This window comes from Aristolochia californica, unplaced genomic scaffold (assembly GCF_029961685.1).
Source record: "Aristolochia californica isolate CCGP_79_NKW_82.1479 unplaced genomic scaffold, dmAriCali1.0.hap1 SCAF_5, whole genome shotgun sequence".
Taxonomy (NCBI): Eukaryota; Viridiplantae; Streptophyta; class Magnoliopsida; order Piperales; family Aristolochiaceae; genus Aristolochia; species Aristolochia californica.
The window spans coordinates 7,563,496-7,635,584 of NW_027182214.1; the positions used below are offsets into that span (position 1 = coordinate 7,563,496).

General features: G+C 37.4%; 2 protein-coding genes and 1 pseudogene across 2 annotated transcripts; 2 read left to right on the forward strand and 1 right to left on the reverse strand.

The window, feature by feature from the left end:
• Positions 1 to 3,110: 3,110 nt before the first annotated feature.
• LOC137965528 (laccase-17-like) lies at positions 3,111 to 5,388 on the forward strand. The gene is made up of 5 exons (XM_068811792.1): positions 3,111 to 3,270; positions 3,367 to 3,518; positions 3,616 to 3,860; positions 3,958 to 5,052; positions 5,175 to 5,388. Exons 1-5 carry the CDS (start codon positions 3,154 to 3,156, stop codon positions 5,303 to 5,305), a joined length of 1,740 nt encoding a protein of 579 aa, XP_068667893.1. The 5' UTR covers positions 3,111 to 3,153; the 3' UTR covers positions 5,306 to 5,388.
• Positions 5,389 to 27,566: 22,178 nt separating this feature from the next.
• Positions 27,567 to 29,760, forward strand: LOC137965552 (laccase-17-like; annotated as a pseudogene).
• A 6,331-nt stretch (positions 29,761 to 36,091) lies between these two features.
• On the reverse strand, positions 36,092 to 37,303 carry LOC137965207 (uncharacterized mitochondrial protein AtMg00810-like). Its single transcript, XM_068811572.1, has one exon. The coding sequence runs from the start codon at positions 37,301 to 37,303 to the stop codon at positions 36,092 to 36,094; it is 1,212 nt and encodes a 403-aa protein (XP_068667673.1).
• Between the last annotated feature and the right edge of the window lie 34,786 nt (positions 37,304 to 72,089).

The following is a 72,089-nucleotide window of genomic DNA, read 5'->3' on the forward strand; positions in this document are numbered from 1 at the left end:
TACTATTTGACTCGGTGCGATTCGGTATTTTTTCTCCGACTGAATTATTATGTTGAGGTATTGACAACTTATTACTTGGTAAGCATATTGTTTGGTGCACAGACTTGCATCAGATTATTTTATGGGTCATTTTAAAGGATTACTTGTTAAGTGCTATTGGGCCCAGACTCATTTTAAGGCCCATTTTAACTGGTGTTATTGTATCTTTTTGATTGAGACATTATTTCTGAAGAAGAACTCCTTGGTTGCTTGCCTTCGGTTCATTATTTGCTTACTGTTGTTGGCACTAGTTCTTTTGATGCAAAATTTGAATTTCTTAAAAAAATAAATCACATGGTCGCCTTGGCATCGTATTTTCTCTTTACCCATTACCCATTACCCTTTGGCAGTCTTTCTCCTACCATCCTTTATTTGACTCTCACTTACCCTTATTGGCCAACCCTTTTAAAGCATTGTTTTTGTTGTCCCTTTTATTCATATGGTTGTTTAAAGTCTATTGGTACCCGTGGGTCTTTTATCGTCATCTTGTGATTGACAAGCATTACCCACGTTAGTGATTATTGTCACTATATTTTTGCGAAATCCATGAGTTTGGTTTCGACTTATGTTTTATCATTCATATTTACCCTTTGAGAGTGTGTGTCCAGTTTCGTACTTATCCTTGGGACACCGTGATGGAGGAGATTATTACTACATTTATGTTATTTGGTTTAAGTTGGGATCACTGCCATTACCTCCTAGTTTGAGGGGGGGTGTTGGAATATATGATGTAATTAGGGTGGCACTGATATAATTAGTTTACATTTCCTATCTTTTCTTCACTCTTATTAGGGTGAAGGGTACGCTTGTAATATTGGTAGTTTTGATATCTATAAATATACCTTATGGGGGAGGGTTTGGATCAAGTCCATAACCTCCAATTTTCTTCCAATGGTATCTCTCTTATTTTTCTCCATGACCTAAATCATGGAGTCCTAAAAATCAACAAGAACCAGTCTCCTACTCGATGTCGGGAATTCCAGGAGATCCTCTCCAAGTCAATACAAGGCTTGTCGTCATTAGAGAAAAAAAAAAAAGGGATTGACATTGACTTCTAGGGGCAAAGCAGATGAGTCTTCGAGTTATTCATCTATGTCACACTCGAATTGCAACTCATGATGGAGGGTTAGTGTACTTTGAAATTGAATTCCCTATTGGGGTGAATAATAGACTTAACTCACAGTGGATATTGGGCACACTCCTATCCTTTGGTGGATCAATAAGCATTGCCCAAAAGTGTAGTAATAAACTCCTCTATCATAGTGTCCCTCCATAGGGCACCAACTCTCAAATAGTAGGAGTAAAAATGCCAAATAAGGGGAGAAAAGGGTAATCAACGGAAGATAATATTTTGGGGCCACCATGTGCTTTCTTATTCATCAGAATAACCAATGCTAACAACAATCAACAACAGAGAAATCCTACTATAATAATATCTTAGCCAAAGAAACACAATAACAGATGCTGCTATGGGTCTGGGCCCAAATAATACATTGCAAATAATTAAAGTCCGTAATAAGGACACATAAATAATTCCCGGAGAGTCCAACTTTGATTAAGAGTTTGAGTAATAAGCTACCAAAAAATACAAGATAATAATCCAGTCGAAGACAAGAGGCTAACTCGAGCCTAGTTAGGGCACAGAGACCCTCTTCCCTTCCCCCTTTACGTGGACAAAAAGAGAGACATACACTTACTTATTTGAGCCCACGATCCAGATATGAATCAAATGGTAAACCTAGAGATATATTCAGCTTCTATTACTAGCATAAGAACATGTAGGTGCTTATAAAATATACATGAACTCTCTACCTAGCCATGGAGGTCACTCGGACCTGCAGCTACTTAAGACCAGATATGATTTTTTATTAGACTAGTTGCAGCGACAACTAATAATGGTAATAGTTGATGACTGACTTTCTACTCTTTACACTAATTATTCTCTCTTGTCCTTGAATTTAAGGTAATAGGTTTCAAGCCCTGTTACAGAAAGATTTTCTGTAAATCAGCTTGCCCTGGCCTCGTTGGATTGGACGTCCCTCTCTCGCACTCCCAACACCAACCAACAGCACTAACGGAAAATCTTGTCGCAGGCTGCTTGTAGTTAAAAGACTCCTTTCAATAACCTTCTAAAGGAAACCTCTTAAATTAATTGCAAGGTAATGAAGCCTACGACTTGACAAGAGAACAAGAAGAATAGAGCGCTTAAGGTTTTCGTGTCAAGAGGGCTTTCTTTCGCCGGTTGGTGAAAGTGGACGACGCCTGATGAGAGAAGTTTCTACAGTTTGAAGAGTAACGAGAAAACTTCTCCTGTGGATTGCTTTGCCTTTTCGGTTCATTTAGGACTTGGAAGATGGAGGGTACATTCCACAACCACTAAATTTCTGGTTTGTGAACCTTGGTCAATGGCATTTCCTCGTGGAATCAATAATAGCAGGAGAGGTTGTATCACTGTTCTTGTTAGTGGAGCATACAGATTTTCCTTGTTTACCAAGACAAATGCTGGCGGTGAGTAGGAAATTCCTTAGAGCTGGAGGTAGTTCCATGGATGTCGTCATCTTCAGACTTCAAGTAAGAATTAAACGTGAGATTTTACGGATATGAGCACGCACGACCCTTGTTTGGATTTTAAATTGTTTCTATGTTCCAGCTTGTTAGCTAGCTTAGATTTCCTCATTAGGCAAATACAGGTTTAAATGAAAGATGAACAGAAGCTGCAGGCGTTAATGGGGATCATGCCCTTTAAAGTAAAACTTCCTTAATAAATCGATCGATCAATGCAAGACGTATATTGGTTTTTAGCGATAAGGTATTTTAGATTAAAGTGTATGGATAGGGATTATCAGGGCTGTCATGAAATTTGATTAGTAGAATCATCTTACTTTTTCATCACTCTAAAATTCAACACGACCAACAGCATGGGCCAGAGGAGATAAGGTCACCAGCCTTACAGAAAAGTACCTATATGATTTCAAAGATTCATCACCTAATCAACGAAAGTAATATTCCGTCGTCTATATAAGCAGCAGCTGGAACACTTTTTTGGCAATCGAAGTCCCCCACATCTCATTTCCGAGGGAGCCCGTAAGGAGCGAGAGAGACAGGAAGAGAGAAATGGGTTTTCTTCTTCCCTCAACTGCAACCATGGCTGCTCTGCTGTTTGCACTTGCAGCTTTGTTGTTCTCACCGGAGCTTGCACAAGCCAAGCATATCAGGAACTACAACTTCGACGTAAGTTCACCAAACCTTAATGTATTTATAGCTTCGCCTGTGAAGGATCGGAACTGGGCTTTTAATTTATCACATCTTCTCAATGATCTTATGCAGATTCGGATGAAAACTGTGACTCGACTTTGCCATACAAAAAATATCGTGACAGTCAACGGGCAGTTTCCTGGGCCGAAAATTGTCGCTAGGGAAGGTGATCAAGTCATCGTTAAAGTCACTAACCACATCTCCAACAATATAACCCTGCATTGGTATAGCTCTCCCTCTGGATAACTCTCTATGCATTGTTTTTTTGTGAGAGAAAAGTGTCTGAATAGTTCTGATACTTTAATGGCGGATGGAGAGCAGGCATGGAGTGAGACAGCTGCAAAGTGGATGGGCAGATGGTCCAGCCTACATCACTCAGTGTCCCATACAGACCGGCCAAACCTACGTTTATAACTTCACGATCACTGGACAGAGAGGCACCCTCTTCTGGCATGCGCACATCTCATGGCTACGAGCAACCGTCTATGGCCCCATCGTAATCCTTCCCAAGCGCCATGTCCCTTACCCATTTCCCAAACCATATAAGGAAGTCACCGTCATTTTTGGTTAGTCGAGCGACTCGGATCCTAAAACGCCTCTTCAGAAACATGTTGCAGAAGTTGTTAACTGACAAGGCTTTGCATTTGAATTTGATTCTTGCAGGAGAGTGGTTCAATGCAGACCCAGAAGCAGTAATCAACCAGGCTCTTCAGACTGGAACAGGACCTAATGTCTCGGAAGCTTACACCATTAATGGCCTCCCTGGGCCCTTGTACAATTGTTCAAAAGGTACAGATACATATAAGCTGAAGGTGAAGCTAGGCAAGACCTACCTCCTTCGTTTAATCAACGCTGCAGTCAACGACGATCTCTTCTTCGGAATTGCCAACCATACGCTCACAGTTGTGGAAGTTGATGCCGTCTACGTGAAACCCTTCAACACTGGAACCCTTCTCATCACTCCCGGCCAGACCACCAATGTCCTCCTCACCACCAAACCCAGTTATCCAAATGCGAACTTCCTTATGGCAGCCAGACCCTACGCCACTGGCCTTGGAACATTTGACAATACCACCACCGCTGGGATCCTCGAGTACGAAAAACCCAATACTAATTCGTCTTCTACCACCAAACTCCCTCTGTTCAAACCAAAACTTCCAGCCCTTAACGACAGTACCTTCACTGCCAAGTTCAGTAACCAGCTTCGTAGTTTGGCGAATGCTCAGTTCCCAGCCAATGTACCTCAGAGCGTCGACAAACAGTTCTTCTTCACGGTGGGCTTGGGTGCCAACCCCTGCCCCAAGAACCAAACTTGCCAGGGTCCGAATGGCACAAAATTTTCAGCCTCCGTGAACAATGTCTCGTTCATTTTGCCGACCACTGCACTGCTGCAAGCTCACTTCTTCGGCCAATCTAAGGGAGTATACACGACTGATTTCCCTACTGTTCCACCATTTACGTTTAATTACACGGGCACTCCTCCAAACAACACCTTCGTGAGCAATGGCACTAAGGTGGTGGTGCTTCCGTTCAACACCAGAGTAGAGTTAGTGATGCAGGACACAAGCATTCTCGGGGCAGAGAGCCATCCTCTGCATCTCCATGGCTTCAATTTCTTCGTGGTTGGACAGGGGTTCGGTAACTACAACCCCAAAACAGATCCCCTCAAATTCAATCTGGTGGATCCAGTCGAGAGAAATACAGTCGCAATCCCGTCGGGAGGTTGGGTTGCTATCCGCTTTCTGGCAGACAACCCAGGTGAGCATCCTTAATTTGCTTGTTCTCCGCTCACTGCTTACGGAAAGTACTAAAAGAAATTGAATGCTCCTGGGTATATTACGAGGTAACTAACATTGTCTCGCTCCGCGGTTCCTCTGCAGGTGTCTGGTTCATGCATTGTCACTTCGAGGTTCACACGAGTTGGGGTCTGAAGATGGCATGGGTGGTGTTGGACGGAAAGCTGCCCAACCAGAAACTCCCGCCGCCGCCTTCCGATCTTCCGCAATGCTGATTTTGATCAATTTCATTTTTTTTTTCTTAATTTTTTTATTATTATTCTTTTGTTTGAGGACGTACTTCGACAACAGGACCAGTCAGACGAATGTTGAGCTGGCCTATTGGTGTGTTTCACGGACTCTTGCCTGAAAATACAATGATTAATTTCCCAACAATTTGTCAATTTTTTTTTACAGGTTCTCCTCATATTTTAGGTGCATCAGACGCAATAAGACCTATTTATTCAAGGGAATTTTAGGTTTTACCCAAATTTTAAAACTTAATTAGATAAATGACGACCGTTTGAACTTATTTAGGAAAATACCCAACTTTGATCAGTCAACTACATATGTTTACAATCAAAGGTGACACGTAAGCTTTGATCGATTATGTGTTGCCATGTCATCATGCCAAATTAATACTATGTGAGTCGAATGACACGTCAACTGACACATCATCTTACAGACACAACATCGCCTATGTAGGATGCCACATCATTAAATGACAAAAAACCCACAGTTTAAAATATAACATGGCAAACCTCGTCATCATCCATGGAATACCTCTTATCATCAATTTAAAATATATATAAATTTAAAATTTTGAAAATTTTATTTTAGATTTTAAAAATCAAATATATCAATACACTTTTTATTACCTTATATTTAAAATAATAAATTATAAAAAAACATATTAATTAATTAAAAAATTAACCCTTTTAATGAAGTGGCATCTTACATGGGAGATGATGTGTCAAAAGGGTGATGTGGCAATTGACGTGTCAATCGGCTAACCGACTGCTTATGTGCCTTGATGATGTAGCGATGTGTAATTGGTCAAAACCTACGTGTCACCTTTGACTGTACACATGTACAATTGACTAGTCAAAGTTGGGTATTTTTCTAAATAAGTTCAAATGGTCGTCATTTATCTAATTAAGTTTTAAAAATTGGGTAAAAACCTAAAAATCTCTTTATTCAATCAGAACGGGTAGATAATCGGCCATGAACCCTAAACCCTAAACCCTAAACTCTAATTGAAGATTTTCATGAAAAGTATTAACTCCGTATATTTGCAACTAGTTCTATGTAGAAGCTTTAACTAGTACATAAAGCTCTTGAGATTTAATCCAATATACTTTAAGAGCTTTCTAAAGAAATTACGAAAAACTAAGGTCACTTCTAAAATGAAGATGAAGGGTAACGGACCTTAGATTCAAGCAAATAGCCTTTCAGAACATTCAAAAGAAGTTCTAGAAATTGAAGATAACTTCTAAAATGGAGATTCGGGCAATAGAACCCCGCATCGTGTGAGCTACATCCCATGCAATCTACTTCTGGCTTTAACTAAAATAAGAAACAATTTATATTTATCTTATTCATTTGGAAATTTTGGCAACAAGGCATTTAGTTTTTATAAATATTTTATTTATTTTCAAATGTTTTAAAATTTTCTTTCATAAGAAGAATTTGACCGTAATTGTATAACATCTAGGATATAAGTTACACTTCGGAAAAGATGAATAAATATGATGAATGTCAAATCAACACGAAGACAATCCGCTCCACTCATCATAGAAACTTCAGCCTCATTTTTTCCAAGCTTCTGGATTTAGAAAAGCATTGCTTAAAAATAGATTAATACATATTAATTTAGTTAAGTTCACAACTCCTAAAAATAAGTCTTATAGTAATAAAAAAACTCTAAAATAAATAGAAGTCGAATAACACTAAAATGATTCGTTCTTTGAAGCTTCTTTCCATGAGAGTTATGTAAAATTGTTTCATATTTGCCTTTCAAGGCTTCCTTTCAAGCTGGAGTTTGTAACTTCAAGTAAGGGCACCTTTTTGTGCCTTGGCAAAAAGATAAGGGAGGAGAAATATACAGTAACATTACCTTAACAAAATCCTTAACACTAAAAGGAAGGATCGAATAAGTGGAATTGAAAATCTAAGTAGGATATAGAAATAGTATTTGAACAGTAGATGTTTCCTATCTAAATATTTATCGGATCTGAATATCTTGATTCCTGGTATTTATAATAAGGAAAAATTTCTATAACCTTATAAAACTTATCTGACCATGCCTAGGAGGTTCTTTGAGTCCCAAAAAAGGAATTCTTTAGCTGATATATCTTCTCCCTTTCAATCATAAAGTCAGATGATTGTGTCATGTAGACTTCCTCATTAAGATCACCATTAAGGAAAACATTATTAACATGCATTAATAAAGAGGCAACAATAGAGAGAAAAACTCTTACCAAATTAAACTTGACAACAGCCAAGAAAGTTTCATTTTAATATATGTCATAAAATTGAGTGTAGCCTTTTGTAACTATTCATACTTCGAGTAACATAATGCTGCCATTTTGGATTGTGTTCAACAATGAACTCCCATCTATAATCCATTGGTTTCTTGCCATTCCATAGAAAAGTTAAGTCTCAAACATGGTTATCATGCATAGCTGCTCTCTTCTCGTCCAGAGGTTCTCCACCTTGGATGTTTTAGAGGCTTCTGATAGGTCATGGGAATAACTATTGACCATAGTGGCTCTTCTCCTTGGATGTTTTCAGAGACATCCGATAGGTCATGGGAATAACAATTGAAGATAAGGCAGCTGAAAATGAACAACAACTGAAAGAAAAATCTACAAGTGGAAATAAAATTAGGAATAGGATGAGAAAATAATTAAGAATAAGAAAATCTCGAAGAAGAAGAAGAAGAAGAAAAATTAGGTAGACTGACCATAGGTAGAGCAACCAATGCAAGAGCCACAATAGAATGGCCTTTCAAATGTGGACGCAAAGTCATCTATTTGCATAGGAGAGGATGATGATGAGACCTCTTCTTCTTACAGTCTATCAGGTGATGAACCTATATAACTTTCACTTTAATTAGAAGTGATTTCCTCCAAGTTACTGTTATGGTCCCTAGCCATAGATCTAGTAACTCGGCGAGATACTGATGAATCCAGCACGTACAATGGGTTTAAACTCCGTAAAGAACCAAGAATTTCGTCTCCAACCACTCTAAGTTGGAAACAGAATTCTTTTTCTCTCACAAATGAGTTCAGACACTAATCACAGATAGGTAAACCACTATTCACGCAGGTAATTTAATAATAAAACTCCAACATTATGAACTTAGGAAAATCAATCTCAATTTACCTTTTTTAACTTAGGTAAATCATCTCCCCTGTTTTTGCCGTGAAAGACCCTGTTTCGCCGTGAAGGGAGAAGAGTTCTTCTTCCCGGACAGGGTTCAATTCTCTTCCTTCGTCTTCCATCCTCGGTTCCGTGAATGAGGCAAGCCTCTTGCCGTCACGATGAAGCAGCAATTCCTCCGACCTCGCCTTGGTTGAAGAAGGGGTTCACGCAACCCTTCTTCCTCCTTAGTTCCGTGAAACACCAGGTCTCTCTCCACCCCGTCAGGTAGAGATTTCCTCTTCTCTTCCCTTCTCAACCTCCCCAAACCACTCACATAAGCTCCAACGCCGAAGGAAAGGTTCATGCCCAAAATCCCAGAAGAGGGAGCTCGAGGAGAACCTAGATTAACCTAATGTACTCTAGTTTAAGCTAAATCCAAACTTAGGTTTTATTTCTCCATTCTTACCCCTTAAATAGGGTAATTAACATCAACATAGGTTAGGGTTAAAAAACCCAATTCTACCCCTACCTTTAAGCCTTATTACAAATCAATAAAATTCTAAATTAAAAGCAACATAAATAATAAAAGTAAAGTAGATGATTCAGTATTATTGAGTCCATAACATCTACAACACCCCCCCCCCCCCCCCCCCCCCCCCCCCCCCCCTTGGAGACCGAGCTTGACCTCAAGCTCGGAAGCTGGGTAGACCTGGTGAAAGTTGTCGAGCCACTCCCATTTTGTGTAGTTGTGGCCGATTGCTGCCCAGTAATGGCATGCAGGGAGATGTCCGATGGTTCTTCCTCAATCATATCCTCTGTCACCTCGATATCCTCATCTTCAACCTTATCGATCAAAAATAATCTTTTGCATTGATGCCCAACCCGATATGGTTCATCACAGTTGTAACATAGATTCTTAGCCCGTCGTTCCGCCATCTCAGCACTTGTCAATTTTTTTTATATAAGGAGTTGTAGGATGACTAGATCTCGGATCCCTAGTCAAAGTAATACCCGGGTGGTTTCTCGGAGGAATGCGCTCCCCTGACCCTGGAGGTCGTCTGTGCTGTGCCTACTGTCGTAATTCTAAAGCACGAGCTATATTCATAGCGCTGGATAAGTCAACAGGTGCATAGAGCTCTACCTCAAGCTTTAAGGCCTCCATCAATCCTACTGTAAATAGCGCCACTTGTTGATCCACTTGTACCATACTGCTGGCTCGTGCTAATTTTTCCTGGAACAATTTTTGATATTGCTCCACGGCCCCAGTTTGGCGTAGTAAAATCAAATCTCCCAAAGGGTTACTGTAAGCCGGAGGACCAAAACGGAGAGAACACAGTCGTTTAAATTCATCCCAATCTACCACCTCGCTATCAACTTCAACTAGCTGGTACCAAAGTTGTGCTTCCCCTAGTAAGTGGAAAACAACTACGTTGACTCGGTCATAGGTTGGGACTCGCTGATGGCTAAATTTTTTTTCGCATCGATATAACCATATCAAAGGGTCTTTTGACCCATTATAAGTAGAGAATTCCATTTTAGTATACCTCGGAACAGTGTCTCCCCCCTGGTAGAAGTGTCCCCCCGGAATGAGGGGTCCTTGCTATCCCGAGAAACTCATGCACCTTGGAAATTCATTTCCCCCTCTGTTATACGAATGGTCCCTCCTCTCTGATCTGGAATGAGGGGTACAATGCCTCCCCCCTGGTTGAGGTGTCCCCCCGGAATGAAGGGTCCTTGCTGACCCGAGAAACTCGTGTGTCTAGTAAACTCATCTCCCCCTCTGATCTGCGAATGGTCTCCCGGAATTGGGTTTTTGCCAGTGCTCAGACCAGTCTCCATGTTATCCATCCTTCCTTTCAAGGTTTCCAAACTGAGAGTGAATTTTTCCTCCAATGCAACAAATTTCTTGCCAGTAGCTAGACCATTCTCCATGCTATCCATCCTTCCCTTCAAGGTCTCCATATCGATATCAATTTTTGAGAACCTCTCTAGGACAGTATCAAATTTTCTTTCAAGCAATTCAAAGTATTCATTGGTGCTTCTCTCTGCCGGGTTACCCTGCTCTGATACCAAGTTGTTATGGTCCCTAGCCATGGATCTAGTAACTCGGCGAGATACTGATGAATCCAGCACATACACGGGTTTAAACTCCGTAAAGAACCAAGAATTTTGTCTCCAACCACTCTAAGTTGGAAACAAAATTCTTTTTCTCTCACAAATGAGTTCAGACACTATTCACGCATAGGTAAACCACTATTCATGCAGGTAATTTAATAATAAAACTTCAACCTTATGAACTTAGGAAAATCAATCTCAATTTACCTTTTTTAACTTAGGTAAGTCGTCTCCCCTGTTTTTGCCGTGAAAGACCCTGTTTCGCCGTGAAGGGACCCTGTTTCGCCGTGAAGGGAGAAGAGTTCTTCTTCCCGGACAGGGTTCGATTCTCTTCCTTTGTCTTCCATCCTCGGTTCCGTGAATGAGGCAAGCCTCTTGCCATCACGATGAAGCAGCAATTCCTTCGCCCTCGCCTTGGCTGAAGAAGGGGTTCACGCAACCCTTCTTCCTCCTTAGTTCCGTGAAACACCAGGTCTCTCTCCACCCCGTCAGGTAGAGATTTCTTCTTCTCTTCCCTTCTCAACCTCCCCAAACCACTCACACAAGCTCCAACGTTGAAGGAAAGGTTCACGCCCAAAATCCCAGAAGAGGGACCTCCAGGAGAACCTAGATTAACATAATGTACTCTAGTTTAAGCTAAATCCGAACTTAGGTTTTATTTCTCCATTCTTACCCCTTAAATAGGGTAATTAACATCAACATAGGTTAGGGTTAAAAACCCAATTCTACCCCTACCTTTAAGCCTTATTACAAATCAATAAAATTCGAAATTTAAAAGCAACATAAATAATAAAAGTAAAGTAGACGACTCAGTATTATTGAGTCCATAACAGTTACCTATATATAGTATTGAAATTGCTCAATTATATGGATACTTTTGTAGTTGGACCTTTGCGTAAGTGAGGGCATAGCCAATATGAGGTCTCATGGTTGATATGGTGCTACAAAAGAACAAGGGGAAGAAGCTCCCGGTTAAAATTTTGGATAGCTACAACCTAACGGTCAAGGATAATTGCAATAACGTCACCACTTTTCTAGGACACATCTTGAGAATGCATGTACAGAAGAAGGTTATGTAATTCAAAGCATACTAGGAGTATGATTTCATCGAGTTGTACACTTTAGCTAACGTAACATAATTAATTTTTTTTGTCTTATTGTGTATACAATGGTTCTTAAGCTCAATATTGATTATGTTGTGTGTTATTTGTTATATGCGGAAAAAAATTTAGGTAAATAGTTTCAGTGACCTATAGGTTAAAAGAGTTTGTAGGGAGACCTAGGGTTACCAAAATTATATGTGTGAGTGGTTCCAATAGTTTGAGCATGTAGAGGAGGAGAAGAGGAATCCCTTTCAAGGGGTTTATATTGAGGATTGATGGTGGCTATGGAAGGAGGTATTCTTATTATTGTAGTTTCAAGTAACGTTTTTGTATTTTTATAATAATAACAACTATAGTGAACATGGGACTAGTCTTTTTTTTATTATTTGGCTGAAAGAATGTAAGAAATAATCATTCTAACATTCATGTAGTTTGAAGTTATTCATCCAGCCAGACCATGAAATGGGATGTGTAATATTACTGACAGAGGAAAAAAGTCTCACAGGAAGAATTTCAAATGAGGAAGAATTTTAGTATTGTTAAACTTTTATTTGTGTTAGAGTTGTTTAAATGGTCTAACACTTATCTTTAAAAGTTGTACTATAGGTATAATTGGAATATGGATAGTTTAATTTAACTCAAAATTCCATGTATGCTCTCATGGAATCAGAGGATGCCTATGAATTAATTCAACCCACATAAACAATTTCTTTTCATATCCATCATCTTTCTATTAGTTTAGTTTATTTAAATTTTTTATTACAATGTCACTTTGTTAGTTTCTTTCATTGGTTCTTGTCTTTTAGCTCAAGTTTTAATTTTCTCCTTTATTTCGTTGTCTTCCCCATTTCTCAAATCCTCTCTCTGCTCTGCCCTCAATGTTTATCATCACTGAGATCATCCAAATTAAGATCAGGTTTTCTTCACAGTTGCATAACCTCTTAGTTGCTGGATTGCCCAGACCTTAAGTCGTTTTAGCCACATTCTACTACAGCTTCCATCATCTGGTAGCTTGTTGAAATTGAAACAGGACCTATATCCAGCACTGGGTCGTTTCTGACATCCCTGAGTATCAAGAAGATCATCTAGTAGTTAAGTCAAACTGCTACGAAGGAAGAGCTTGGTCCCTTCTCTGATTTGAAAGACTCTATAATGAACCAAGGACTAGAAGCTGTTAAATTTGGTTGAAGGCTCTATCCCAAAATGACTAGCCACTTAGGAAACCTTTTTCCCATCTAATAAATACAGAAATCGAAGAGAAGTTCGTGAAAGAAGCAATTCCAGCATCGTGTTCGATAGTGGTGTTGATGGATGCAAAACTTCAAAGGTCCAATAACATCACAAAGAATACCAAGAACACCAGGCATCTATCTTAGCGACTCTGATTTTGAATATTTCCTTTGAGGTGTCTAATGAAAACAAGACAACACGCATTTGGTGCTAGTAGATGTCGAGATGGATTCAGGACAAGAAACCCCAATCTATAGATAATTTTGATGGAAGCATAAACTTCGTCGTCGTAGAATGTTGCAACTGCTAAACTTAAAATGGTGGGAGTTTAGGCCTGTGTCTTGATGTTTATTTGCAACAATGGACACTTCCATACTCAAAAAGAGAAATCACTAACCTGTCTGATTCCACTCTGGAGTGGATAAATTTTAAACTGTGGTGGGAAAATTCTGCAGGAGACAAAGCCAGCCTGGATGAGCAAAACAAAAGAAGTGGATTGCTAGAAAGCTCGTAGAGAACTTGCCACCGCCATTGAGTTTAAGCTTTATCCTTTTTTCAATGAGGAGAGGATTGTTAGAACTGTGGGAATATATGATGTAATTAGGGTGGCACTGATGTAATTAGTTTATATTTCTTGTCTTTTCTTCACTCTTATTAGGGTGAAGGGTATGCTTTTAATATTGATAGTTTTGATATCTATAAATATACTTTATGGGGGAGGGTTTGTTTTTTCATAGTTACAACTTCATTTATTTTTTATTTTACTACTAAGTTTACTCTGTCTTCATAAGACCTAGCTCGATGCCTTGAGGATCTGGTGCCTGACCCCGCTGGCTGGTCTCGCTGCTAGTTCCATCCTGGGCAGTATCCTCTGGCCCTGAATCAGGCTCAGCTTTCTCAAACTGTTGTGGGAAGGTTCTATTTTTATGTTTTTCTGAGTAAGGCCTGCTCCTCTCATTAATCAGCTGACTCTCATCTTTGGTCATATTGGCTGGTGGTTGGCTGGTCATTGATCTTCATCCCCTGGTATACTTTATCCGCTGGTTTTTTGCGTCGGTGAGAGATCCAGGCAAACTTTTAGTCCAGCATTCAGAATCGTCTTCTAGACATGCGCTGTTACTGGCACTACCCTCGCTGGCCATTTTTTTCTGAAGAAAGTCTGGTCTCTGCTTCGCTGGATTATTTCCTTTGCCATATTATCTTTGAAAAATTATTACTGGTTCAACGCCGTGACCGGGACGATACGTCTCAGCTCTCTCTGGTTTTCCGCTCTGTTCGGAACCGGAGAAGATGACTTTGTTGTGAGACTGTCGAGCCATGTTTCTGTTCCTTGGATTATTTATTCCGTCGAGAATAGTGTTTCCGGCGAGTCCTTACTAGCGTCGGCGAGGGGAAGAAGAAGTTCATATCCCGAGCTGTTCGGCGCCGTGGGGGAGAAGGAGACGTTTCCCCATTTTACTGTTCCGATCAAAAAGTATCTGCTGAGTATCTTCGAAATGATTTTCCGGAAACTCATCATGCCGATTAATCTGCCTGGAGACCGAAGCGAGTGGGGAAGAAGGAGTCGTCGGTTCTCTGCTGTTAACTAATTAACAGAAGATTTCGGAAACTCCTCTAATTGCCATCTCTATTTTTCTGATGCCGTTGCATTTCCATACCGAGAAACAGATCCCATTGATTAGCTACCTGGATTTTCTCTGTTCGTCGTGATCTCCGGTTTTGCGGCGCCGAGAAGAGGAAGATGAAATACTTTTCATATTTCCTAAGTTAGGTAACATGAAATAATTAGTCGGGCCACTCTGTTCTGCCGAGACCTGGACTTGCCCGAGTCGAGCCAGCAAACCAGCCAACCTGCCGACCCGAGGGTACTATTTATGCTCCAGCCAAACCGAGTCAACTCAGACCAACTCGGTCAGGGTCAACTCGGGTCTGGGTCAATCTGACTTGGGCGACTTATTTTATGCCTCGGTATACGTGTTTGAAACAAAACTTATACATATTTCTGCAGTGACTTAGATATATTGGTCTACTATTTGACTCGGTGCAATTCGGTATTTTTTCTACGACTGAATTATTATGTTGAGGTATTGGCAACTTATTACTTGGTCAATATATTGTTTGGTGCACAGACTTGCATCGAATTATTTTATGGGTTATTTTAAAGGATTACTTATTGGGCCCAGACTCATTTTAAGGCCCATTTTAACTGGTGCTATTGTATCTCTTTGATTGAGACATTATTTCTGAAGAAGAACTCCTTGGTTGCTTGCCTTGGGTTCATTATTTTCTTACTGTTGTTGGCACTGGTTCTTTTGATGCAAAATTTGAATTTCTTAAAAAAAATTTATGGGTCTTTTATTGTCATCTTGTGAATGACAGACATTACCTACGTTAGCGATTATTGTCACTATATTTTTGCGAAATCCTTGAGTTTGGTTTCGACTTATGTTTTATCATTCATTTTTACCCTTTGAGAGTTTGTGTTCAATTTCGTACTTATCCTTGGGACACCGTGATGGAGGAGATTATTAATACATTTATGTTATTTGGTTCAAGTTGGGATCACTGCCATTACCTCCCAGTTTGAGGGGGGGTGTTGGAATATATGATGTAATTAGGGTGGCACTGATGTAATTAGTTTACATTTCCTGTCTCTTCTTCACTCTTATTAGGGTGAAGGGTATGCTTATAATATTGGTAGTTTTGATATCTATAAATATACCTTATGGGGGAGGGTTTGGATCAAGTCCATAACCTCCAATTTTCTTCCAATGGTACCTTTCTTATTTTTCTCCATGACCTAAATCATGGAGTCCTAAAAATCAACAAGAACCAATCTCCTACTCGATGTCGAGAATTCCAGGAGATCCTCTCCAATTCAATACAAGGCTTGTCGTCATTAGAGAAAAAAAAAGGGATTGACATTGACTTCTAGGGGCAAAGCAGATGAGTCTTCGAGTTATTCATCTCTGTCACACTCGAATTGCAACTTGTGAGGGAGGGTTAGTGTACTTTGAAATTGAATTCCGTATTGGGGTGAATAATAGACTTAACTCACAATGGATATTAGGCACACTCCTATCCTTTGGTGGATCAATAAGCATTGCCCAAAAGTGTAGTAATAAACTACTCTATCACAGTGTCCCTCCATAGGGCACCAACTCTCAAATAGTAGGAGTAAAAATGCCAAATAAGGGGAGAAAAGGGTAATCAACGGAAGATAATATTTTGGGGCCACCATGTGCTTTCTTCTTCATCAGAATAACCAATGCTCACAACAATCAACAACAGAGAAATCCTACAATAATTATGTCTTAGCCAAAGAAACACAATAACAGATGCTGCTATGGGTCTGGGCCCAAATAATACATTGCAAATAATTAAAGTCCGTAACAAGGACACATAAATAATCCCCAGAGAGTCCAACCTTGATTAAGGATTTGAGTAATAAGCTACCAAAAAATACAAGATAATAATCCAATCCAAGACAAGAGACCAACTCGAGCCTAGTTAGGTATTAGACCGATATAGCCGAGTCGCGAAAGAATTGATATAAAATTCAGGTCCCAGACCCATATAATAAAGACAGAAAATAAGTGGGTCAAGACAGGTTGACTCTGCAAAATGAACTTCTGCGCCGCCCTCCCGGCCGAAAGTGTAATGGAGTCGATACATTGGTTCGTTGGTTCAAAAGTAGCCCCTCTCTTCTCGGTGAACAGTATTCTAGGTTCCCTCCTGTTTCTACGGTGGAGAAAAATTAACTAGTGAAAGATCAGCAATGAATCAGCATAGTGGTAGTCAGCCAGTAGAGCGCAAGATAAAACAACGATAATATCCCAGAGAAGCAGGGAATGGAAGATCATAACAAGAAAAAACTGCAACAATAAGAGTTTTAGCAACGGCTAGAGATCCTTCAGAACAAAGATGATGAAAGAACAAACTTCCAAATATAGTAGACAATCAAGATGATTTACAAAGTTTCTGGCTGAGTTTCCTCGAAAGTCTTCGAAATCCAATCATGTTGAGTCAACAAACAATTCGACCAACTGCTCAACCTCTTCTGGTAACTTCACACAACGTTCCAACAACATCAATCAGGCCTCCGAAAGGTTGTCGTCAATTAAGTGGATGTCATCGGTGGTTTTTGTGGAACAAAGGATCCAACTAGTGGTGAAGGAAGTACAATTTGGTGATAAATTGAGACAACCAATCCGATAGAGAAGAGATTGCAACTTTTTGACAATTGGAACATCCAACTTCCTACGAGTTTGAATTTAATCTATTGGGTTGTCGGTTGTCATCTCCTTATGTTGTTGGTTTGGATTGGGATTCTCACGCTATTGGAGCTTCCCTTGTAGGGGCATCTAGTGAAGCCGAAGTCCATGAGGATCACAATGGAGAGCTCTTCCTTGCCACTTGAGACCCAAAGACCTTGTGCATTTCCGATCACATTCCCACCTAGCGCATCAGTGAGGTGGTCATCCATGGCGTAGACGTTGCTGAAAGGGGTGACAAAGGGACCGGTGGGGCAATTAGATGACCTAATTCAATACTAAAAATAACATTAATAGTAACAAAAGAAGAAATAATCAAGCACAAAAAACACAATATTTATACAGGTTCGCTTAGAGGTGAGACTACATCCTGTCTTCTACTGCTGCAATAATTCACTATGATGATAAAGTAGTTTACAAGAGAAATAACACACACTCAAGTGTTTTTCTCTAACCTCTCTCTACAACAACTGATGATCCTCGATGATAACCCAAATAGTGGCACCCCAAACTATAAAGAGAAAACTATGGCAACTGAAATACAAGTGTGAAATCCCTATCTACCCTTAATGAAACAACCTTTTTTGGAGCAATGTTTTGGTTGGTGCCTTTTATTTATATGGGTGTTTTAAGTCTTTTGAGACTTTTTATTGGTACCAATGGGTCTTTCATCAGCATCTTGTGAATGACTAGCATCACCCACTCTACTTTTTATTGGTACCATTGGATCTTTTATCCCCATCTTGTGAATGATAGGCACTACCCACTTTAGTGATTATTATTACTATATTTAGCCGAAATTCTTTGAGGTTGATTTTGACTTATATTTTACACCCATTTCTACCATTTTAGAGTTGGTGTCGAGTGTTGGGACATCGTGATGGAAGAACTTATTACGACATCTATGTAATTTGATTCAAATTGGGATCACTGCCATTACCTCCTCCTAGCTTGAGGGAGAGTGTTTGATGATATGGTGTAATTATCGTGGCACTAATGTAATTATTTTATGATAGATGTCTTTAAATCACTCTTGCTAGGGTTAAGGGTATTCTTGAATATTAGTACTTTTTATATCTATAAATAAAACTTAAGGGGGAGGGTTTGGACAAGTCCATAACCCTATTCCTCCTCTTTTCACCTTCTCTAAATTCGTCATTGTTACTCTTCTCCTCATAAACCATCTCTCTGCAACTCTTTTTCCTCTTCTCAACCCTTAATCTCCTTCTACTTTTGCATCATGGGATCTTAAATTTCAACACATATCAATGTTGCCCCCTCCAACGATTGGTTACCAGATATATGCACTACACATCATATTACTCGTGAATATTGACCGAGTATTGATTCCTTTCTTGATTTTAATGATAACAAAACTTAATTGAGCATGCAACTATGATTAGTTTTTTTGTTTCAAGTTGGTAGTTGTTGAATTTAGGATCCCTTGATTAGGACCTCGAGAAAAGTAGAGTGTGAGTGGATAAGAGAAGAAGAACAGAAGAGAAAAGAGGTAAAGAGAGAGAAGAGAAGAGCCTTTAGGCTTGCAAAGGGAGTTTAACGAATTGAGAGAAGGGGAGAAAACTCGATGCTCTAGCCCAAGCCAAGGGCTTCTATTTATAGTTTTTGAGAGGATGTTACTATGAGGAATTAGACGCTCTAATTCTAAACTAACGAGAGCAATAATAATAATTGCAGAAGAAGGAAAAAACAAGCCTGAGAATACAAAACAAGATTTATACAAGTTCGCCTCAAAGTGAGACTACATCCTGTCTTCCACCATTGTAGTAATCCACTATGAAGATGAAATAATTTACAAGAGAAATCACACACTTATAGGTGTTTCCTCTAACCTGTCTCAGGCCGCAACTGAAGATCCTTCTCCGATGATAAAACCCTAACAATTGTGCTGAAAAATATAAAGAGAAAATTAGGGCATCTAGATTACAAGTGTGAAATCCCAAAACAACCCTTAATGAGACAATAGTCAATATGTTGGGGATCTAGCAGGGGCTCACTCCCCTTCCAACCCCCAAAGCGACCTTACCGTGATGTTTAGCTTGCGTACCGACTCAGCGTAAGGCATTAATTAGGCTCTACAACTTAACAGTCTCCCTCATTGAGACTAATCCATCATCAATATCTCCTCTGCAATGACAACATCTTCTCAATCCTCAGAGAGAAATCCAACTAAAGTTGCACACAACTTCAATTTTGAATCGTAACAGTCTTTGTCAACTTATCATACTAATTCTGACTCCCTTGAATCTTCTCAAGTGCTAATACTCCATTCTCAAGATCTGATCTAATGAAGTAATAACGCACCTATATGTGCTTTTTTTGGCATGATAAATAGGGTTCTTTACTAAATGAAAAACTCTTTGACTATCACAATACAACACATTATTTCCATGCTTGAGACCTAATTCTTCCCAGAAAGACTGTAACCATACCAAGTCTTTGCTGGCTTCGGTCACGGCGACATATTCTACCTCAATAGTGTAAAGTGCAACTACCAAGTTTGAGATCCAGCTAACTATTGTACCACCCAATGAGTATACATATCTAGTGGTACTCTTCCTACCATCTATATCTCCAGCCATGTCAGCATCTACATAACCCTGTAATCCCAAGTCTGACTTTCTAAAGCATAAGGTTGAGTCTGTAGAGCCTCTCAAATACCTGAGAATCCACTTCACTATTTCCAAATGTTATTTATTTGGATTACTCATATATCTGCTCACAACTCCCACTACATGAGCTATGTCTGGTCTAGTGCAAACCATAGCATATTTGAGACTGCCAATAGCAGAAACATAAGGCACATTGGCCATGTAGGCTCGCTCATGCTCTGTAGAAGATGACTGCTCCTTAGTTAGCCTAAAGTGACTAGCCAAAGGAGTACTCACTGGTTTTGCATCATTCATGTTAAATCTACTCAACACCTTCTTTTCATATTCTTCTTGTGACAGTTTCAAGACATCAATATCTCTAGTAATTCTCATCCCAATGATATATTTTGCAGCACCCAAATCCTTCATTGCAAACTTCTTGGACAACTCTCTTTTCAACTTATCTATTTCCTATTTGCAAGCACTTGCTATCAATATGTCATCAACATACAACAATAGAATGATGTAGGAGTCATCAAGCTTCTTCACATAACATCAATGACCCGCCTAGCACTTCAAAAAACTATTATTACTCATAAAGGTGTAAAACTTCTTATACCATTGACTTGGAGCCTATTTAAGAACATACAAGCTCTTTTGAAGTTTGCATACCATTTTCTCCTTTCCATGTGCTTTGAAAACCTGTGGCTGCATCATATAAATTTATTCCTCCAAATCACCATGAAGAAAAGTTATTTTTACTTCCAACTGCTCTAATTACAAGTCTTCATTTGCCACTAGTCCAACCATTGTTCTAATGGTAGTCAATTTCACTACTGGAGAGAAAATCTTAGTGTAGTCAATGCCTTCTTTTTGTTGAAAGACCTGTACCACCAGTCTTGCCTTGTACGACTTGCTGCCATCATGTTCGTCTTTTATTCGATACACCCATTTATTTTGCAAGGCCTTCTTCTCTTTTGGTAACTCGGTCGACTGTTATGTCTTATTGGATAACAATGAATCCATCTCATCCCGCATGGCTAACTCCCATTTGGTTGATTCATCAACTTGCACGACTTCCTCATAACTCTTTGGTTCACCTTTATCAGTCAAAGAAATATAATTTAGTCTAGGGGAGTACCTCTATGGTGGTCTGCTAGTTCTGGAAAATCTCCTGAGTTCAGTCATAGGAATGTTCAGATTTATTTCTGGGGGTATGTTTTCCACCTCTTCCTAACCAATATTCTCCATCTCAATAACGGGAAGATCTCTCAACTGAATCACTTCAAACTTCTTGGCTTCATCACTTGTGCTCTTAGACTTCGTTCTCAACCTGTCTTTACACAAGGCACCTTCATTGAAGATCATGTTCTTGCTCTTTATAACCTCACGATTTTGGTCATCATAGAAGCGATAACCAAACTCGGTACCACCATAGCCAATAAAGAAACATATCTTAGATTTAACATCAAGTCTACCTCTATCAGTAGAATCAATACAAATATAAGAAACATAACCAAAAAATTTCAAGAAAGAAAGGTTTACCTCTTTGCCGCTCCAGATATCTTCTAGTATTTTACAATCCAATGGTGTTAAGGGACCTTTGTTGATCAAATAGGTAGCAGTGCTAATAGCCTCAGACCAGAATATCTTTGGCAATCTTGCATTTAATCTCACGCTCGTTCAAAGTTTTGTTTATCCTCTCAGCCACACCATTCTGTTGAGGTTTTCCAAGAATGGTCTTCTTCATCTTGATTCCATTATCAGCATAGTACCGCTTGAAATCATCATCTATTTATTTCTCCCCCTTTATCTGACTATAGACACTTCACCTTTAAATACGTCTCATTCTCAACCATTGCTCTCCATCTCTTGAAGGTATCATTTGTTTTAGTTCATTCTGATGTTTGGAGACCTGTTCATGTACCAAATATTTCACATTTTAAGAAGTATTTTGTGATATTTATGGATTATTACAGAAGAGTTACAAGATTAAATTTAATGAAAGATATATCTAAAGTGTTTTTATATTTTTACTTCCTTATGTGTTACGGTTGAAACATAATTTCAAAAGAAGATTCAGTTCTTTAGGTTTGATAACGTTAAAGAATATTTTTCATCTTAGTTTCAAAGTTTTCGTCAATCGAAGGGCATTATTCATCAATCTCCCTATGCCTACACACCTCAAATGAATGATGTTTCCAAACGGAATAATAGACATCTCATTGAAGTAGCCAGGATTCTACTGATATCTATGAATGTGCAACAATATTATTGGTCATATACAATATTTACAACTTATTTTCTAATTAACCATATGCCATCAAGTGTGCTACATGATCATACACCATTCTCAAAACTTTTGCGTAATACATTGATGATACAGTATGCTATCAGCATGTTTCCTTTGAGTCCTTGTGTGTGTGGGTGTGTTCCATTTGTGCATACTCAAGGTCCCCAAGAAAGCAAATTTAGTCCTAGAGCAATCAAATGTATCTTTCTGGGTTATTCAACAAAACCAAAGGGGATGTTTGTAGCTCCTCTAACTTGAGGAAAACCTTTGTTTTGCTAATATAACATTCTTTGAAGATTAGCCATATTTTTTTGGAAGGTGTTTACAATGACTACCATGCCCTTAGGGCTACATGTTTCAAAAGGAAAAATACATAAGAGGACATACACCAACTTACATAATTAAAATTCTATGCCATTTTTATGGATGTTCTCTTTATTTACTAGCCATGCACCCCTACACATGCCGATATCTTTTAAAAGTTTCGCTCCTAGCTTTCCATCTTCTGCAAGGATGTCCAAACCGGTTATCTCATTTGATCACTCTATTCCACAAGAAGAAGTGTCATCAGCACCTTAGACTCCTCTCTCTCCTACTGTAGATCACTCACCTATTGAGTCTCCAAATGTTCCTGAGATACCTTCTCCTTCTTCTCTTATTGTGTATGGACCTCCTTATGACACTAGACCTATTGCCCTTCATAAAAAACCTCGATCATGCATATTTCACCCTATTGCACATTTTGTATCCACACACTAGTTGTGTTCGAGTTGTGCTTCCTTTTGAGTTGTGGGATCATCGTCTAGCAAACCTTCTACTTATGAAGATTCCTCGGAAGATCCATGGTTGAATGCTCTCATGAATGAAGACATGCAAGCAATGTATAAGAATCATAGGTGGCAGTTGTATTCCCTTCCACCATCTAAGAAGGCAATTGGTTGCAAATTGTTTCATATTGAAATATAATCTTGATGGGCAATTGCTAGGTACGAGACGAGACTCGTTGTTAAATTCTATAAACAGTCATAAAAGTATTGACCATGAAGAAACCTTTTCTCTAGTGGCAAAAAAAATTCACTATGAGTTCTTATTTATCTAGCAACGAATTTTAATTGGTCTATATATTTATTAGATGTTTAAAATGCTTTTTTAAATAGTGATTTATCATAGGAGGTTTATATGATTCAACCGCTTGTTTTGTCGTTGAGAGGGAGAAGGCATGCCATCTGAATAAGACTATTTATGGGTAAAGATAATTCCCTTATGCCTAGTTGGACAACTTTACAAAGGTTATTGTTAACCTTCGATTCACAAAGTGTGAAAGTGATCAATCGGTATTTACAAAAACAACAATAAGTATGATTCTTATGGCTATATATGGTGATGACATTATTATCACAAGGAGTGAAATTGGGGGGATTCAGCAAGTGCAAAAAGATTTGAACAAAGTACTTCAAACCAAAGACCTAGGACTACTCAAATATTTGATGGGTATAGAAGTTCTTCAATCCAGTTAAGGTATAATTTTGTTTCAAAAGAAGTATACTTTTGATCTATTAAAAGAAACTAGAATTCTTGGGTACAAACCAATTGATACACCTATGGAACCCAATGCTAAACTTTGTGTTGAATCAGGTGACAATGTTGACTTTGGTAGATTCCAATGATTAGTTGGAAAATTGATCTGTCTCACGGTTGCAAGTCCATTTATCTCTTATTTTGTAAGTGTCATCAGTCAATTTATGCATAAACCCCGAATGACTCATTGGATGGCATTCAAAAGAATTCTAAGGTATTTAAAGAAAATTTTGGGTCAAGGATTGTTGTATAAGTCTCACCGGCTTACAAATATTGAAGGTTTTGCATATGTGAATTGGGTTGGTTCTCCCAGTGATAGAAAATAAGCATCGGATTATTGTACAACTATAGGAGAAAATCTAGTCACTTGGAGAAATAAGAAACAAAGTATTGTGGAAAGATCATGCAACACATTCCTTCAAAAAATCATCTAGCAGATTTTTTACAAAGGCTATTGTAATAAGACTTGCTCCAACCGAGGAATATTCGATGTATTTGCATCAGCTTGAGGAGGATTGTTTGCACCAGCAAGATCTCTGTCTACCCTAGCCACTTTTAGGCATGAGACCCTAGAATATAATATTTTTTATTTTAATATTATAATTAATATCCTAGGGATATATGGAAAATTAAAAAGATGTTTTGGGCGGCTAAATATTTCATAAAAAATTCTCCTTTAGAGCAACAAAATGTTTTTGTTGCAAAATATACCTTTTAGCAACAAATATTTTCGTCAACATATAAAAACTCAAACACAAGAAAGATTTCAAGATGAAAAAAGCTTCATTGCTAGAAGAATCTTTAGTGACAAATTTTCATTATTAAACATTTTTCAATGAAAATTAAATTAGTTCTAAAAACACCTTTTAATGGATAATATTTTTTGTCGTTTATTTTGACAACAAAAGTTGTTATTAGAAGTGTCATTTAACGAGAAATCTTACCTTTCGTCATAAAAATATTTATATAGTGGTGGCATTATGATGGGGTTTTATATCGGAAACCTTCCCCCTTTATGTGGACATAAAGAGAGACATATACTCACTTATTTGAGCCCACGATCCAGATATGAATCATATGGTGACAATAGACTTTACTGTTGTTGGCACTGGTTCTTTTGATGCAAAATTTGAATTTCTTAAAAAAATAAATCACATGGTCGCCTTGGCATCGTATTTTCTCTTTACCCATTACCCATTACCCTTTGGCAGCCTTTCTCCTACCATCCTTTATTTGACTCTCACTTACCCTTATTGGCCAACCCTTTTAAAGCATTGTTTTTGTTGTCCCTTTTATTCATATGGTTGTTTAAAGTTTATTGGTACCCATGGGTCTTTTATCGTCATCTTGTGATTGACAAGCATTACCCATGTTAGTGATTATTGTCACTATATTTTTGCGAAATCCTTGAGTTTGGTTTCGACTTATGTTTTATCATTCATATTTAACCTTTGAGAGTGTGTGTCCAGTTTCGTACTTATCCTTGGGACACCGTGATGGAGGAGATTATTACTACATTTATGTTATTTGGTTTAAGTTGGGATCATTGCCATTACCTCCTAGTTTGAGGGGGGGTATTGGAATATATGATGTAATTAGGGTGGCACTGATATAATTAGTTTACATTTCCTATCTCTTTTTCACTCTTATTAGGGTGAAGGGTACGCTTGTAATATTGGTAGTTTTGATATCTATAAATATACCTTATGGGGGAGGGTTTGGATCAAGTCCATAACCTCCAATTTTCTTCCAATGGTATCTCTCTTATTTTTCTCCATGACCTAAATCATGGAGTCCTAAAAATCAACAAGAACCAGTCTCCTACTCGATGTCGGGAATTCCAGGAGATCCTCTCCAAGTCAATACAAGGCTTGTCGTCATTAGAGAAAAAAAAAGGGATTGACATTGACTTCTAGGGGCAAAGCAGATGAGTCTTCGAGTTATTCATCTATGTCACACTCGAATTGCAACTCATGATGGAGGGTTAGTGTACTTTGAAATTGAATTCCCTATTGGGGTGAATAATAGACTTAACTCACAGTGGATATTGGGCACACTCCTATCCTTTGGTGGATCAATAAGCATTGCCCAAAAGTGTAGTAATAAACTCCTCTATCATAGTGTCCCTCCATAGGGCACCAACTCTCAAATAGTAGGAGTAAAAATGCCAAATAAGGGGAGAAAAGGGTAATCAACGGAAGATAATATTTTGGGGCCACCATGTGCTTTCTTATTCATCAGAATAACCAATGCTAACAACAATCAACAACAGAGAAATCCTACTATAATAATATCTTAGCCAAAGAAACACAATAACAGATGCTGCTATGGGTCTGGGCCCAAATAATACATTGCAAATAATTAAAGTCCGTAATAAGGACACATAAATAATTCCCGGAGAGTCCAACCTTGATTAAGAGTTTGAGTAATAAGCTACCAAAAAATACAAGATAATAATCCAGTCGAAGACAAGAGGCTAACTCGAGCCTAGTTAGGGCACAGAGACCCTCTTCCCTTCCCCCTTTACGTGGACAAAAAGAGAGACATACACTTACTTATTTGAGCCCACGATCCAGATATGAATCAAATGGTAAACCTAGAGATATATTCAGCTTCTATTACTAGCATAAGAACATGTAGGTGCTTATAAAATATACATGAACTCTCTACCTAGCCATGGAGGTCACTCGGACCTGCAACTACTTAAGACCAGATATGATTTTTTATTAGACTAGTTGCAGCGACAACTAATAATGGTAATAGTTGATGACTGACTTTCTACTCTTTACACTAATTATTCTCTCTTGTCCTTGAATTTAAGGTAATAGGTTTCAAGCCCTGTTACAGAAAGATTTTCTGTAAATCAGCTTGCCCTGGCCTCGTTGGATTGGACGTCCCTCTCTCGCACTCCCAACACCAACCAACAGCACTAACGGAAAATCTTGTCGCAGGCTGCTTGTAGTTAAAAGACTCCTTTCAATAACCTTCTAAAGGAAACCTCTTAAATTAATTGCAAGGTAATGAAGCCTACGACTTGACAAGAGAACAAGAAGAATAGAGCGCTTAAGGTTTTCGTGTCAAGAGGGCTTTCTTTCGCCGGTTGGTGAAAGTGGACGACGCCTGATGAGAGAAGTTTCTACAGTTTGAAGAGTAACGAGAAAACTTCTCCTGTGGATTGCTTTGCCTTTTCGGTTCATTTAGGACTTGGAAGATGGAGGGTACATTCCACAACCACTAAATTTCTGGTTTGTGAACCTTGGTCAATGGCATTTCCTCGTGGAATCAATAATAGCAGGAGAGGTTGTATCACTGTTCTTGTTAGTGGAGCATACAGATTTTCCTTGTTTACCAAGACAAATGCTGGCGGTGAGTAGGAAATTCCTTAGAGCTGGAGGTAGTTCCATGGATGTCGTCATCTTCAGACTTCAAGTAAGAATTAAACGTGAGATTTTACGGATATGAGCACGCACGACCCTTGTTTGGATTTTAAATTGTTTCTATGTTCCAGCTTGTTAGCTAGCTTAGATTTCCTCATTAGGCAAATACAGGTTTAAATGAAAGATGAACAGAAGCTGCAGGCGTTAATGGGGATCATGCCCTTTAAAGTAAAACTTCCTTAATAAATCGATCGATCAATGCAAGACGTATATTGGTTTTTAGCGATAAGGTATTTTAGATTAAAGTGTATGGATAGGGATTATCAGGGCTGTCATGAAATTTGATTAGTAGAATCATCTTACTTTTTCATCACTCTAAAATTCAACACGACCAACAGCATGGGCCAGAGGAGATAAGGTCACCAGCCTTACAGAAAAGTACCTATATGATTTCAAAGATTCATCACCTAATCAACGAAAGTAATATTCCGTCGTCTATATAAGCAGCAGCTGGAACACTTTTTTGGCAATCGAAGTCCCCCACATCTCATTTCCGAGGGAGCCCGTAAGGAGCGAGAGAGACAGGAAGAGAGAAATGGGTTTTCTTCTTCCCTCAACTGCAACCATGGCTGCTCTGCTGTTTGCACTTGCAGCTTTGTTGTTCTCACCGGAGCTTGCACAAGCCAAGCATATCAGGAACTACAACTTCGACGTAAGTTCACCAAACCTTAATGTATTTATAGCTTCGCCTGTGAAGGATCGGAACTGGGCTTTTAATTTATCACATCTTCTCAATGATCTTATGCAGATTCGGATGAAAACTGTGACTCGACTTTGCCATACAAAAAATATCGTGACAGTCAACGGGCAGTTTCCTGGGCCGAAAATTGTCGCCAGGGAAGGTGATCAAGTCATCGTTAAAGTCACTAACCACATCTCCAACAATATAACCCTGCATTGGTATAGCTCTCCCTCTGGATAACTCTCTATGCATTGTTTTTTTGTGAGAGAAAAGTGTCTGAATAGTTCTGATACTTTAATGGCGGATGGAGAGCAGGCATGGAGTGAGACAGCTGCAAAGTGGATGGGCAGATGGTCCAGCCTACATCACTCAGTGTCCCATACAGACCGGCCAAACCTACGTTTATAACTTCACGATCACTGGACAGAGAGGCACCCTCTTCTGGCATGCGCACATCTCATGGCTACGAGCAACCGTCTATGGCCCCATCGTAATCCTTCCCAAGCGCCATGTCCCTTACCCATTTCCCAAACCATATAAGGAAGTCACCGTCATTTTTGGTTAGTCGAGCGACTCGGATCCTAAAACGCCTCTTCAGAAACATGTTGCAGAAGTTGTTAACTGACAAGGCTTTGAATTTGAATTTGATTCTTGCAGGAGAGTGGTTCAATGCAGACCCAGAAGCAGTAATCAACCAGGCTCTTCAGACTGGAACAGGACCTAATGTCTCGGAAGCTTACACCATTAATGGCCTCCCTGGGCCCTTGTACAATTGTTCAAAAGGTACAGATACATATAAGCTGAAGGTGAAGCTAGGCAAGACCTACCTCCTTCGTTTAATCAACGCTGCAGTCAACGACGATCTCTTCTTCGGAATTGCCAACCATACGCTCACAGTTGTGGAAGTTGATGCCGTCTACGTGAAACCCTTCAACACTGGAACCCTTCTCATCACTCCCGGCCAGACCACCAATGTCCTCCTCACCACCAAACCCAGTTATCCAAATGCGAACTTCCTTATGGTAGCCAGACCCTACGCCACTGGACTTGGAACATTTGACAATACCACCACCGCTGGGATCCTCGAGTACGAAAAACCCAATACTAATTCGTCTTCTACCACCAAACTCCCTCTGTTCAAACCAAAACTTCCAGCCCTTAACGACAGTACCTTCACTGCCAAGTTCAGTAACCAGCTTCGTAGTTTGGCGAATGCTCAGTTCCCAGCCAATGTACCTCAGAGCGTCGACAAACAGTTCTTCTTCACGGTGGGCTTGGGTGCCAACCCCTGCCCCAAGAACCAAACTTGCCAGGGTCCGAATGGCACAAAATTTTCAGCCTCCGTGAACAATGTCTCGTTCATTTTGCCGACCACTGCACTGCTGCAAGCTCACTTCTTCGGCCAATCTAAGGGAGTATACACGACTGATTTCCCTACTGTTCCCCATTTACGTTTAATTACACGGGCACTCCTCCAAACAACACCTTCGTGAGCAATGGCACCAAGGTGGTGGTGCTTCCGTTCAACACCAGAGTAGAGTTAGTGATGCAGGACACAAGCATTCTCGGGGCAGAGAGCCATCCTCTGCATCTCCATGGCTTCAATTTCTTCGTGGTTGGACAGGGGTTCGGTAACTACAACCCCAAAACAGATCCCCTCAAATTCAATCTGGTGGATCCAGTCGAGAGAAATACAGTCGCAATCCCGTCGGGAGGTTGGGTTGCTATCCGCTTTCTGGCAGACAACCCAGGTGAGCATCCTTAATTTGCTTGTTCTCCGCTCACTGCTTACGGAAAGTACTAAAAGAAATTGAATGCTCCTGGGTATATTACGAGGTAACTAACATTGTCTCGCTCCGCGGTTCCTCTGCAGGTGTGTGGTTCATGCATTGTCACTTCGAGGTTCACACGAGTTGGGGTCTGAAGATGGCATGGGTGGTGTTGGACGGAAAGCTGCCCAACCAGAAACTCCCGCCGCCGCCTTCCGATCTTCCGCAATGCTGATTTTGATCAATTTCATTTTTTTTTCTTAATTTTTTTTATTATTATTCTTTTGTTTGAGGACGTACTTCGACAACAGGACCAGTCAGACGAATGTTGAGCTGGCCTATTGGTGTGTTTCATGGACTCTTGCCTGAAAATACAATGATTAATTTCCCAACAATTTGTCAATTTTTTTTTTACAGGTTCTCCTCATATTTTAGGTGCATCAGACGCAATAAGACCTATTTATTCAAGGGAATTTTAGGTTTTACCCAAATTTTAAAACTTAATTAGATAAATGACGACCGTTTGAACTTATTTAGGAAAATACCCAACTTTGATCAGTCAACTACATATGTTTACAATCAAAGGTGACACGTAAGCTTTGATCGATTATGTGTTGCCATGTCATCGTGCCACATTAATACTATGTGAGTCGAATGACACGTCAACTGACACATCATCTTACAGACACATCATCGCCCATGTAGGATGCCACATCATTAAATGACAAAAAACCCACAGTTTAAAATATAACATGGCAAACCTCGTCATCATCCATGGAATACCTTTTATCATCAATTTAAAATATATATAAATTTAAAATTTTTGAAAATTTTATTTTAGATTTTAAAAATCAAATATATCAATACACTTTTTATTACCTTATATTTAAAATAATAAATTATAAAAAAACATATTAAATAATTAAAAAATTAACCCTTTTTAATGAAGTGGCATCTTACATGGGAGATGATGTGTCAAAAGGGTGATGTGGCAGTTGACGTGTCAATCGGCTAACCGACTGCTTATGTGCCTTGATGATGTAGCGATGTGTAATCGGTCAAAGCCTACGTGTCACCTTTGACTGTACACATGTACAATTGACTAGTTAAAGTTGGGTATTGTTCTAAATAAGTTCAAATGGTCGTCATTTATCTAATTAAGTTTTAAAAATTGGGTAAAAACCTAAAAATCTCTTTATTCAATCAGAACGGGTAGATAATCGGCCATGAACCCTAAACCCTAAACTCTAATTGAAGATTTTCATGAAAAGTATTAACTCCGTATATTTGCAACTAGTTCTATGTAGAACTAGTACATAAAGCTCTTGAGATTTAATCCAATATACTTTAAGAGTCTAAAGAAATTACGAAAAATTAAGGTCACTTCTAAAATGAAGATGAAGGGTAACGGACCTTAGATTCAAGCAAATAGTCTTTCAGAACATTCAAAAGAAGTTCTGGAAATTGAAGATAACTTCTAAAATGGAGATTCGGGCAATAGAACCCCGCATCGTGTGAGCTCCAGCCTATGCAATCTACTTCTGGCTTTATCTAAAATAAGAAACAATTTATATTTATCTTATTCTTTGGGAAATTTTGGCAACAAGGCGTTTAGTTTTTATAAATATTTTATTATTTTCAAATGTTTTAAAATTTTCTTTCATAAGAAGAATTTGACTGTAATCCTATAAGATCTAGGATATAAGTTACACTTCGGAAAAGATGAATAAATATGATGAATGTCAAATCAACACGAAGACAATCCGCTCCACTCATCATAGAAACTTCAACCTCATTTTTTCCAAGCTTTTGGATTTAGAAAAGCATTGCTTAAAAATAGATTAATAGATATTAATTTAGTTAAGTTCACAACTCCTAAAGATAAGTCTTATAGTAATAAAAAAAAACTCTAAAATAAATAGAAGTCAAATAATACTAAAATTATTCATTCTTTGAAGCTTCTTTCCATGAGAGTTATGTAAAATTGTTTCATATTTGCCCTTCAAGGCTCCCTTTCAAGCTGGAGTTTGTAACTTCAAGTAAGGGCACCTTTTTGTGCCTTGGCAAAAAGATAAGGGAGGAGAAATATACAGTAACATTACCTTAACAAAATCCTTAACACTAAAAGGAAGGATCGAATAAGTGGAATTGAAAATCTAAGTAGGATATAGAAATAGTATTTGAGTAGTAGATGTTTCCTATCTAAATATTTATCGGATCTGAATATCTTGATTCCTGGAATTTATAATAAGAAAAACTTTCTATAACCTTATAAAACTTATCTGACCATGCCTAGGAGGTTATTTGAGTCTGAAAAAAGGAATTCTTTAGCTGATATATCTTCTCCCTCTCAATCATAAAGTCAGATGATTGTGTCATGTAGACTTCCTCATTAAGATCACCATTAAGGAAAATATTATTAACATGCCTTAATAAAGAGGCAACAATAGAGAGAAAAACTCTTACCAAATTAAACTTGACAACGGCCAACAAAGTTTCTTTTTAATACATGCCATAAAATTGAGTGTAGCCTTTTCTAACTATTCATACTTCGAGTAACATAATGTTGCCATTTTGGATTGTGTTCAACATTGAACACCCATCTATAATCCATTGGTTTCTTGCCATTCCATAGAAAAGTTAAGTCTCAAACATGGTTATTATGCATAGCTGCATTCTTCTCGTCCAGAGAGGTTCTTCACCTTGGATGTTTTAGAGGCTTGTGATAGGTCATGGGAATAACTATTGACCATAGTGGCTTTCCTATCTTGGATGTTTTCAAAGACATCTGATAGGTCATGGGAATAACAATTGAAGATACGACAGCTGAAAATGAACAACAACTTAAAGAAAAATCAACAAGTGGACATAAAATTAGGAATAGGATGAGAAAATAATTAAGAATAAGATAATCTCGAAGAAAAAGAAGAAGAAGAAGAATAAGAAAAATTAGGTAGACTGACCATAGGTAGAGTGACCAATGCAAGAGCCACAATAGAATGTCCTTTCAAATGTGGACGGAAAGTCATCTATTTGGATAGGAGAGGATGGCGATGAGACCTCTTCTTCTTACAGTCTATCAGGTAATGAACCTATATAACTTTCACTTTAATTAGAAGTGATTTCCTCCAAGTTACCTATATATAGTATTGAAATGGCTCATTTATATGGATACTTTTGTAGTTGGACCTTTGCGTAAGTGAGGGCATAGCCAATATGAGGTCTCACGGTTGATATGGTGCTACAAAAGAACAAGGGGTAGAAGCTCCCGGTTAAAATTTTGGATAGCTACAACCTAACGGTCAAGGATAATTGCAATAACGTCACCATTTTTCTAGGACACATCTTGAGAATGCATGTACAGAAGAAGGTTATGGAATTCAAAGCATACTAGGAATATGATTTCATCGAGTTGTACACTTTAGCTGATGTAACATAATTAATTTTTTTTGTCTTATTGTGTATATAATGGTTCTTAAGCTCAATATTGATTATGTTGTGTGTTATTTGTTATATGCGCAAAACAATTTAGGTAAATAGTTTCAGTGACCTATAGGTTAAAAGAGTTTGTAGGGAGACCTAGGGTTACAAGTTTTAGGATAACCAAAATTATGTGTGAGTGGTTCCAATAGTTTGAGCATGTAGAGGAGGAGAAGAGGAATCCCTTTCAAGGGGTTTATATTGGGGATTGATGGTGGCTATGCAAGGAGGTATTCTTATTATTGTAGTTTCAAGTAACTTTTTGTATTTTTATAATAATAACAACTATAGTGAACATGGGACTAATCTTTTTTTTTTATTTGGCTGAAAGAACGTAAGAAATAATCATTATGACATTCATGTAGTTTGAAGTTATTCATCCAGGCAGACCATGAAATGGGATGTGTAATATTGCTGACAGAGGAAAAAAGTCTCACAAGAAGAAATTTCAAATGAGGAAGAATTTTAGTATTGTTAAACTTTTATTTGTGTTAGAGTTGTTTAAATGGTCTAACACTTATCTTTAAAAGTTGTACTATAGGTATAATTGGAATATGGATAGTTTAATTTAACTCAAAATTCCATGTATGCTCTGATGGAATCAGAGGATGCCTATGAATTAATTCAACCCACATAAACAATTTCTTTTCTTATCCATCATCTTTCTATTAGTTTAGTTTATTTAACTTTTTTATTACAATGTCACTTTGTTAGTTTCTTTCATTGGTTCCTGTCTTTTAGCACAATTTTTAATTTTCTCCTTTATTTCGTTGTCTTCCCCATTTCTCAAATCCTCTCTCTGCTCTGCCCTCAATGTTTATCATCACCGAGATCATCCAAATTAAGATCAGGCTTTCTTCACAGTTGCATAACCTCTTAGTTGCTGGATTGCCCAGACCTTGAGTCGTTTTAGCCACATTCTACTAAAACTTCCATCATCTGGCAGCATGTTGAAATTGAAACAGGACCTATATCCAGCATTGGGTCATTTCTGACATCCCTGAGTATCAAGAAGATCATCTAGTAGTTAAGTCAAACTGCTACGAAGGAAGAGCTTGGTCCCTTCTCTGATTTGAAAGACTCTATAATGAACCAAGGACTAGAAGCTGTTAAATTTGGTCGAAGGCTCTATCCCAAAATGACTAGCCATCTAGGAAACCTTTTTCCCATCTAATAAATACAGAAATCGAAGAGAAGTTCATGAAGGAAGCAATTCCAGCATCGTGTTCGATAGTGGTGTTGATGGATGCAAAACTTCAAAGGTCCAATAACATTGCAGAGAATACCAAGAACACCAGGCATCTATCTTAGCGACTCTGATTTTGAATATTTCCTTTGCGGTGTCTAATGAAAACAAGACAACACGCATTTGCTGCTAGTCGATGTCGAGATGGATTCAGGACAAGAAACCCCAATCTATAGATAATTTTGATGGAAGCATAAACTTTGTCATCGTAGAATGTTGCAACTGCTAAACTTAAAATGGTGGGAGCTTAGGCCTGCGTCTTGACGTCTATTTGCAACAATAGACATTTCCATACTCAAAAAGAGAAATCAATAACCTGTTTGATTCCACTCTGGAGTGGATCAATTTAAACTGTGGTGGGAAAATTCTGCGGGAGACGAAGCCAGCCTGGATGAGCAGAACAAAAGCAGTGGATTACTAGAAAGCTCGTAGAGAACTTGCAACCGCCATTGAGTTTAAGCTTTATCCTCTTTTCAATTAGGAGTGGATTGTTAGAACTGTGGGAATATATGATGTAATTAGGATGACACTAATGTAATTAGTTTATATTTCCTGTCTTTTCTTCACTCTTATTAGGGTGAAGGGTATGCTTGTGATATTGATAGTTTTGATATCTATAAATATACCTTATGGGGGAGGGTTTGAATCAAGTCCATAACCTCCAATTTTCTTCCAATGTTATCTCTTTTATTTTACTCCATGACCTAAATCATGGAGTCCTAAAAATCAACATAGTATCGAAGCATTGATTTTCAGGACTCGTAGCTATGGTATTTTTTCTTTTCTGATGGTTTGTTTTTTCATAGATACAACTTCATTTATTTTTTATTTTAGTACTAGTTTTACTCTGTCTTCATAAGACCTAGCTCGATGCCTTGAGAATCTGTTGCCTGACCCTGCTGGTTGGCGTCACTGCTAGTTCCGTCATGGGCAGTATCCTCTGGCCCTGAATCATTCTCAACGTTCTCAAACTGTTGCGGGAAGGTTTTGTTTTTCCGTTTTTCTGAGTAAGGTTTGCTCCTCTCATTAATCAGCTGACTCTCGTCTTTGGTCATATATGCTGGCGGTCGGTTGGTCATTGATCTTCATCCCCCGGTATACTTTATCCGCTGGTTTTTTGCGTCGGTGAGAGATCCAGGCAAACTTCTAGTCCAGTTTTGCATTCAGAATCGTCTTCCTAGACATGCACTGTTACTGGCACTAGCCTCGCTGGCCATTTTCTTCTGAAGAAAGTTTGGTCTTTGCTTCGCTGGTTTATTTCCTTTGCCACGTTATCTTTGAAAAATTATCACGGGTTCAACTCCGTGACTGTGACGATACGTCTCAGCTCTCTCTGGTTTTCCGCTCTGTTCGGAACCTGAGAAGATGACTTTGTTGTGAGACTGTCGAGCCATGTTTCTTTTCCTTGGATTATTTATTTCGTCGAGAATAGTGTTTCTGGCGAGTCCTTACTAGCGTCGGCGAGGGGAAGAAGAAGTTCATATCCCGAGCTGTTCGGCGCCGTGGGGAAGAAGGAGACGTTTCCCGATTTTACTGTTGCGATCAGAAAGTATCTGTTGACTATCTTCGAAAAGATTTTTCGAAAACTCATCATGCCTATTAATCTGCCTGGAAACCGAAGCAAGTGGGGAAGAAGGAGTCGTCGACTCTCTGCTGTTAACTGATTTGTAAATTAATCACCACACTGTCTGGGGTGAGATTTCTCATTAATTTATAACAATTACAAAGATATACACTTGATTACAATTGATATGATTTGTACAGGAAAGGAATGATTGGAGCTTAATTGGCTCCTGGAAGGAAGGCCCTAAACGGGCAATGATCCTGAATTGATCCTCAATCAATTAGCCTTAATTGATTGAGAATCAGTATCTTCAACAGCCCCCCGCAAGCTAAGCGTCGGGTTAGGACAGACGTGAAGCTTGAAGCGAAAAAACTGAAAGAGAGGTCGAGAGACGCTTTTGGTGAAGATATCCGCAATCTGTAAATGAGAGGGCACATATTGAGTGCGAATCTTTCCGGCAACGACAAGTTCGCGCAAAAAATGAATGTCTAACTCCACATGTTTGGCCCGCTTGTGGACAACGGGGTTGGAGCTCAAGAAAAGAGCGCTTTTGTTATCGCATAAGAGAAGGGGCCTCTCGGGAATAGAAACTTGGAGATCTCGAAGAAGATGGGTGAGCCAAATAAGTTCGGCGGCCGTGAGTGCAAGAGCACGATATTCAGACTCACAGCTGGAACGAGAAACTGTAGGTTGCTTCTTGGCACTCCAGGAGACTAAATTATCACCAAGGTAAATAGAGTAGCCCGAGGTGGAGCGACGAGTGTCAGGACATCCGGCCCAGTCAGCATCAGAATACGCAACTAAGGATCCCGGTGAAGCAGATGGACGAAAGGACAAACCATAATGAAGAGTGCCTTTGACATACCGAAGAATGCGCTGAACCGCAAGGAAGTGATCAGCAGTGGGAGAGTGCAAAAACTGACTTACGGAGTTGACAGCATGAGCAAGATCGGGACGCGTGATAGTCAGATATTGAAGAGCACCAACCAGGGATCGATAAAGAGTAGGATCTGAAAATAATGGACCATCAGAAGATAGATGCTGAGAAACTACCATAGGAGTGTGCATAGGCTTGCTGTCAAGTAATTGAGCACGGGCAAGGATGTCGCGAGCATATTTCAATTGACTAAGAAATAGTCCATCAACGGTTGGTGTAGCTTCAAGACCAAGAAAGTAGCTGAGGGAGCCCAAGTCCTTTGTGGCGAACTCTGAGTTAAGCTTGCTGGAAAAGCTATCAAGAAGAGAAAGATTGTTGCTCGTAATAATGATATCATCTACATATAAGAGCAAATAAAGAGTATCAGAGTGCCGATGAAAGACGAAGAGTGAAGGGTCAGCCCGACTGGTGTGGAAACCAAGATGCGTGAGAAAGGAACTGAATCGCTGAAACCATGCTCGAGGGGCTTGTTTGAGGCCATAGAGAGCTTTCTGAAGTTTGCAAACATGATCAGGAAAACGAGGATCAATATACCCTGGCGGTTGTTCCATATACACTTGTTCATTGAGATGACCATTTAGGAAAGCATTTTTGACATCCAATTGACGGAGAGACCATCAATTAGTGACTGCAATAGAGAGCACAACTCGAATAGTGGTAGCCTTGATGACAGGACTGAAGGTGTCGGTATAGTCGAGACCTGGTACTTGGGTAAATCCTTTGGCAACGAGACGAGCTTTGAAACGCTCAATAGAACCATCAGGCAAATATTTGGTCCGAAAGACCCATTTAGATCCCACAATATTTGTATGAGCAGGGCGAGGTACCAAGACCCAGGTACGGTTATGCTGTAGAGCTTGAATTTCTTCATCCATAGCGGTAAACCAGGCAGGATTCTTGGTAGTGGATTTGAACCCTTTGGGCGTAGTAGATGTCAAGAGAGCACAAAGAAGACCAGAAGAGCCAGAGTAAGCAAGATCAGCCGAGTGACGAGGTTTGAAAATACCATCCTTGGCACGTGTGAGCATAGGATGAGACCTCATTTGGATTGCGGCAACAGGAGGAGTGGATCCAGGAGGACCAGAATCTGTGGGCGACATAAGCAAACCTGTAGGAGAATCAGTGGCCTGCAAGGACTTATTTATAGGATCAGTACAAATAACACAGGGACGGGAGCCAGATGGAGTAATGTGCGGAGAAGGAGGCGCCTGAGGAGATGGGGACAGGACTGGAGGAGATTGAGCAGGTTCAATAAAATTGGAAATTTGGAGAGAGGAGATGGGTTGAGCTGGAGAGGCGGCCATGGAGGGAAAAAAGGTCTCATCGAATTGAGCATGTCTGGTGATATAAATTCTGGAAGTAAGAGGATCAAGACAACGAAAACCTTTATAAGATGAGCAATACCCCATAAAGATACACGGAAGACTACGTGGGGAAAGTTTATTTGGCATGTAATCACGCAAACAAGGATAGACCCGACAACCAAAGGCATGAAAATGCGCATAATTTGGAAAATGATCATAGAGAAGTTCAAAGGGGGACTTACCTCTGAGAAGCGGTGTGGGCAAGCGGTTGATAATGTAGGCAGCAGTGCTAAAGGCATCAACCCAAAAACGAGGAGAAATATGGGAATGGAAAAGTAGAGCCAAACCAGTTTCAGTTATATGACGGTGTTTCCATTCGGCACGACCGTTTTGAGCAGGAGTATATGGACAAGATAGTTGGTGATGGATGCCAGATTGGCAAAGGTGGTGTTTAAAACGATTGCTTGTAAATTCTGCACCACCATCACTCTGGAAAATTTTGATATGAGCAGAATGTTGATTTTCCACAAATTTTTGAAATTGAAGAAAAATAGCATAGAAATCAGATTTCAATTTCAATGGATAAAGCCAAGTAAATCGAGAGTAATCATCAACAAATAAAACATAGTAAACAAACCCCAAAGTGGAATGTACAGGAGACGGACCCCATATATCACAGTGAATTAATTCTAAGACATGAGACGACCTTTTTTCATTACGAGAAAAAGGTAAGCGATGACTTTTGGAAAGTTGGCATGTGTCACATAATTTAGGGGATGGTAATAAAGAAGTAAAAGAAACCTGGCCTTGTTTATTTAATAAAGAAAGAACAGAATGATGCACATGACCTAGACGTGCATGCCATAATTCATAAGAGGCATGAAGAGTTTTATTTTTCAAAACAGAAATAAATGCGGAATTGCCACGCTCTAGCACATATAAGCCTCCATCACGTCTACCGGATGCCACCACCGTTCCCGTTTGGCGATTCTGAACAGTAAAAAAGTTATTAGTAAAAGTAACTGATAAAGGAAAATCAGCTGTTAATTTACTGATAGACAAGAGATTTTTGGTAAGATGGGGAACAACTAAGACATTTAGCAGTTTTAGATTTGGTGAAGGAGAAATATGACCTATATGGGTAATAGGTAGGGACGCACCATTCCCGACAATTACACGATCCTTACCCGTGTATGAGACAGACTGATCCAGCGCTGACTGGGCAGGAGTCATGTGGGCCGAGGCGCCTGTGTCAACAAACCAGTCGGAGACATTGGTTTGGTTGGACAGAGAAAGGGCCGAAAAATTTTTGGCGACGTGAGCGGAAGGCTCCTGCTGTGCATATCGCTGGCGACAACGATTGGCGTAATGGCCATCTTGCCGGCAAATCTGACACCGTGGTGGTCGACGACGGTGGTTCTGGTCGAAACGTGGCTGGCCGTGAGCAGAATCGAAGGGTTTGCCGTGGCTGGAGAAGATGCGCGAGCCTTGACCGGAGTTACGGCCGTCACGGTGTCCTCGGCCTCGATTCGGGCGAGAGGAGTGGCCGAAACGGGAGGAGGAAGCTTGGTTGGCGGTGAATGCGGTGGTGGGAGCGACGGGAAGCTCCATCTATTTCTGAAAAATTTTGAAACTCTCTGCTTTCGAAACCAAATCGGGAAAACAGGGCAAGGGAGTTTGAGCCATCTGCGCAGTGGAGAAACTCGAAAATTCAGTGCCTAATCCGCGAAGGAACCAATGCACCTTGTCGGTGCCGTCGACAGGACGCCCAATGGCGTGAAGCTGATCGCATAGTGCTTTGAAAGCACGAGCGTAGGCAGAAACCGAACGGATTCCGCGCTTCATCAGTTGGAGATCGTCCTTCAGACGAATCTCACGGGCTTTGGAGCGATGACTGAAGGAATTTTCGAGGGCAATCCATACCTCACGGGCGGTGGTCAGGCCAACGGCTTCTGCCATGGCCTCCTCGGACAGAGACGATAGCAGAAGGCTGAGAAGGCGTTGGTCTGTCGCCTTCCATGCCAGAAATTTTGGATTTGGCATCTGGGAGGTGGGAGGTTCAAACGAAGATGGTGGCACAAGAGTGCCGTCCACATGGCCCAACAATCCTTGGCTGTCAAGGAGGGAAAGAAATTGACTCTTCCAGAGGAGGTAATTTGACGATGAAAGCTTGATGGTGATCATATGAATCAAGGTATTGAAGGGGAGAAGATCGGAAGAAAAATTTGACGCCATTGAGGATCAAGGGATGTTAATCCAGGTAGAGCTCTGATACCATGTAAATTAATCACCACACTGTCTGGGGTGAGATTTCTCATTAATTTATAACAATTACAAAGATGTACACTTGATTACAATTGATATGATTTGTATAGGAAAGGAATGATTTGTACAGAAGATTTCGGAAACTCATCTTATTGCCATCTCTTTTTTTTTTATGCCGTTGCATTTCCATACCAAGAAATAGATCCCATTGATTAGCTACCTGGATTTTCTTTGTTCGTCGTGATCTCTAGTTTTTCGGCGCCAAGAAGAGGAAGATGAAACACTATTCATATATTTCATGTTTCCTAAGTTAAGTAACATGAAATAATCAGTCGGGCTGCTCTGTTCTGCCGAGACCTGGACTTGCCCGAGTCGAGCCAGTAAACCAACCAACCTGCCGACCCGAGGGTACTGTTTCTGCTCCAGCCAAACCGAGTCAACTCGGACCAACTCGGTCCTGGTCAACCTGGACTGGGTCAACTAGGGTCTGGGTCAATCTGACTCGGGCGACTTATTTTATGCCTCGGTTTACGTATCTGGAACAAAACTTTTACATATTTCTGCAGTGACTTGGATATATTGGTCTATTATTTGACTCAGTGCGATTCGGTATTTTTTCTCCGGCTGAATTATTATGTTGAGGTATTAACCGCTTAATACTTGGTCAGCATATTGTTTGGTGGACAGACTTGCATCAGATTATTTTATGGGTCATTTTAAAGGATTACTTGGTAAGTGTTATTGGGCCCAGACTCATTATAAGGCCCATTTTAACTAGTGCTATTGTGTCTCTTTGATTGAGACATTATTTCTGAAGAAGAACTCCTTGGTTGCTTCCCTTGGGTTCATTATTTGTTTACTGTTGTTGGCACTGGTTCGTTTGATGCAAAATTTGAATTTCTTAAAAAAATAAATCGCATGGTCGCCTTAGCATCATATTTTCTCTTTACCCATTACCCATTACCCTTTGGCAGTCTTTCTCCTACCATCTTTTATTTGACTCTCACTTACCCTTATTGGCCAACCCTTTAAAAACATTATTTTTGTTGTCCTTTTTATTCATATAGGTGTTTAAAGTCTATTGGTACCTGTGGGTCTTTTATCGTCATCTTGTGAATGATAGGCATTACCCACGTTAGTGATTATTGTCACTATATTTGTGCGAAATCCTTGAGTTTGGTTTCGACTTATGTTTTAGTTTGTGTCCAGTTTCACACTTATCCAGTTTCGTATTTGGTTTAAGTTGGGAACACTGCCATTACCTCCCAGTTTGAGGGGGGGGGGGGGGGGGGGGGGTGTTGGAATATATGATGTAATTAGGGTAGCACTGATGTAATTAGTTTACATTTCCTGTCTCTTCTTCACTCTTATTAGGGTGAAGGGTATGTTTCTAAGATTGGTAGTTTTGATATCTATAAATATACCTTATGGGGGAGGGTTTGGATCAAGTCCATAACCTCCAGTTTTCTTCCAATGGTATCTCTCTTATTTTTCTCCATGACCTAAATCATGGAGTCCAGAAAATCAACAAGAACCAGTCTCCTACTCGATGTCGGAAATTCCAGGAGATCCTCTCCAAGTCAATACAAGGATAGTCGTCATTAGAGAAAAAAAAAGGGATTGACATTGACTTCCAGGGACAAAGCAGATGAGTCTTCGAGTTATTCATCTCTGTCACACTTGAATTGCAACTCATGATGGAGGGTTAGTGCACTTTGAATTGAATTACCTATTGGGGTGAATAATAGACTTAACTCACAATGGATATTGGGCACACTCCTATCCTTTGGTGGATCAATAAGCATTGCTCAAAAGTGTAGTAATAAACTCCTCTATCACAGTGTCCCACCATAGGGCACCAACTCTCAAATAGTAGAAGTAAAAATGCCAAGGGGAGAAAAGGGTAATCAACAAAAGATAATATTTTGGGGCCACCATGTGCTTTCTTCTTCATCAGAATAACCAATGCTAACAACAATAAACAACAGAGAAATCCTACAATAATAATGTCTTAGCCAAAGAAACACACTAATAAATGTTGTTATGGGTATGGGCCCAAATAATACATAGCAAATAATTAAAGTCCGTAGTCAGGACACATAAATAATCCCCAAAGAGTCAATGATCGATTAAAGTCCGTAATCACAAAATTCCATGCTTAAAGATTCACATAGTGAATTGGCAATGGAATGACCGATTTACCTGTGCCAATGATCGATCAACCAGAAGTGCGTAGGCCAAAAATATAAAACATGATTGATCAACTAAGGTCGATTGATTGATCATCCAAAATTTGGCAAAATTGTGCTATAACGCATGATCGATCAACGCAAGTGGTCTGATTGATCAATATTACCAGACAAAGCAATTTTTTGTTGATTGATTGATTAACCTTCTGAGACTCATCAATCATACCAAAGTTTGATAACTAAGGACATAAAACATGATCGATCATAGAAAAATTATTGATGGATCATACTTATTATGTTAGCCAATAGGAATATTGACTCATAATCATACCATGTACAATGATCGATCAACTTAAAATGTCAAACCCAACAAGAAGATATTGATCAATCATGCCATTGATCAAGAAGGCACTTTCTAACAGAAATATAGCCATTACACACAATTAATCGATCAATCACTTTACACGGATTGATCGATGTGAAATCGACTATTTACAAACGGGTAAAAGGTCTAGTTTGGCTTGGGGAACTTATAAATATCCCACCAAACCTCCTATTGAGAAGTTAATGAGCTTTTCTTGGCATACCTACAACTATTCATTAGCATTCTCTTGAAATTCTTCCTAAATTCTATTTTGAGAACGAGAGAGCCTATTTTGCAAAACACTTCCATTCCTTTCTCATTCCAACTCCATGAATTCATATTAGTCAAGCTCCTATCTACTCCATTGTGCATCAAAGGTTGAAAGCTTGAAACTCTCAAGGAGAAGGTTATCTCTTCACAATTTCAAACGGTATAAGTTTTACCTGTCTTTGTAATTATTCATTTAATGATCTCTTCATCTAAAACCTTGTTAAATCTAGATTGAAAGGCCTACTAGAGTTTGAATCCATCAAATCTCTTGGAGAGATTAAGTTGTAATCGTCTATTTGAGCATACATGTGGCTTGAAGGAGATACAAAATCTCTTTCTTGTATTCCAAGCTAATAGAGAGATTATTAGTGGAATTTCCCAAGTATGGCTCCTTGGCGGTGAATTCCAATAGGGGAACATCGATAAAAATTATATTTGGTATTCAATTGTAAAATTGTAAGTTTAAAATTGTCAAAACACATTTTTATGTGTTGTCTCCCTTCTTGATTTTGATGATAACAAAACTTAAATGAGGTAACAATTGTAAATCTAGTATTTTAGATACTTTTTCTTCTAGAGACATCAACATTAAAATCGATGCAAGCTTCTCAAAGACCTCAAGCCTTATGGATTGTCAAGAACTCTTGAAGAAGCACCCTCAGAAGATGAAGAAAAAATTGAAGACTAGAATTTTAGGGATCACTAAGAAATGTTAAAAACTCGGTCTATGTATGAGAGTAGTCCACTTCTTGCAAAACATGAGGTACAATGCAAATTTGGAGCCTTAGGACACATTTTGCATTCAAACATGTTTTGATAAATGATACATTTTATACATGTTAAAATCACTTAGGAGCATTAATTATCATGCTTTAAAAGTCTATAGGATGAATTGGTATTGGAATGATTGATCAACATCATCCAATGATCAATTAACCAGAAGTGTACAGACCAAAAATTTAAACCATGATCGATCAACCAATGCCGATTGATCGATCATCCAAAACATGGTCGATCTATTCTATTAAGCATGGTCGATCAACCCATTTCTACTGATTGATCAATATTTTTTAGGCTAAGAAAATTCTCATTGATTGATCAATCAACCTCTGAGACTGATTGATCATATAGAACTTTTCCTTTATGGCACAAAAAACATGATCAATCATAGCACAATCATTGATCGATCACACTGGTAATGCACTACCAGTGGGAATTTTAATTGATTAATCATACCATGTAAGTTGATCGATCAACTTAAAATGCCAGACCCAATGGGATATTAATCGATCATACCATAGATCAGTAATTTGCATTCTGACAGAAAAAATAATTATTACACATGATTGATCGATCATCCACTTTACAATGATTTATCAATGTAAACATAACATTTTGCAACGGGCAAAAAATGGCTAGTTTGGCTTGAAAAACTTATAGATACCCCACCATACCTCCCGTTGAGAGATTAATGAGCCTTTATTGGTTTAATGGGCAAAAAATGGCTAATTTTAAAATGGTCAACTACATATGTTTACAATCAAAGGTGACACGTAAGCTTTGACCGATTATGTACCGTCATGTCATCATGCCACATTAAGACTATGTAAGTTGAATGACAAGTCAACCGACACATCATCTTACAGACACATCATTGCCCATGTAGGATGCCACATCATTAAATGACAAAAAAAAACCCACAGTTTAAAATATAACATGGCAAACCACGTCATCATTCATGGAATACCTTTTATCATCAATTTAAAATATTTAAAAATTTAAAAAATTTTAAAATTTTATTTTAGATTTTAAAAATCAAATATATCAATACACTTTTTATTACCTTATATTTAAATTAATAAATTATAAAAAACATATTAATTAATTAAAAAAATAACTCTTACCTATTTAATGAAGTGGCATCTTACATGGGTGATGATGTGTCGGAATGGTGATGTGACAGTTGACGTGTCAATCAGCTAACCGACTACTTATGTGCCTTGATGACGTCGTGATACGTAATCAGTCAAAGCCTACGTGTCACCTTTGACTGTACACATATACAATTGACCAGTCAAAGTTGGGTATTTTTCTAAATAAGTTCAAATGGTTGTCATTATCTAATTAAGTTTTAAAAATTGGGTAAAAACCTAAAAATCTCTTTATTCAATCAAGTTGATATAACAAAGAATTGATATAAAATTCGGGACCTGTACCCATATAACAAAGGCAAAAAATAAGTGGGTTGAGACAGGTTAACCAGAATAAAGTTGACTCGGCAAAATAACCTTCTCCACCCCCCTCCCTTGCCCCAGCGTTGTTGAAAGACTCTAAAATTTAGTTAAGTTCACAACTCCAAAAGATAAGTCTTATAGTAATAAAAAAAAACTCTAAAATAAATAGAAATCGAATAATACTAAAATTATTCATTCTCTGAAACTTTTGTACATGAGAGTTATGTAAAATTGTTTCATATTTGCCCTTCAAGGCTCCCTTTCAAGCTGGAGTTTGTAACTTCAAGTAAGGGGAGGAGCATCCGCACCTTTTTGTGCCTAGGCAAAAAGATAAGGGAGGAGAAATATACAGTAACAATACCTTAACAAAATCCTTAACACTAAAAGGAAGGATTGAATAAGTGGAATTGAAAATTTAAGTAGGATATAGAAATAGTCTTTGAGCAGTAAATGTTTCCTATCTAAATATTTATCAGATCTGAATATCTTGATTCCTGGTATTTATAATAAGGAAAACTTTCTATAACCTTATAAAACTTATCAAAGCATGCCTAGGAGGTTCTTTGAGTCTGAAAAAAGGAATTCTTTAGCTGTTACAACTTCTCCCTCTCAATCATAAAGTCAAATGATTGTGTCATGTAGACTTCCTCATTAAAATCACCATTAAGGAAAACATTATTAACACACATTAATAAAGAGGCAACAATAGAGAGAAAAACTCTTACCAAATTAAACTTGACAACGACCAAGAAAGTTTCTTTTTAATATATGCCATAAAATTGTGTAGCCTTTTGTAACTATTCATACTTCGAGTAACATAATGTTGCCATTTTGGATTGTGTTCAACAATGAACTCCCATCAATAATCCATTGGTTTCTTGGCATTCCATAGAAAAGTTAAGTCTCAAACATGGTTATTATGCATAGCTGCATTCTTCTTGTCCAGAGAGGTGCTCCACCTTGGATGTTTCAGATACTTCTGATAGGTCATGGGAATAACTATTGACCATAGTGGCTCTCCTCCTTGGATGTTTTCAAAGACATCCGATAGGTCATGGGAATAACAATTCAAGATAAGGCAGCTGAAAATGAACAACAACTTAATGAAAAATCTACAAGTGGACATAAAATTAGGAATAGGAAGCAAAAATAATTAAGAATAAGATAATCTCAAAGAAGAAGAAGAAGAAAAAAATTAGGTAGACTGACCATAGGTAGAGCAACCAATTCAAGAACCACAATAGAATGTCCTTTCAAATGTGGATGCAAAGTCATCTATTTGCATAGGAGAGGATGGTGATGAGACCTCTTCTTCTTACAGTCTATCAGGTAATGAACCTATATAACTTTCACTTTAATTAGAAGTGATTTCCTCCAAGTTATCTATATATAATATTGAAATTGCTCATTTATATGGATACTTTTGTAGTTGGACCTTTGCGTAAGTGAGGGCATAGCCAATATGAGGTATCATGGTTGATATGGTGCTACAAAAGAACAAGGGATAGAAGCTCCCAGTTCAAATTTTGGATAGCTACAACCTACCAGTCAAGGATAATTGCAATAACGTCACCACTTTTCTAGGACACATCTTGAGAATGCATGTACAGAAGAAGGTTATGGAATTCAAAGCATACTAGGAGTATGATTTCATCGAGTTGTACACTTTAGCTGACGTAACATAATTAATTTTTTTTTTATCTTATTGTGTATACAATGGTTCTTAAGCTCAATATTGATTATGTTGTGTGTTACTTGTTATATGCAGAAAAACATTTAGGTAAATCATTTCAGTGACCTATAGGTTAAAAGAGTTTGTAGGAGACCTAGGGTTACAAGTTCTAGGATTACCAAAATTATATGTGTGAGTGATTCCAATAGTTTGAGCATGTAGAGGAGGAGAAGAGGAATCCCTTTCAAGGGGTTTATATTGAGGATTGATGGTGGCAATGCAAGGAGGTATTCTTATTATTGTAGTTTCAACTTTTTTGTATTTTTATAATAATAACAACTATAGTGAACATGAGACTAGTTTTTTTTTGTTTTTATTTGGCTGAAAGAACATAAGAAATAATCATTCTGACATTCCTGTAGTTTGAAGTTATTCATCCAGCCAGACCATGAAATGGGATGTGTAATATTGCTGACAGAGGAAAAAAGTCTCACAGGAAGAAATTTCAAATGAGGAAGAATTTTAGTATTGTTAAACTTTTATTTTTGTTAGAGTTGTTTAAATGATCTAACATTTATCTTTAAAAGTTGTACTATAGGTATAATTGGAATATGGATAGTTTAATTTAACTCAAAATTCCATGTATGCTCTCATGGAATCAGAAGATGCCTATGAATTAATTCAACCCACATAAACAATTTCTTTTCTTATCCATCATCTTTCTATTAGTTTAGTTTATTTAGCTTTTTTATTACAATATCACTTTGTTAGTTTCTTTCATGGTTTCCTGTCTTTTAGCTCAAGTTTTAATTTTCTCCTTTATTTCGTTGTCTTCCCCATTTCCCAAAGTCCTCTCTATGATCTGCCCTCAATGTTTATTATCACCGAGATCATCCAAATTAAGATCAGGTTTTCTTCATAGTTGCACAACCTCTCAGTTGCTGGATTGTCCAGACCTTGAGTCATTTTAGCCACATTCTACTATAGCTTCAATCATCTGGCTGCTTGTTGAAATTGAAACATGACCCATATCCAGCACTGGGTCGTTTCTAACGTCCCTGAGTATCAAGAAGATCATCTAGTAGTTAAGTCAAATTGCTACGAAGGAAGAGCTTGGTCCCTTCTCTGATTTGAAAGACTCTATAATGAACCAAACACTAGAAGCTGTTAAATTTGGTTGAAGGCTCTATCCCAAAATGACTAGCCACTTGGGAAACCTTTTTCCCATCTAATAAATACAGAAATCGAAGAGAAGTTGGTGAGGGAAGCAATTCCAGCATCGTGTTCGATAGTGGTGTTGATGGATGCAAAACTTCAAAGGTCCAATAACATCGCAGAGAATACCAAGAACACCAGGCATCTATCTTAGTGACTCTGATTTTGAATATTTCCTTTGCGATGTCTAATGAAAACAAGCAACACGCATTTGCTGCTAGTCGATGTCGAGATGGATTCAGGACAAGAAACCCCAATATCTAGATAATTTTGATGGAAGCATAAAGTTCATCGTCGTAGAATGTTGCAACTGCTAAACTTAAAATGGTGGGAGCTTAGGCTTGCGTCTTGACGTCTATTTGCAACAATGGATACTTCCATACTGAAAAAGAGAAATCACTAACCTGTCTGATTCCACTCTGGAGTGGATCAATTTAAACTGTGGTGGGAAAATTCTGCTGGAGACGAAGCCAGCCTGGATGAGCATAACAAAAGCAGTGGATTGGTAGAAAGCTGTAGAGAACTTGCCACCGCCATTGATTTTAAACTTTATCCTCTTTTCAATTAGGAGAGGATTGTTAGAATTGTGGGAATATATGATGTAATTACGGTGGCACTGATGTAATTAGTTTACATTTTCTGTCTTTTCTTCACTCTTATTAGGGTGAAGGGTATGCTTGTAATATTGGTAGTTTTGATATTTATAAATATACCTTATGGGGGAGGGTTTGGATCAAGTCCATAACCTCCAGTTTTCTTCCAATGGTATCTCTTTTATTTTACTCCATGACCTAAATCATAGAGTCCTAAAAATCAACATGGTATATGAGCATTGATTTTCAGGACTCATAGCTATGGTATTTTTTATTTTCTGATGGTTTGTTTTTTCATAGTTACAACTTTGTTTATTTTTTATTTTACTACTAGTTTTACACTGTCTTCATAAGACCTAGCTCGATGCCTTGAGGATCTGGTGCCTGACCCCGCTAACTGGTCTTCTCTACTAGTTCCATCCTGGGCAGTATCCTCTGGCCCTGAATCAGACTCAACTTTCTGAAACTGTTGCAGGAAAGTTCTGTTTTTCTGTTTTTCTGAGTAAGGTCTGCTCCTCTCGTTAATCAGCTGACTCTCGTCTTTGGTCATATTGGTTGGTGGTTGGCTGGTCATTGATCTTCATCCCCCGGTATACTTTATCTGCTAGTTTTTTTGCGTCGATGAGAGATCCAGGTAAACTTCTAGTCCAGTTCCGCATTCAGAATCGTCTTCTAGACATGCGCTATTACTGGCACTAGCCTTGCTGGCCATTTTTTTCTGAAGAAAGTCTGGTCTCTGCTTTGCTGTATTATTTCCTTGGGAATTTTACCAAAATACCTATTTAAAATAACTTATTTATAATAATAACGAATACCACAAAATATTTACAAAACTACCGAACTTTGACCGGTCCACTGTATATGTGGACAGTCAAAGGTGACACGTAAGCTTTGACTGCTTACGCGTCGCCCCGTCATCAGAGCGGCACTGTAGATGAACACATAGGCCGCCATGTCATTATTATTGACACATCATCTGCCACGTCATGATAAAATTTTGAATAAATTTAAAAAAAATTAAAAAATCAAATACACTTTTTATTACCTAATATCTGAAATAAAAAATAAAATTTTTTAATAAACAATTAAAAAAATAACTCTTACTTATTTAACACCATTTAATATCAATAAAAATATTTATTAATTAAAAAAATTGTCGTTATACTTTTAATTACTTTATATTTTAAAAAATAAAATAAAATAATAAAATATTAGATTTAAAATATTTATAAAGAAAAAAAATCTTACACTTAAGTCTTACCACATAATAAATAAGTAAGAGTTATTTTTTTAATTGTTTATTAAAAAATTTTAATTTTTTATTTCAGATATTAGGTAATAAAAAGTGTATTTGATTTTTTAATTTTTTTTAAATTTATTCAAAATTTTATCATGACGTGGCAGATGACGTATCAATAATAATGACGTGGCAACCTATGTGTTCATCTACAATGCCGCTCTGATGACGGGGCGACGCGTAAGCAGTCAAAGCTTACGTGTCGCCTTTGATTGTCCACTTATACAGTGGACTGGTCAAAGTTCGGTAGTTTTGTAAATATTTTGTGGTCTTCGTTATTATTATAAATAAATTATTTTAAATCGGTATTTTGGTAAAATTCCCGATTTCCTTTGCCACGTTATCTTTGAAAAATTATCACTGGTTCAACGTCGTGACCGCGACGATATGTCTCAGCTCTCTCTGGTTTTCCACTCTGTTCGAAACCAGAGAAGATGACTTTGTTGTGAGACTGTCGAGTCGTGTTTATGTTCCTTGGATTGTTTATTCTGTCGAGAATAGTGTTTTCGGCGAGTCCTTACTAGCGTCGGCGAGGGGAAGAAGAAGTTCATATCCCGAGCTGTTCGATGCCATGGGGGAGAATGAGACGTTTCCCAATTTTACTGTTGCAATCAAAAAGTATCTGCTGACTATCTTCGAAAAGATTTTTCGGAAAGACATCATGCCGATTAATTTGCTTGAAGACCGAAGCGAGTGGGGATGAAGGAGCCGTCAGCTCTCTGTTGTTAACTGATTAACAAAATATTTTGGAAACTCCTCTAATTGCCATCTCTATTTTTCTGATGTCGTTGCATTTCCATACCGAGAAACAGATCCCATTGATTAGCTACCTAGATTTTCTCTGTTCGTCGTGATCTCTGGTTTTTGGGCGCCGAGAAGAGGAAGATGAAACACTATTCATATATTTCATGTTTTCTAAGTTAGGTAACATGAAATAATTAGTCGGGCCACTCTGTTTTGCCGAGACCTGGACTTGCCCGAGTCGAGCATGCAAACCAGCCAACTTGCCGACCCGAGGGTACTATTTCTGCTCCAGCCAAACGTAGTCAACTCAGACCAACTCGGTCCGGGTCAACTCGGATTGGGTCAACTCGGGTCTGGGTCAATCTGACTCGGGCGACTTATTTTATGCCTCAGTATACGTGTCTGGAACAAAACTTATACATATTTCTGCAGTGACTCGGATATATTGGTCTACTATTTGACTTGGTGTGATTCGGTATTTTTTCTCCGGCTGAATTATTATGTTGAGGTATTGGCAACTTATTACATGGTAAACATATTGTTTGGCGCACATACTTGCGTCGGATTATTTTATGGGTCATTTTAAAGGATTACTTGGTAAGTGTTATTGGGCCCAGACTCATTTTAAGGCCCATTTTAACTGGTGCTATTATGTCTCTTTGATTGAGACATTATTTCTGAAGACGAACTCTTTGGTTGCTTGCCTTAGGTTCATTATTTGCTTACTATTGTTGGCACTGGTTCATTTGATGCAAAATTTGAATTTATTAAAAAAATAAATTGCATGGTCGCCTTAGCATCAATTTTCTCTTTACAGATTACCCATTACCCTTTGGCAGTCTTTCTCCTACCATCCTTTATTTGACTCTCACTTACCCTTATTGGCCAACCCTTTTAAAGCATTGTTTTTGTTGTCCCTTTTATTCATATGGGTGTTGGTACCCGTGGGTCTTTTATCGTCTTCTTGTGAATGACAGACATTACCCATATTAGTAATTATTATCACTATATTTGTGCGAAATCCTTGAGTTTGGTTTCGATTTGTGTTTTATCATTCATTTTTACCCTTTGAGAGTTTGTGTCCAGTTTCGTACTTATCCTTGGGACACCGTGATGGAGGAGATTATTACTATATTTATGTTATTTGGTTCAAGTTGGGATCACTGCCATTACCTCCCAATTTGAAGGGGGTGTTGGAATATATGATGTAATGAGGGTGGCACTGATGTAATTAGTTTACATTTCCTGTCTCTTCTTCACTCTTATTAGGGTGAAGGGTATGCTTGTAATATTGGTAGTTTTGATATCTATAAATATACCATATGGGGGAGGGTTTGGATCAAGTCCATAACCTCCAGTTTTCTTCCAATGGTATCTCTCTTATTTTTCTCCATGACCTAAATCATGGAGTCCTGAAAATCAACAAGAACCAGTCTCCTACTCGATGTCAGGAATTCCAAGAGATCCTCTCCAAGTCAATACAAGGCTTGTCGTAATCAAAGAAAAAAAGGGATTGACATTGATTTCTAAGGGCAAACCAGATGAGTCTTCGAGTTATTCATCTCTGTCACACTCGAATTGCAACTCATGATGGAGGGTTAGTGTACTTTGAAATTGAATTACCTATTGGGGTGAATAATAGACTTAACTCACAATGGATATTGGGCACACTCCTATCCTTTGGTGGATCAATAAGCATTGCCCAAAAGTGTAGTAATAAACTCCTCTATCACAGTGTCATTCCATAGGGCACCAACTCTCAAATAGTAGGAGAAAAAATGCCAAATAAGGGGAGAAAAGGGTAATTAACGGAAGATAATATTTTGGGGCCACCATGTGCTTTCTTCTTCATCAGAATAACCAATGCTAACAACAATCAACAACAGAGAAATCCTACAATAATAATGTCTTAGCCAAAGAAACACAATAACAGATGCTGCTATGGGTCTGGGCCCCAATACTACACTGAAAATAATTAAAGTTCGTAACAAGGACACATAAATAATTCCCAGAGAGTCCAACCTTGATTAAGGATTTGAGTAATAAGCTACCAAAAAATACAAGATAAAGAATTGATATAAAATTCAGGTCCCGGACCCATATAACAAAGACAAAAAATAAGTGGGTCGAGACAGATTGACTCAACAAAATGAACTTCTACCCCCCCCCCCCCCCCCGGCCGAAAGTGTGATGGAGTCAATACGTTGGTTCATTGGTTCAAAAGTAGCCCCTCTCTTCTCGGCGAACAGTATTCTAGCTTCCCTCCTGTTTATACGGTGGAGAAAAATTAACCAGTGAAGGTTCAGCAATGAATCAGCATAGTGGTAGTCAGCCAGTAGTGCGCAAGATAAAACAACGATGATATCCCAGAGAAACAGGGAATGCAAGATCATAACAAGAAAAAACTGCAACAATAAGAGTTTTAGCAACAGCTAGAGAACCTTCAGAACAAAGATGATGAAAGAACAAACTTCCAAATATAGTAGACAATCAAGATGATTCAGAAAGTTTCTGGCTGAGTTTCCTCGAAAGTCTTCGAAATCCGATCATGTTGAGTCAACGAACAATTCGAGCAACTGCTCAACCTCTTCTAGTAACTTCACATAACGTTCCAACAACATCAATCAGGCCTCTGAAAGGTTTCTGTCAATTAAGTGGATGTCATCAGTGGTTTTTGTGGAACAAAGGATCCAACTAGTGGTGAAGGAAGTACAATTTGGTGATAAATTGAGACAACCAATCTGACAGAGAAGAGATTGCAACTTTTTGACAATAGGAATACCCGACTTCCTACGAGTTTGAATTTAATCTATTGGGTTGTCGGTTGTCATCTCCTTATGTTGTTGGTTTGGATTGGGATTCTCACGCTATTGGAGCTTCCCTTGTAGGAGCATCTAGTGAAGCTGAAGTCCATGAGGACCACAATGGAGAGCTCTTCCTTACCACTTGAGACCCAAAGACCCTGTACATTGCCGATCACATTCCCACCTAGCGCATCAATGAGGTGGTCATCCATGGCGTAGACGTTGCTGAAAGGGGTGACAAAGGGACCGGTGGGGCAATTATATGACCTAATTCAATACTAACGAAAGCATTAATAGTAATAGAAGAAGAAATAATCAAGCACAAAAAACACAATATTGATACAGGTTCGCCTTAAGGTGAGACTACATCTTATCTTCTACTGTTGCGATAATTCACTATGATGATAAAGTAGTTTACAAGAGAAATAACACACACTCAAGTGTTTTTATCTAACCTCTCTCTACAGCAACTGATGATCCTCGATGATAACCCAAATAGTGGCACAACAAACTATAAAGAGAAAACTATGGCAACCGAAATACAAGTGTGAAATCCCCAATCTATCCTTAATGAAACAACCTTTTTTTGAGAAATGCTTTGGTTGGTGCCTTTTATTTATATGGGTGTTTTAATTCTTTTGAGACTTTTTATTGGTACCAATGGGTCTTTCATCAGCATCTTGTGAATGACTAGCATCACCCACTCTACTTTTTATTGGTACCATTGGATCTTTTATCGCCATCTTGTGAATGATAGGTACTACCCACTTTAGTGATTATTATTACTATATTTAGTCAAAATTCTTTGAGGTTGATTTTGACTTATATTTTACACCCATTTCTACCGTTTTAGAGTTGGTGCCCAGTGTTGGGACATCGTGATGGAGGAATTTAATACGACATCTATGTTATTTGGTTCAAATTGGGATCACTGCCATTACCTCCTCCTAGCTTGAGGGAGAGTGTTTGATGATATGGTGTAATTATGGTGGCACTAATGTAATTATTTTATGATATATGTCTTTAAATCACTCTTACTAGGGTTAAGGGTATTCTTGAATATTAGTACTTTTTATATCTATAAATAAAACTTAAGGAGGAGGGTTTGGGCAAGTCCATAACCCTATTCCTCCTCTTTTCACCTTCTCTAAATTAGTCACTATTACTCTTCTCCTCATAAATCATCTCTCCACAACTCTTTTTCCTCTTCTCAACCCTTAATCTCCTTCTACTTTTGCATCATGGGATCTTAAATTTCAACACATATCAATGTTGCCCCCTCCAACGATTGGTTACCAGATATACATCATGTTACTCGTGAATATTGACCGAGTATTGATTCATTTCTTGATTTTAATGATAACAAAACTTAATTGAGCATGCAATTGCAATTCTAGCATTTTAAATGTACTTCCATTGAAAGGCTTGAAACTCAAAGGTTTGAGCAATGAATCGAAACAAGCTTCTCAAAGACTTCGAGCTCCATGGACTGTCGAAGAGTTCATAAAGAAGCACCATAAAAAAGAAGCAAAAGATTGAAGACTAGAGTTTAGGAGGTATTAAAAAATGTCAAAACTCAATCCAAGTAAGAGAGCAACCCATTTTTTCCAAAACTTGAGGTACAATATAAAGTTTGGAGCTTTAGGATATATTTGCAATCAAACATGTTTTTCTAGAAGCATATAAACATTTCACACATGTTAGAACTACATAGGATCACAAAATTCCATGTTTAAAGATTCACATAGTGAATTGGCAATGGAATGACCGATTAACTTCTGCCAATGATCGATCAACCAAAAGTGCCTAGGCCAAAAATATAAAGCATGATTGATCAACTAAGGTCAATTGATTGATCATCCAAAATATGGCAAAATTGTGCTATAATGCATGATCAATCAACGCAAGTGGTCTGATTGATCAATATTACCAGGCAAACAAATTTTTTGTTGATTGATTGATCAACCTTCTGAGACTCATCAATCATACCAACGTTTGATAACTAAGGACATAAAACATGATCGATCATATAAAAATCATTGATGGATCATACATGTTATGTTAGCCAATAGGAATTTTGACTCATAATCATACCATGTACAATGATCGATCAACTTAAAATGTCAAACCCAACAAGAAGATATTGATCAATCATGCCATTGATCAAGAAACCACTTTCTAACAGACATACAACCATTACAAACAATTAATCGATCAATCACTTTACACGGATTGATTGATGTGAAATCGACTTTTTACAAATGGGTAAAAGGTCAAGGTTGGCTTGGGGAACTTATAAATATCCCACCAAACCTCCTATTGAGAAGTTAATGAACTTTTCTTGGCATACCTACAACTATTCATTAGCATTCTCTTGAAATCTTCCTAAATTCTATTTTGAGAACGAGAGAGCCCATTTTGCAAAACACTTCCATTCCTTTCTCATTCCAACTCCATGAATTCATATTAGTCAAGCTCCTATCTACTCCATTGTGCATCAAAGTTTGAAAGCTTGATACTCTCAAGGAGAAGGTTATCTCTCCACAATTTCAAACAGTATAAGTTTTACCTGTCTTTGTAATTTTTCATTTAATGATATCTTCATCTAAAACCTTGTTAAATCAAGATTGAAAGGCCTATTAGAGTTTGAATCCATCTAATCTCTTGGAGAGATTAAGTTGTAATCGTCTATTTGAGCATACATGTGGCTTGAAGGAGATACAAAATCTCTTTCTTGTATTCCAACCTAATAGAGAGGTTATTAGTGGAATTTCCCAAGTATGGGTCCTTGGCGGTGAATTCCAATAGGGAAACATCGATAAAAATTATATTTGGTATTCAATTTTAAAATTGTAAGTTTAAAATTGTCAAAACACATTTTTATGTGTTGAATCCCTTCTTCATTTTGATGATAACAAAACTTAATTGAGGTAACAATTGTAAATATAGTATTTTAGATACTTTTTCTTCTAGAGACATCAACTTTAAAATCAATGCAAGCTTCTCAACGACCTCAAGCCTTATGGAATGTCAAGAACTCTTGAAGAAGCACCCTCAGAAGATAAAGAAAAAATTGAAGACTAGAATTTTAGGAATCACTAAGAAATGTTAAAAACTCGGTCTATGTATGAGAGTAGTCCACTTCTTGCAAAACATGAGGTACAATGCAAATTTGGAGCCTTAGGACACATTTTGCATTCAAACATGTTATGATAAATGCTACATTTTATACATGTTAAAATCACTTAGGAGCATTAATTATCATGCTTCAGAATTCTATAGGATGAGTTGGTACTGGAATGATCGATCAACATCATCCAAGGATCAATCAACCAGAAGTGTACTGACCAAAAATTTAAACCATGATCGATCAACCTATGCCGATTGATGGATCATCCAAAACATGGCCGATCTGTTCTATTAAGCATGATCGATCAACCCATTTCTACTGATTGATCAATATTGTTTAGGCAAAGAAATTCTCATTGATTGATCAATCAACCTCTGAGACTGATCGATCATACAGAACTTTTCCTTTATGGCACAAAAAACATGATCAATCATAGCACAATCATTAATCGATCACACTTGTAATGCACTACCAGTGGGAATTTTAATTGATTAATCATACCATGTAAGTTGATCGATCAACTTAAAATGCCATACCCAGTGGGATATTAATCGATCATACCATAGATCAGTAATTTGCATTCTGACAGAAAAAACAATTGTTACACATGATTGATCGATCATCCACTTTACAACGATTTATCAATGTAAACATAACATTTTGCAACGGGCAAAAAATGGCTAGTTTGGCTTGAAAAACTTATAGATACCCCACCATACCTCCCGTTGAGAGATTAATGAGCCTTTATTGGTTTATCCACAAGCATTTACTCTCAATTCCTTGAAATCTTCCTAAATTGAATTTTTTAGAAAGAGTGAGCCAAAACTCTAGAAAATTCCTTTCTCTTTTCTCATACCATCTTCATTGCATACATATTAGTCAAGCTCCATAATTTTTCATTGTGCTATAAAGGTTGGAGGTTTGGATGTCTCAAAGGAGAAGATTTCTCTCCAAATGACATGGGTGTAAGTTGTAATCTTTCTTTTGTATTTTTTTTAGATAGGATCATCTAGAATCTGATTAATTATAGATAGATAGATTCTAGCTAGAACTAGAATCTAGCCAATCTCTTTGAAAGATTGATTTTAAAATTGTGTCCTTGAGCATACATGTGGCTTAAAAGAGAGCCATAATCTCTTTCATGTAAATTCCAACTAATAATGCTTGATTACTGGAATTTCCCAAGCATTGGTTCTTGGGTAGCGAATACCAATAGAGGGACATTGATACAAAAATATTTGGTATCAATTCTTATGGTATGTGAATTTCTATGCTTTACTTTGCATATTTTCTTGATTTTTTATTCTACACCTTAATGCTTTTAAAATTGTAATTCTCAATCGACCCACACAACCACACACCCCCATATTCAACTGATATTGCTACTCAAGAGAGGTAAGGAGAGAATTTTGTTTAAGCCATTTGTCTTGCAAACTTACAAGCCTATTTGGATGTTGCAAAATCTCAGGTACTCGCCTCTTTTGCAAGACCCTCCTTTAATGATGTGTGTGCAGCCATGCTTCGGATTTCAATGAAAGGATCCAGTACTCAATCGCACCAAACTGAAATTGCAACAATGTTCACCCAAGGAAGGGGAGCAACAAGTATGGAAGAGACCGAGGAAGAGGTGTTAGATCCTATAGTAGAGGTAGGGGAAGAGATGATACTGATTCCACCTGTTATCCCACAAATTTTGCTCAAAATAGGAAGTGCACTTTTTGTGGTTTAATTAACTACTTCGTTGACAAGTGATGAAATTTGCATGGGAAACTAGATTATTTCAAGGCCAATTGAGCCTCCACCTCTATGACAACCACTAGAAATGAAGTGCCTTTAAATACTCATGAAGTGAAGACAACACTTAGCAGGAATATGGTTTTATTTAAAAACTTAAATCACTCATTAATGTTCATTCTGAGAAATTTCTATGTGAAAATGAAATCGAAGATGAAAGGAACAAATAATCCGAAGGGTATTGGTACTTATCCTCTTTGTCTCCTTTTACTATGAATTGATTTGTATCTTTAGCAGATGGGTTCCAAACAAAGAATCATGGTATTGGTACTTCTACTATATCTTCATCTCTCTCACTTTCAATTTTTTTCAATTTTTTTATTTTTTTTTTGGTTCCCTAATTCCTATTGAGTTTTATGTCCAGGAGCCGACTAACAAAAACGTTGTTATGTCACTTTTTTTCCCTTCTCATTGTGTTTTTTAGGAAATCAAGATGAAATAGGTGATTGGTGGATGCTAATAGAGATGAGGTCTTTATTTCTTAGAATCTTCTATAGTAGCAGCAACAACAAAGAATAAAGAGGCACTCTTAAAGGCATATTCGATTGGACCATCCTTCGTTCTAAAGTTTAAAAATCATTAATTCCTTCAATTATATCTTTTTCTATAATACCTTGTGAGTTCTATGAGCGTGGGAAACATCACCCAACCATTTTTCATCCCAGGTAGAACAATGTATCTTCTACTTCATTTGCTTTAGATTATTCTAATGTTTTGAGACCTGTTCATGTACCAATTATTTCATATTTTATGTATTTTGTGATATTTATGGATGATTACAATAGAGATACAAAATTATATTTAATGAAAGATATATATGAAGTGTTTTTATATTTTTGGTTCCTTATGTGCTATGGTTGAAACATAATTTCAAGAGAAGATTCAGTTTTTTAGGTTTGATAATGTTAAAAAATAATTTTCATCTTAGTTTCAAAGTTTTTCGTCAATCGAAGGGAATTATTCATCAATCTTCCTATGCCTACACACAACAAATGACTGATGTTTCCGAACGGAATAATAGACATCTCATTGAAGTGGCCAAGATTCTAATGATATCTACGAATGTGCAACAATATTATTGGTCATATACTATATTTATAACTTATTTTCTAATTCACCTTATGCCATCAAATGTGCTACATGATCATACACCGCTCTCAAAACTATTGTTTAATACACTGATCATACACTGTATGTCATCAGCATGCTTTCTTTGAGTCCTCTGGTGTGTGGGTGTGTTCCATTTGGGCATACTTTGGGTCCCCAAGAAAGAAAAATTAGTCCTACAGCAACCAAGTGTATCTTTCTGGGTTATTCAAAAAACCAAAAGGGGTATGTCTGTTGCTCCCCTAACTTGAGGAAAACCTTTGTTTTTGCTAACATTATATTCTTTGAAGATCAGCCATATTTTTTTATTAGTTCTTGTTACTTGTTATGGCCAACACATAAACAATAAGATCTCTAGGGAATGAGACAAAAGACGAAATCTAGCTCTTATGAGAGAGGAGAGAAGAAAAATGGGAGAGAAAGAGGAATAAGGACAAATTTGAGCCAAAAGGAAAAGGCTTGAATCGTCTACTTTATGTAGTGAGGTTGTATTTATAGTTGTAGGAAGGTGTTTACGATGACTACCATGCCCTTAGGGCTACATGCTTCAAAAGGAAAAATACATAAGATGACATACACCAACTTGTATAATTACAAGTTTATGCCATTTATATGGATGTTCTCCTTATTTACTAGCCATGCACTCCTACACATGCCAGTATCTTTTAAAATTTTTGCTCCTAGTTTTCCATCTTCTACAAGGATGTCCAAACCGGTTATCTCATCGGATCACACTATTCCACAAGAAGAAGTATCATCAACACCAAAGACTCCTCTCTCTCCTACTGCAAATCACTCACCTATGGAGTCTCCAAATGTTTCTGAAGTACATTCTCCTCCTTCTCCTATTGTGTATGGAACTCCTTATGACACTAGACCTATTGCCCTTCATATAGAAATCTTGATCATATGAAGGGCAATAGGTCTAGTGTCCATAGACTAGTTATCTTCGAGTTGTGCTTATTTTTGAGTTTTGGTTCATCGTCTAACAAACCTTCTACTTATGAAGATTCCTTGAAAGATCCAAGGTTGAATGCTCCCATGGATGAAGACATGTAAGCAATGTATAAGAATCACAGTTGGCAGTTGTCTTCCCTTCCACCATCTAAGAAGGCAGTTGGTTACAAATGGTTTTTCATATTAAAATATAATCTTGATGGGAAATTGCTATGTATGAGGCCAGACTGGTTGCTAAATACTATAAACAGTCATAAAAGTATTGACTATGAAGAAACCTTCTCTCCAGTGGCAAAATAAAATTCACTATGGGTTCTTATTTCTCTAGAAACGAATTTTAATTGGTCTATATATTTATTAGATGTTTAAAATGCATTTTTAAATTGTGATTTATCATAGGAGGTTTATATGATTCAACCACTTGGTTTTGTCGCTGAGGGGGAGAAAGTATGCCAACTGAATAAAATAATTTATAGGTAAAAATAATTCCCTTGTGCCTAGTAGGACAACTTTACAAAGGTTGTTATTAACCTTTGGTTCACAAGGTGTGAAAGTGAGCACTCGGTATTTACAAAAACAACTACTATAGGTATGATTCTTATGGCTATATATTTTGATGACATCATTATCACATGAAGTGACATTGGGGGAATTCAGCTCGGCAGAAGACTGTTATTAACCTTTGCCGACGGAGGCTGTCGTTGTATGCTCTCTGTGAGCTCACCGTGGCGGCTCTCTCGCGACGCCTTAGAGCGTCGGAACTGCAGCGCCGACGCCGGTGACCATTCTGACAGGTTTTTCGGCGTCGACGACTTGAAAGAACACCGGTGGAACGCCTGCGAACCTTCCTTCTACGAATAGCTGGAGGTTGAAGACGACCTCCAACGCGCAGAAATATTTAATTAAAATCATAAGGTATTTTTTTAAATACGGGACGAGTTGGCTCGGGACGAGTTGGCTCGGGACGAGTTGGCTCGGGACGAGTTGGCTCGGGACGAGTTGGCTCGGGACGAGTCCTCTGTGACTCAGTATTCCAACTCGGCAACCGCGAGTCGGGTTGACTCGATGAAAAAAAAACAAAAAAAAACATCGAGTCGACTCAGAAGAGCTGAGTTGGCTCGCCGTTCCTGGACCAAGCCGAGTTGGTACTTAACATTGTTGTTTGCACCAGTGGGATTCAAACCCGCATCTTGGCAAAACCAATTGCGCCAGTGACCATTAGGCCACTGGCCATCGGGTGTTATATATATTGGACATTTTGGCTTTATTTCCTATTACAGTTTTTATGCATTTTTTGGCATATATTTAAATGCATGAAATTAAAGTTATGCATAATATTATAGTTTTTAATTATGCATATTTTATGAGAATATTTTGTGCATAATGATAACATGTTAGTGTAAGTTACAATTATGCAATTCATGCTATTCTCATACATTTATGAGATTTAATGTCTAGTGATCCATATATTTTTTTATTAATTAGAGAGTAGCCACAACATCTTTAACTTAATAAAAATTATATATTATGATTAGGATCACATAAAGAATATTAGACATTAATTGTAACTAATTTTACTTGATATAATAAATTTTATCCCACAGGAATTTTTATTATATTTGAGTTTATTAGTTTAGATAAAATATCAAGTTATTCATAATTTACCCACAAGGATTATGAATTCATAAATAATTTGATAGTTTTATCATAAAAAAAAAGTAGAAATTAATTGTAATTAATTATACTTAATATAATAAATTTTATCCCACAGGAAATTTTATTATATTTGAGTATATTAATTAGGATAAAATATCAAATTATTCATAATTTACCCACAAGAATTATGAATTCATAAATAATTTGATAGTTTTATCATCAAGTTTACTCATAAAGAATATTGAATCTACTTGAATTAAAAAACATTTAGCCCACAGGCAATGTTTTTTATGTCAATTGATTTAATTTTTAAGCATGATTTACATTGGTAAAGAATGATATTTTATTCAGGCCTCATTTTTTAACATCAGCATGTAATTTGTAATTTTATGCAGTTGTACAGCCTGCACATTTCTCTGATATTCATTGTGATATCCCTGATCTTAAGGGAGATAACTATGAAGTCTGGAAAGAGAGAATACTTCTTCATTTAGGGTGGATTGACATAGATTATGCTATTAGGAAAGTCGAACAACCAATAATTACTGATACCAACACCGCAGTTGAAATTACACTTTATGAATGATGGGAGCGATCTAATGGCCTCGGTATAATGTTCATTAAGACTAAAATTGTTGCTGGTATTCGTGGTTCTGTTGAGTAGTATGACAATGTCAAAGACTTGCTAAAAGCCATTGATGCTCAATTAGATAAATGATGACCGTTTGAACTTATTTAGAAAAATACCCAACTTTGACCACGTCATCATCGATTTAAAATATTTAAAAATTTTGAAAAAATTACTTTAGATTTTAAAAATATAATTTATCAATACACTTTTTATTACCTTATATTTAAAATAATAAATTATAAAAAATTTTAATTAATTAAAAAATTAACTCTTACCTATTTAATGATATGGCATCTTACATGGGTGTTGTGGTAGTTGACGTGTCAATCAGTTCACTGAGTGCTGATGTGCCATGATAACGCAGTGATGCGTAATCGATCAAAGCCTACGTTTCACCTTTGACTGTATACATGTAGTCAAAGTTGGGTAATTTCTAAATAAGTTCAAATGTCATCATTTATCTAATTAAGTTCAAATGTCATCATTTATCTAATTAAGTTCAAATGTCATCATTTATCTAATTAAGTTTTAAATATTGGGTAAAAACCTAAAAGTCTCTTTATTCAATCAGAGCGGGTAGATAATCGGCCATGAACCCTAAACCCTATAACTCTAATTGCATATTTTCATGAAAAGTATTAACTCCATATATTTGCAGCTAGTTCTCTGTAGAAGCTTTAACTAGTACATAAAGCTCTAGAGATTTAATCCAATATACTTTAAGAGCTTTCTAAAGAAGTTTTAGAAAATTAAGGTCACTTCTAAAATGAAAATGAAGGGTAACGGACCTTAGATTCAAGCATATATCCTTTCAGAACATTCAAAAAAAGTTCTGGAAAATGAAGATAACTTCTAGAACGAAGATCCGGGCAATCAAACCCTGCATCATGTGAGCTACATCCCATGCAATCTACTTCTGGCTTTAACTAAAATAAGAAACAATTTATTTTTATCTTAATCTTTTGGAAAAATTGGCAACAAGGTGTTTATTTTTTCTTAATATTTTATTTATTTTCAAATGCTTTAAAATTTTCTTTCATAAAAAGAATTTGACCATAATCGTATAAGATTTAGGATATAAGTTACACTTTGGAAAAGATGAATAAATATGATGAATGTCAAATCAACTCGAAGACAATCCGCTCTACTCATCATAGAAACTCTTGCCTCATTTTTTCTAAGCTTTTGGATTTAGAAAAGCATTTCTTAAAAATAGATTAATACATATTAATTTAGTTGAGTTCACAACTCCTAAAGATAAGTCTTACAGTAATAAAAAAAATAAAGTCGAATAATACTAAAATTATTCTTTCTCTGAAGCTTCTTTCCATGAGAGTTATGTAAAATGGTTTCATATTTGCCCTTCAAGACTCTCTTTCAAGCTGGGGTTTGTAACTTCAGGTAGCAAAAAAAAAAAAAAAAAATTGTCTTCAAATTTGGTCTTCAATCTTCCTTAAATGAAAATAATTCTTCATTGATGCAAATTCTTGAGCTTTTGATCTTTCCCTTACTTGGATATTTAAGTCAACTAAAACTTTATCACAACATGTGGAATAAAATACATCTTTCTTCTTATTTGTTCTTCTACTTCTCTCCTTCAAGATGAGGATCAAACGAACATAGTGATAAAGCTTGAACAAAACAAATATGAGAGAAGAAAAATCAATCCTACTCAAACAATAAAATTCCATATGCTAGTAAAAAAAAAGTGAAAATCTAAAAAACAGATTCCACTCAACTTCAATGGCAGAAAAAGGCCCAATTTAGGGCATGTAAAGGAGATTATTATTTTAATAGTAACTCAAAAAAATCACCAATTAGGTGAATAAAAAGACTTGAGTCATGTAGGATGTTGAATGCACTTTTGTACTTTGCAGATAGTGGGTCTACATGCATCGCTACAAAGTGATGAAAAATAAAATATGATAATTACATTGAAAAAACATTATACGAACACAAAGATAGTAGAACACATACTTAAGACAAAAGGAGGCGATAATGTAATAGGAATACTTCCAAAAATGATTCTTTAAATTTAGAAAATTCAGATAAAATATGGAGAGAAAGCTATACTCTACTTCCAAACTAAGATTTTGAACATAAAGAAAATAAGAAGAATACGCTCATCAAATCAATAGAGTAACGAGAGCAACAATTTTTTTTTTTTAAATTCGAAGGCAGACTGTAACGGTAGAACCGGAAAACTAATAAATAAGTTGGATCAAGTATGACCGTACAGAAAGTTCTACAAGGTGAGCTAAACTTTTTGGATATAATGATGCAAATTATAAGACATTGAAGCAAACAAGAAAGACAACACAAGAGAGGTGTTATATTTTAGGGTTCCATCACTAGGTCTACGTTGTAGGAGAAGAAAAGAAGAGAATAAGGAGAAGAGAGAAGAGGGGAAAGAAGAGAAGAAAGGAGGGGACGACTTTAGGCTAGAGCTAGAGTTTCTAAAAGGGGGAAAAGAGAGCACTTATATAGATAAGTGGGTTTGTTAAAAGACATCCACGTATATAGGGGTGGCATGACCAGTAAATAAGGAAAATATTCATAGAGATGGCATAGAATTATAATTATGCAAGCTGGTGTATATCGTATTATGTGTATCTTCTTTTGAATCATGTAGCCCTAAGGGCAACTATAACTAAAACCTCAAGGCACGGGGTAGAGCATTCAAGCCTCAACACTCCCCCTCAAGGTGGAGTTTATAACTTCTTCTTCCAATGAAAAGGATTCTTGGTCTTCAATTTTCTTTTTCAACAAAAAATTCTTGACAAAATACAATTCTTTATAGATGCAAAAACTTTGTCTTTTGTGCTCCCCCTTTCTTGAATGTTTTAGTCACACAAAACTTACCACAACATATGGAATAAAATACCTCTTTATTGTACTTCTTCTTCTATTTCTCCCCCTCAAGCTAGAAAGTAATGGCAGTAATCCCAGCTTGAACCAAATAACATAGATGTAGTAATAAGGTCCTCCATCACGGTGTCCCAACCCGGGCACCGACTCTCAAAGGTAGAAATGGGTGATGAGTGGGTAATGATTGTCATTCATAAGACGGCGATAAAAGACACACGGATACATATAAAAAGTTTCAATGGATTTAAAACACCTATATATATATATATATATATATATAAAGGTAAACCAACTGAAGCAACACACAAGAGGTTGGCCCAAAAGGGACTGTGAGAATCAAATAAAAGATGGTAGGAGAAAGGCTTCCAAATAACCAATGGGTAATAGGTAAAGAGGGAGATAGGATACTAAGGCCACCATGTGCTTTATTTTTCTAAGAAAATCAAATTCCACATCAGACAAACCAATGCCGACAACAATCCGCAAATAATAAACCCAAGGCAAGCAATCGAGGAGTTCTTCTTCAAAAATAATATCTCAATCAAAGATACACAATAGTAGCAGTGGAAATGGGCCAATGCTTAAATAATGTGTACCAAATTTGCAGTAGTATAGTAGTAGATGACCGGTAAATAATGAAAGCCCTTAAGAGTAAAAAGGACACATGAAATAGTCCACAGCGAGTCCATCAATAAATAAGAAAGTTGCACAAAATTTTATGTTGGAACCGAGTAATAATCTAAGATAATAATTCATTTGGAGATAGAGAACCGAGTCAAATAGTAGGCTAATATAACCAAGTCGTAGAATAAACATGTATAGAACTCGGGACCCGAACACGTATAACTGAGGTAGAAAATAAGTGGGGTAAGTCAGGTTGACCCTGACTCGAGTTGACTCACTAAGTTGACTAGGACCAAGTTAACTCGGTGGAGCAGAGGCAACGCTTGGGTCGCCAGGTACAATGGTTAACTCAGCCCGGTCTGAGTCTAGGTTAGAAGCGCTTGATTAAACCAAGCTACCTAATTGGGGGAATTAAATCCAGAAATATGCCTTCGTCTTCTCCCCGATAATGTTCCCGAACAACACAAGACAACAATAAACTAGAGAGCGTGAACAGAAGAGTTTCCGGAAAAAGCAGCAAGATCAAAATTTTGGAAATCAAGAAACAATAAATCAATAGCAACGATACGATGACATCAAACTACCAGTTGGTAACAAAAGATGATCTGGCTGCAAAAAACAGCAACGAAAGTTGTCCAGAAACAACAACGAAAGTCTATTGTTAAAGAAAACTTGTTGCTTAATGAGATATTGCAATATGTTGCCAGACATAGATTAATTCTGATTCTGATTTTAAAGAAGTATAGATGAGATCTTCTAGAAATAAGCCATACGCCAACAAAGATGAAGCTGCCACTGCTACTAAAAAATCTTTCGAGATACCAAAAAAGGTACAAGAACTTCTGATATAAGGAATGATATGAGATGCTGACCAAATGAAAAATTCCAATAACTTATCCAACTAATGAGATAAAAGATTCGTATCTAATGAAACATTGATTTGCTGCTACAGTGATAAGTATCTGCTGTTAATGAAATGTCCAAACAATAATACAAGCGGGAAATTTGGAACAGACCTTCCCCATGGTTTTTCTTCCTCACCGCCCTTGTTTTGTTTCCAAGCTTCTCAACACTAGAGAAGCTCTCTTTAATGGCGAAGAGGACAAGTAGAAAGCAGTATAGCTATAGAGATCTCGTCAATAAACTTCCATAAAAGTAGTAAGCCAAATGGGATGATTCAATAAGAATCCAAAAATAGAAGCATGTTACAATTCGAGCATAGAGAAAACAAATCCAGTTGGACTTTGGATGTAATCTGAACAGACTTTGGATGCACCAGTTGGAGATGTTCAAATCCAACTAGATAATCAACAACTTCTGTCAACGATGAACCAAAAACTCTTGAAAATAGAATAGCAAGGCAGCAATAAACAAAATAGATAAGAAGATGATTCTCATAATAAAACTCTGTCAATATATAATATGCAATATTAAAGGCTTAGTATAGAGATGAAAACGTAAAGCAAGCAACGTGTATAGGGACTGAAAAGAGGAAAAAAAAAGTACTTACGAACCTAAATTGCTAGAGATAATAGATTAGAAAAGGATCACATTAACTATGTGGGTTGACTGAATCTCTAATACCATGTTGAATTTATGGAAAAGAGAAAAAATTCATTGGCTTTCATGTAATCAGAGTACATGAACCCCTATTTATTGTAGAGGAAAGTAGTAGAGTCTAATTACAATTAAACTACCCTTGTCCGAATTACTCCCAAACTCTAACACTTAAAAGATAAGTCCTAGCATAATTCAATAACTCAAAATAAATAGAAGACTAACATAACTAAAACAGTTTTAAACTGAAACTCTTCTGTGAGACCTCCTTCCATAATAATTTTAGCTTTGTAAGACTTCTTATTGTGAGAGTCATATAAGACTCTTCCATATTTGCTCTTCAATAGAGTCTACTTTCTATCCCAATAAATGTTTCTCAATCTGATCTTTCTAGAGAGAGATATCCACATTGGAAGAATTAAAGGTCATGTCTGTATCCTATTGCATGCGAAAATCCGAATTTAAACCAAATTTTTTTCTTCACTTTTTAAGTTGCCAATTTGTTTTCAAAATCTAGTTAAGATTTTACCAATTGGAGTATCTTTCCTTACTTAAAAGTTTCCTTTTTTAATCTCACATCACATTAGGTTCCTTAAGAAAAGTTTTTCCCTATATGAGTTAAATTTACTTTTTTGCAAAGTTTGAAATTTTTTAATTATAAAGTCCCATTTCCTCAATGTAAATTCCAAATATTAGTGTCTTAAAACTCCCTTATTCCATAATTTATCTCTTGAATATTTTGTTTTCAAATTGGTCAAGTTGTGTTAAAAAGTAATTGTCTTATATGAAAAGTTTTTTTGTTTAAGTTTACATTATTATGTTCCATCTAAAAACTTTCTTTTTGGAGAATTTTTTTTAAGTTTCCTCAATCATCATGTTCATAGAGGAATTATTTTTTATCTCCCTCTTGTGTCATACTTGGTAAAATTTATTAAGTTATTTCAATACTACCACTACAATCTCCTTCTTATTATGGCTATAGTTATTTTCTCTTCTTTTAATGCCCATTTCCCTTTTACTTGATTGTATTTCTCCTACCATCCTTTTTTTACTCTTGTTTACCCTCTTAGGTCAACCCCTTGGTGCTTTGCTTTTGTTGGTCTACTTTTTATATATGGATGTTTTAAGTCCATTAAAACTTTTTTATTGGTACCCTTTGGGTATTTATCGACGTCTTTTGAGTGACAAACATTTTCTTCTATAGTGATGGTTATACCTATTTTCTTCAAAATCCTTTGAGGTTGGTTTCGACTCTTGCTTTATCACCCATATTTTGTACTTTCTGAGAGTTTGTGTCCTATTGAGTACTTATCCTTGGGACACCTTGATGAAGGAGATAATTACTACGGTTAGTTTTTTTGTTTCAAGTTGGTAGTTGTTGAATTTAGGATCCCTTGATTAGGACCTCGAGCAAAGAAGAGAGTGAGAGGATAAAATAAGAAGAAGAGAAGAGAAAAGATGGAAAGAGAGATAAGAGAAGAGCCTTTAGGATTGCAAAGGGAGTTGGACGAATTGAGAGAAGGGGAGAGAACTCGATGCTCTACCCCAAGCCAAGGGCCTCTATTTATAGTTTTTGTGATGATGTTACTATTAGGAATTAGATGCCCTAATTCCAAACTAACGAGAACACAAATAATAATTGTGAAAGAAAAAAAATAAGATGACAATACAAAACAAGATTTATTTAGGTTCTCCTCAAAGTGAGACTACTTCCTGTCTTCCGCCACAGTAGTAATCCACTACGAAGATGAAATAATTTACAAGAGAAATCACATACTTACAGGTGTTTTCTCTAACCTCTCTCGAGTCGCAGCTCAAGATCCTTCTCCGATGATAAACCCTAACAACTACGCCCCCAAATATAAAGAGAAAATTTGGGCATCTAGATTACAAGTGTGAAATCCCCAAAGAACCCTTAATGAGACAACAGTAATATATTATGGATCTGGTAGGGGCTCCACCCTTCTTCCAACCTCCATGGCGACCTTACCGTGAAGTTTGACTCATGCACAGACTCAACGCAAGGCATTAATTAGGCTCCACAATGTAACAGTCTCCCACTTGGAGTGTTGGAAGAGCCCATATATCTAAGAGTATTGTAAGATGGGTCACACGACCAAGGAATGCCCACATATGTAAGAGTATTGTAAGATGGGCCCAAGCACATAAGAAGTAGGGCCCACTATGATTACCACGAGTTAGCATCCTTATCACATAAGTTGGAAAATCAAGAAGGACTCACAAATATTATCACGAGCTGGCATCTTGATCTTTTGGTCACGTCCTCATTCAAGAGTTCTAGTTTGAGTTATATTGTGTTCTATTATATTGAGTTATTTAATTATGCCAGGACTTATCTTTAAGTGTTAGAGTTTGGGTGTAATTCAGACAAAGGTAGTTTTTTTTGTAATTGGACTCTATTACCTTCCTCTATTATAAATAGAGGTTCATGTACTCTTATTATAATAAATCAATGATGTTTTTTACTTTTCCATAAATTTAACATGGTATCAGAGTAGGTTTTGTGAGTTGACTTGGTCAACCCACAGAGATAATGAATCATTTTCACTAAAACCTAAACCCTAAGTCTAGGTTCGTATTTTTTTCCTGTCCCTACACCTGTAGTTTACTTTGCGTTTTTCACATCTATAATGAGCTTTTGATATTGAAAACTACATATTGACATAAATATATTTGAGTCTACTTTCCATGGAAAATCTAATTTTTCCAATTGGAGTTATCTACAAAGAGAAATCGATATTTTAATTAGCGAAGGTTAGATTGAAAAAGAGGTTCGACCAGTAGCAAAAAGCTTCAATTTCCAAAGTATTTTATGCTATCAAGAACGAGAATTTATATGTAAAAATATATATCAAAAGAAATATATGTAAGTCTGTTCTCTCACCTATTCAACCAGTTTTCAATCGGAGTTATCTACAAAGAGAAATTGATATTTGAAGCAGCAAAGGTCAGATTGAAAAAAAGGCTTGAGCAATAGCAAAAAGCTTCAATTTCTGAGGTATTTTATGCTATCAAGAATGAGACTTTCTATGGAGAATTATATATCAAAAAAAATATTTGTAACTCTATTTTCTTACCTATTACACCAATTCTCGATCTGAGTTTTTTATAAGAAGATATTGATCATGGAAGATGGTCATGCTAAAAAGAAAAAGGAGAAACAATACTTAGTTCGACTAGATGAAAGAGACAGAAATCTATTGGATTATTTATCTTCTGATAATTATATTTTATGAAGAAAAGTTATACTTGGATAAAATTTATTTAAGTCTAGTTTTTTAAGGAGAAAATTTCATGTCAATCTAATCTATATTTAATGATATATTCGCATTGGCCTCACTTTTTGAGTTGATATATCAGGAAAATATTTCACTTCTCCTTGGTTTGAGGGTTTATTACTACATCTCTTTTATTTGGGCTTATTTCTGCATCTATGATATTTGGTTCAAGATGGAATCACTGCCATTACCTCCCAACTTGAGGGGGAGAAGTAGAAGAAGTACAAGAAAAAAGTATTTTATTCCATATGTTGTGGATAAAGTTTATGTGACCAAAATATTCACGAAAGGGAAGCACAAATGAAGCTTGTGCATCTAAGAAGAAAATTAAATATTGGATTATTTCATGGGTTCTTTTACAAGGTTTATTATTTTGGTTCGTGTTATATGTTAGAAAATGATCGTGTTATATTTCAACTGCAGTTATTGTGTCTCTTTGGATGAGACATTATTATTGAAGAAGAGGTGGCCTCAGTATCCTTTCTCATACCATCATTTATTTGACCCCGTCAAAAAAATATCAATGGTTGGGAAACCATGATAGAGGAACTTAATACCCCGTAAAAAAAAATTATCAACGATTGGGAAACCATGATGAAGGAACTTAATACCCCGTCAAAAAATATCAACGGTTTGGAAACCATGATGGAGTAACTTAATACCCCGTCTAAAAATATCAATTGTTGGGAAATCATGACGGAGGAATTTAATACCCTGTAAAAAAATATCAATGGTTGGAAAACCATGACAGATGAACTTAATA

Excerpts from the sequence above, each read along its gene's own strand:
- LOC137965528 (XM_068811792.1), top strand. The coding sequence starts at position 3,154 with ATGGGTTTTCTTCTTCCCTCAACTGCAACCATGGCTGCTCTGCTGTTT. Across the intron at positions 3,861-3,957 it reads GGAAGTCACCGTCATTTTTG|GAGAGTGGTTCAATGCAGAC; the intron begins GTTAGTCGAGCG and ends TGATTCTTGCAG. Across the intron at positions 5,053-5,174 it reads CTTTCTGGCAGACAACCCAG|GTGTCTGGTTCATGCATTGT; the intron begins GTGAGCATCCTT and ends GTTCCTCTGCAG.
- LOC137965207 (XM_068811572.1), bottom strand. The coding sequence starts at position 37,303 with ATGGAACAACCGCCAGGGTATATTGATCCTCGTTTTCCTGATCATGTT.